Source organism: Dromiciops gliroides, chromosome 2 (assembly GCF_019393635.1).
Source record: "Dromiciops gliroides isolate mDroGli1 chromosome 2, mDroGli1.pri, whole genome shotgun sequence".
Taxonomy (NCBI): Eukaryota; Metazoa; Chordata; class Mammalia; order Microbiotheria; family Microbiotheriidae; genus Dromiciops; species Dromiciops gliroides.
This window is the reverse complement of record NC_057862.1, coordinates 89,731,319-89,803,407: the sequence shown is the minus strand read 5'-3', so window position 1 is coordinate 89,803,407 and position 72,089 is coordinate 89,731,319. Positions and strand designations below refer to the sequence as shown.

The window sequence follows — 72,089 nt, the reverse complement described above, 5'->3', positions numbered from 1 at the left end:
GCTCAAGTGTCTCGTGCATACCATACCCAGGGCTCCAGGGGCCCATGCCCCTGCTGTGTGCCTGGGACCTTGGCACGGGGTATGCCAGAGCCCGGCCTGGACGCAGTTAGATCCTCTCAGGGTGGAGGGAGCTGGGGCCTTTTTCCCCCCAGCTATCTGACTTGGCATCTCAGCCCAAGGGGCTTTTTGGCTCAGCTGAAGGTGAGGGGGAGGGGCACCAACCTCTCAGACCCTGAGGGCCTAAGGCTTTTTAATCTCGGCCCAAAGGTAGGGTCCCCAAATCAAAATAAATTTCCACAATAGACTGATCCTGACACTTACACATGGAATTGCTATAGAACTTTATGAATGGGGAGGGGGGAGAAGGGGAAGAGAATAAACATTTATATACCTACTGTATGCCAAACACTGTGCTTTTATAAATGTTTCATTTGACCTCAAAACAACCCTGCGAGGTATATGGTATTGTTATCCAAACAAAGGTTAGGTGACTTGCCCAGGGTCACACAGCCAATAAGTGGCTAAGACTTTTTGAACTCAGATCTTGCTGATTCAGACCAAGGGTTTTATCTACTACCCCACCCCTCCTTTTATTTGGTCATATGTTAATTATATCATTATTTAAATATTTCCAGATAGCCATCAGTGGTTCATGTTTTATTCTTTTATATATTACTGATAGCATTTAACATAATGCCTTACATACAGTAGGAGGCAAAAGAAAGGAGAAAGGGATAAAGAGGAAAAAGAAGCTTGAAAGGAGAGAAGGAGGAAGGGAAGAAGGAAGGTATTTTTTTTTAAAGATAACTGTATTTTCAAAATGAGGACACTAGCTGTAGTAGCATTTGCAATTTTTTTTTTCCTTCCATCAAAGGTTAAATCAGTTTACCCAACCTCTGGCTTATATCCCCTGTGATCATAAATACTGCTTGATACTGACTTGAGTGGATATTTTATTCCTGAAAATATAAAATATTTATGTGATTGTATAACTTTTTTTTCATTTCAAAAATACCATTCATCCCTACCTGAGGATCTCATTAGGTGTGTGTTTTTTTTTAATCTTTCTATGAGTGTCTGACAAATTCAATTACCTCTGCCAACATGTTAATAGGTCCATATACAGTTTGGGTTGGAAGGAACCTTAGGGATGAGGTAACTCAATTCTTTCATTTTATATCTGGAAAAACTGTAGAGAGGACATGACTTGGCCAGGATCAGACAGATTACATAGTGTAATATAAACTGAGTCTCAAAAAAGGTTCCCAAGAGCACAAATCATTATTTCTTTTTCTTTATTTCATCAATATAGATTGTTCTTCATACCACTTACCGATATCCCTTTCTTGCCCTTTATAATAATAACAGCAGAGTAAAGCAAACCATCTGATATAGCAACAGATAGATCATGTAACATTCTATGTGCATACTTTACTACATCTCTAATGAGGCCTGGAGAGAGAAATTGAATTGTCCAAAGTAACACAGGTTATAAGAAGCAAAACCAGGATTTGAACTGAGATCTGTCTTCAGAATCACCTTGCTTTCCATCATACCACAGTATGTCATAGGAGTCTTTCCTCCAGCCAAGCACCGTGATAACATTCCCAGCCTGCTGGGTCAAAGTAATGACATTACTTAGGGCTTTCTTGTTTCTTGGTCTACTGGGGGAGTGAACTGGGTAGAATAAGGAGCATTTCCAAGTAAATAGGCATAGCATCTGAAGATTAGGATTCATGAAAAGAGCTGACCCAGTGGCTCAGCTCATTTGTGCCTATAGGGCTTCTTAAACATACAACTCAGGTAAACATTACTTTACAAAGGCTTCTTCTAAAGTTATGTCTACTAAGCATGCATCGACTCTGCAACCAAAAGCCTGATGAAAGATAAACTAATAAACCTTTGATCTGCAATGTACTTGGATCATTTGGATCTCCCAGCCAATTATTTATTTTCAGATTTCCTATATATTTCAGTCATGTTACAGTTGATCTCTCTCCAAAACCTTAATGGTTGCAGAAAATAACCCAGAAATATGCAGCAGCCCTTTGAGCCTGCTAAATTATTATTCCCTGCTGTGGATATCATGGAAATAGAGAGTCCCCTATCTGAGGCAACCCTGATTCTCCATTTCACACTATATAAGTAGGGTAGCAAGGTGGCTAGAGCACCAGATCTAGAGTCAGGAAAACCTGAGTGTAAATCTGGCCTCCGATAATTACTAACTCTGTAACCATAGGCAAGTTACTTAACCTCTCTTTGCCTCAGTTTCCTCCTTTTTTAAAATGGGAATAATAGTAGTACATATCTTATAGGATTGTTGTGAGGATCAAATGAGATAACAATTATAAAGGCCTTCATGGTGTCTGGCATGTAGTAAGTGCTAAATAAATGTTATCTATTATTTTTATAAATAGTTTTCAGAAAAGGTTATGCACAATAAAGCCTCATCCTTCTCGAGCCAAATCAATTATTTGTGGAATGTAGTCAACAGTGGTCAAACTTTAGTCAAAAGCCAGAATGTGATTTCCACCCCAAGAAGTTTGCTTTTTTATTAGGTGTATACATTCAGCGTTGGGTCCTTGTGCATTCCTATCCAATAACAGTCATAACACAGATGCTTCCAGCATTGCATGAAGATCAGACTTGGGCAGGCCAGCTCCATCACTTAGCAAATATTAAATCAAGTACTCTTCTGCTCAGCACATACATCACTGGCTGTAACCTGTACAGCGTGACTCATATTAAATATCAGATTTTCACCAAACTAAATCATCATTGATTTACATTAATGTAGCAGGGTTCCATAAAACCATTAATATAGAGATCTCAAATGATGCCTGTACATGTGTTATTTATTCAATGGTGATTTATTGTGCCACCAATGTACATAACATACTGGCTAAGCACTGAAGCAGACAGAAATATTTATGATGTGGTCTAAATTTTCATGGAGCCTATACATCTAGTTGCTTTCTTTTCTTTTTTTAAATATATATTCACAATATGAATTACCTAACTAGTTATAAATGTGTAATACCATACATTTTGATAAGTAATTACTTCCAATGTTCTCTTGCAGGGGCAGATAGGTGGCACAGTGGATAGAGCTCCAGGCCTGGAGTTAGGAAGTCTCCTCTTCCTGAGTTCAAATCTGGCTTCAGACACTTAGTAGCTGTGTGACTCTGGGCAAGTCACTTAACCCTGTTTGCCTTATCTGTAAAATGAGCTGAAGAAGGAAATGGCAAAATTACTTCAATATCTTTTCTAAGAAAACCTTAAATGGGGTCATGAAGAGTCAGACATTACTGAAAAATGACTGAACAACAAAAAATATTCTCTGCTCCAGTTTCCCCAATTTTATATTCATCTGTGATGGTATCATTAAGGGGTTTCAGTGATCAGGAAAACTTCTAATCACTTTGATAAACTTTCACAATCGATTAGGCAAGATTGTAGAGTACCTTTCTTTGTCAGAAGAGATCTAACACTTGGAGCCAGACATGGACCCTAACACTTGCCAAGAGTTGTAGCACTTTGCAAGGGAGACATAGGGAATTAGGCGATGAACCTGTAGACTGGCCTACCCCTTGGGACATTATAGTTTCTTTCCCTTAGAATACCAGATTTTTCTTCTCCCTCCAACAAATATGGTGGGTTACAGTCAACCACTACTCTCATAGGACCATCTTTAAATAAACTATGCTTGCTGTGATTTAGTTGCTTTTACCTAAAAATTAAATGAAAAAAGAATTTTTGTTATAAAAATAACATCTTAATAAGAGCTTTCTATATAATAATGGCTTGTCTAGTTTTGTAAACAGTGACAGAAATTATTATATTAATTGTGTGCTTTTAGCTTTCTTCATTGGGATGCTCTGATTGGGGCTCCACCTCATTCTTCTCCACCCCTTTCAATATGTAAATGTTCAGATCCCTCTCTGTATATAGGAGTTCAGTTGCTTGGTCCCCTTTTCCTTCCCTCTCCCACTTTGGCAGTGGGAATGGAGGCAAGCTCAGCTGTGTGCCACAAATTCAGATGGTTTTTACTAAAGAGCATCTAAATTTGTAGCTCTCATCATTGATCACTCTGCACTGACATATGCTTTGTGTGTGTGTTTGGAGGGGCAGGGTGAGGGGGAGTAAGGAGACTGGCCTCCGAGCTACAAACCCTGATGTAGGAAAATGTCCCTACACATCATGACAATATGCTATGGAAGGCTTTCCAAGACAATTTCTATTGTTAGGTTGCTATTGCCTCAGCCTCTCCCCTACCTTGCACTCACACTCACACTCATATTCACACTCACACTCACACTGGCTTCCTGCTTTTACACACAGCTCATCACAACCATTGACTCTTCTCCCTGACTGTAGCACTCTGCACGTCCATTACGGTGTGCTGGAAATAGCAGCCACCCCCCTATTTCCAGAAGCTTCCAAATATTCCCAGCAGAATTGCCATGAACCATTCCCCTGCCCTGTTCTCACAGCAGCTTGAGATATGAAAAGAACATTCAAACCGTGGCACCTTTGCCTCACTTTCCTAGTCCTGCAGCACCCTGATCTTTTATGAGGAATATTATGAAGGGAAAGTCTGCCAAATAGCTCAGGGAAATGTTCACACTGTCTCAATGAAAATGTTTTATTCAATTGGAGGAACAGGGCTGTCTCCCCAGGGCCATCAGATCTCCATATTAACTGGTTAGATAGGTCAAACCACTGACCAGCTCTAGTAATAATTTTTTTTTGGCAATTGGGGTTAAGTGACTTGCCCAGGGTCACACAGCTAGTAAGTGTTAAGTGTGAGGCCGGATTTGAACTCAGGTACTCCTGACTCCAGGGCCGGTGCTCTATTCACTGCACCACCTAACTGCCCCCTCTAGTAATAATTTTTAAAAGACATAACACTTTTCCATTTTATGCACTGGTTATTGATGAACCTGACCAAATGGAAAACTGTCTTCATGTCAAGTGATAGCCACAGAACAACAGTTTTGTTTTGTTTTGTTTACACTATATCAACACATAAATCAGTCTTGAAAAGAAGCTTAGTAAATGCACTTGGTCCATGGAAAATTTGGACCAGCTTTTTCCTCCCTTCAGATAATTAAATCCATGAAATTGGTATTCATTCCCATTATCTTGGCACAAATAGCCACTTGCTTGGATGATTTGCTATTTACAAGGCAGACCAGAATTCACTGTCATTGTCTACCCAAGGGGCTAGAAAGAACTAATTGCTTAGAATTGTGTCTTCTTCTACAGATTGCTGCCTAAAACACAAAAGGGACAAATGTTGACTTTCTGTGGTAATTCTCTACTAGTTGTACTTTGTGGAGATGTTTCAAAATTCAAATTCTCTAATATATGTCATTTAATAATTGATCATCTGGGGCTTTTTACAAGGGGTAGGTAATGATTTTCCTTACTCAGACAACTATAAAACACTTATATGTATAGAGGGGCAAACCAGGAATGAAGTTACAAGATAAGACTTAATTAAATATAAAGATCTTCAAGGTTCTTAATCACAATGAAAGAAACAAGATACGATTGATGTTTATAGCATTAAATGCACTGTATAATTATTGCCTAAGAAATAGTCTTATTACTACTTTAAATGATTGCTTATAAGGTCTATAAAAGGAAGCCCGTACAAGCATTGTTCAACAAGTAACATTTAGGTCACAATCAAATGATTTTTCTTCAGGTAGCTCATCTTTGGTACTATTTCCATTAATGCATGGTGATGATGAAAACAGAGATCATGGATTCAATCAGATAAGTGGCCCAGTTAGTGTCCAGATCAAATGCCTAGTTGTGTAAGTTATTGATCACAAAGGGGCCCAGAGTAAAGAGTTCCCACTACTGTAAAATCAAGTAGAAGCTCATTCCAAACTGATGATAAGCCAACATGGAATCGTGTGAAGGGGAAAAAAATGGATTCAAATCCAAGTCCCAACGTTTACCGTGTAACCTTGAGAAGATCACTTAAGTTCTTGTTTCTTTCATTTGTATATTAAAGGGTTAGACAAGAAGATGATATTTAAGCTCTGAATTCTGTAGTCCTATAGAACTGTTGTTTTGTCTATGTCAAGTTAATATTTCCTTAACATTCTTCCCTAATCCAAATGCAGTTTCTACAATAATAATCTGCATTTATTTAAAACATTAAGTCTTGCAAAGCTCATTGTATACATTATTTCATTTGATCCTCAGAATGATAATGATGCAGATCTTGCAATAATTGTGCAGATAGAATATTTGAATCATTTCCTTTGTGCCCAGGTCATCTTCCATGATGATAATGAAATCTGGTACTTCAAATACACATTATCCACTGAAACCATATTTCTAGTCACCTAGGTCCTGTGGCCTAGGTCATCTTCCATCCTTTCCTCTCCCTCACGGATCATATCCAACTAGTTCCTAAGTCTTGTCAGTTTAATCTGCACAACATCTCTTGCATTTGGCCCCTTTTCTCTGAGACTCATACAGCTAACACCCCAGTTCCAACTCTCAACATCTCTTCTCCACACTGTTACAAAATTCTCCTGATTGATTTCCCTAGATCCAGCTTCCCTTCTCCAAAACAGCCTTCACACAGCTGCCAGATGGATATTCCTAAACTACAGGTTAGATTTTTTCACTCCTCTGCTCAAGTAATTTTTATTTCTCTCTATGGGCTCTGGGGGAAAATGCAGACTTTTCCAATTTGGCATTTTAAGCCATCACAATCTGGTTTCGACCTTTCTTTCCAGGGTGATTATGTATCATTTCCTCACTGGCAGCCTGCATTTCAAAGAGGCTGTATTCTTTGCTGTTCCCTGTACACTGTGCTCTATCTCCCAACTCTGTGCTTTGTGCAGCCTGGCCTTCATGCCTACAATGTGCTCCCTCCTCTCTGCTGCCCCTCTGAATTCCTCTTTACCTTTGAAATTCAGGCTAGGGGACTGCAACCTACAAGAAGATTTTCTGATTGCCATAGATTTAAATGTCCCCTTCCAAAACAACCTTCTTTATATTTATCGGTATGCGTACATACTGTCCCCTTCCTGGATCACTGTCTTGTCATGGTAGAGGGGCTTGCAAAACTCAATGAAATTATGATCTGTTATGCAGGTTTACCCAAGACAGACAGGTCATAGTGGGGTGATCCACTGGAGCAGGAAATGGCAAATCACTCCAGGAATATGAGCTTGGACAGACTTTGGGAGATAATGGAGGGTACAAGGGCCTGGCACGCTATGTTCCATGGAGTCATGGAAGTCAGACACAACTGAATGACTCAACAACAATAACAACAAACACATGTTGCCCTCCTCCCTTCCACACCCTCCCATGTAGAATATAAGTGTCTTGAAGGCAAAAACTGTTTCATTTATGTCTGTATCTCCAATACCTAGAATAGGGCCTAGCACATAGTGTGTGCTTTAATAATTTAGTTCAATGGAACTGAATTGAATTAAGAACAGTTTGTCACCAGGACCATCAAGGTCTTCAGCTGCCCAAATTAGATTTTAGTTTTTACTCTATTAGGCAAAGAGAATTATTTTGTTTCTTGGCAGAATTTTATGTTGGAAAGCATGTTACTATTTGCTATTGGGTCTGCCAAGGGCGTCTTGGGAGTAGTAAGTGGGGGTCGGCTTGGTGTGATGGGATTTCTGAAATGCTTTCCATCACACTTGTGGTTTCCTGTTCACAGCATTTGTCTTACAGGTAGATGGCAGCCTTATAAATTGGGGAATGTCTGAACAAGTTGCCGTTTATGATTATAATGATATACCATTGTGCTATAAGAAATTATGAGCAGGAGGCTTTCAGAAAAACCTGGGGAGACCTATATGAACTGATGCAAAGTGAACTGATTAGAACCAAGGGAACACTGTATACAGTAACAGCAATATTGTATGATGATCAACTGTGAATGACTTAGCTATTCTGAGCAATATGATGATCTAAGATAATTCTGAAAGACAGGATGAAAAATGTTATATACAGCCAGAGAAAGAATGGTACAATCTGAATGCAGATAGAAACATATATTTTTTTTAAATTTTCTTAATTTTTCTTGCTTCTTTTACACCATAGCTAATATGGAAATATGTTTTGCATGATTTCACATGTGACTAATATCACATATTTTGCCTTCACAATGGGTGGGGGAAGGGGGAGAAGAAGGAACTAAAAAGAAATTTTAATGAATGTTGAAAGGAGGGAGGCACAAGTAGGTGGCATTCTATCCCTTCCAGGTTTCCCTATCCATTTATTGCCTAATAACAATACATTTTATGTGGAGAGTCATTCAAATAGCTTAAAGCTTGATCCCTAGTTAAAAATCAAATTCTTTGAGAGAGATAATACTTTAAATCTTATCATTTTACTTTCCAAAGTAAATGAGTTCATCTGATCTTTTTTTTTTTTTGGTGAGGTGATTGGGGTTAAATGACTTGCCCAGGGTCACACAGCTGGTAGTGTCAAGTGTCTGAGGCCGGATTTGAACTCAGGTACTCCTGAATCCAGGGCTGGCACTTTATCACAGTGGTGCCACCTAGCTGCCCCTCATCTGATCATTCTTGGCAAACTAGTCAATCAGGAAGCATATTTTTTTTTTAATTTTGTGGGGCAATGGGGGTTAAGTGACTTGCCCAAGGTCACACAGCTAGTGTCAAGTGTCTGAGGCTGGATTTGAACTCAGGTACTCCTGAATCCAGGGCTGGTGCTTTATCCACTGTGCCATCTAGCTGCCCCAGGAAGCATATTTTAAGTGCTTAATAAGTTCTAGGCACTGTGCTAAGGGTTGGCTGTATAGGCAGGCAAAGTTTTAATTCTTACCTTAAGGAGTTTATATTTTAATGAAAGAGACAACATGTACATGTAAACAAATATGTAATGTACAAGATATAGACCTAGATATAGACACAGATGTATACATCTCAAACTGCCATAGCTGCCATATATCATATCATGCGTATCACACATATATGTACACACATGGATGCATATATGCATGTTTATATCATACACACATATGAGTGTTAAACAAAAGGAAATCTCAAAGGAAGGCATGAGGCAGGGGGAGCCCCATCCACCCAGAAATTTTATAGAAGGTGGGATTTGAGTTTAGTCTTGGAGGAGGTCAGGGAAGTCAGGAGATGCCTTTGAGGCATGGGACAGCCACTGAAAAGGCACAAAATCAAAAGGACCAAGGAAAGTCCCAGAGGACCCAAGGATCTTTACATTGACCCTACTTGAGAGATGGGACATAGTAAAAAGCCAAAAAAATGATACTGGAGGTATCAGTGACACATTTTACTTACTTTACAATTTTGTGGATTCCTTGCCCTGACTACTCCAAGCACTTAGGTGATTTTGCTGGCTTAGAAGAGTGTAGGAAAATGTGGTAAACACTGGTAATTAGTAGTCTGAGGCTTTTAGCTGCAGCTGCTTCTGTTTGTGTATATGAATAGATAAGTGTATGCAATTAGGAGAAAAATCCATTTTGCATACTAGGAATGCCAAAAACATCCACCTCAATGTTGGTTCTGTAAATACCTCATTTCTCTGCACCCAATTGCAGATGAAAGCTAATGAGTCAGGTTCTTTTACCTCTGATTACTGTTTGTATCATACTGGTTACTGCACAAAAAGCTAGTGCTATAATAAAGAAATTGTATCAATATATTCAACTGCTTTGAAATCTGAAATGCAAGATACCCACCATACAAGTATAACCACACCGGGTGATAGAGTGAGACAATCCTATCAAAAGGCCAGTATCTTCCTTACTCCTTTGGAAAAGGTGAGGCAATAACTTAAAAGAAAGAACAAACCTTTTAACATAAACAAGATCTTCTCATTGATAGTATTTATTTGCCAAAATTGATCTTGTGCTTCATCTCCCAGTGAATTCATTAGCTATTTCAGATATTATGGATGTAGGCTCTTTTTGAATCCTTGGGTTTTTGTGGATTTGACCTGTTTCCTGCTCCTATAGCAGCACTATTAAAAGAGTACTTGGTTCACAGGAGATAGTAAAGTCGTATACACTTATTTGAACTGAAGAAACATTCTTCATCATCCAGCCCATCAATCCTTTTCATTCGTGCCTTATGCTACACAGGATTAAAGACTTCCTTCACTAGTTGGCCTTCCTGGCTAGCAGTAACATTTCCCCCTTCACCAGACATAACCTACTAAGCCACCATTGCCATTGACTCTTCCACCTACCTTTCTTGCTTAGTAGATGGGGCTCCATCTGGAAGAGGAAGCTTTAGAAGCACATGTTCTGGCTTTCTTTGCTATCCTTCCTTCCCAACCACCTCTACCACTGACCCTACCATTCCTTATTCCAAATAACTCAAGAGGGCTCCAAATGAGGAACAACACCATCCTCAGAAGTAATTTCCAACCAGAATTCTAATTAGATCCTTAAACTCAATTTAGTCACTCAGTCAGTAAAGATTTCTTAAGTACCTACTATGTGCTAAGTACCATCCTGAGTGCTAAGGATACAAAAACAGTAGGGACTTAAAGGAATCCAGGGAAGAGATAGTTGACAGACAGACATTAAGAGGGAGAGCATTCCAGACATGAGAAACAGGCTGAGAAAACACCCAGAGCTGAGAACTAGTCTACAACTTATTTGTTCTGGGTACTTCCCAAACAGATGAATGGCAAACTCCTACCTCCCACTGCCCCTAATGCAGCCTTGCTTCCTTTCCTGCCTCTTCCTCCATAGTTTATGTCCTGCCAATTTTAAATGCTGGATCACCCCAGCTCTTCTCCCCCCCCCCCTGCCCCTCCCGACCTACTCCTGCTTCTGAATGCATTTTGAAGAAGTGGGGTAGGATGATGCAGTGGGAAAGAATGATAGACCTGGAGTCAGAAATCCTGGGTTCAAATACTGACTGCCATTTAGTGTGTGTGTGTGTGTGTGTGTGTGTGTGTGTGTGTATGTGTGACCTTGTGCAAGTTACTTAACATCTCTCTGTTTCATCTTTTTAAAATTATAAAATGAAGGGAGTTGGGCTGGGTGACCTCAGAGGTCCCTCCAACCTCTTAATCTGTAACAGGATGGATGATCCTAAGAAACATAACTGCTTAGATTCACTGCATTCTCTAACCTCTGCCAGGCCTTCACCACAGCACAATCATTCATCTCCAGTGGACACTATCACAATTTTGTGGTATATATTTTCCTGGAGTTCTCCTCCACTTCACTGCCAAACTCTTATAAAAATGATCTATATTGGCTGTCTCCGCTTCCTTACTACCCGCTCTCTTCTTGACCTCTTGCTTTCTTGTTTCTAATCCCTCCATTCTGATGAAACAGTTCTTTCCTAAGTCACCAGTGCCCTCAAATGACAAGTCCAATGGACTCATTTTGGTATTCATCCTTGTTGACTCCTGCCCACCATCTGACACCGCTGATTCTTCCATTCTCCACATCATTTCCCCCCTCCTTTGTCTTTTGTGACACCACTCGCACCTGGTTTCTCTCCTATGTGTCTAAGGATTCCTTGGGCCCCTGTCCTACTTCCATGTTCTATGAATGGATGACATTCCCCAAATTCCAGACCTTTTTCTCCATTGCCTATGTACTTTCCTAAAGTGATGTCATCAACTCCCACAGCTTCAATTATGAACTAATTTTCTCCCGTTTCCTCACCCCAAATCCTTCTAACAATCTCTCTCTGTTTGTGATACCATAATCCTATCAATCATCTGGGCACAAAACCATGGAATTCTCTTTAATTTCCTTCTTTATTTACAAATCTTATGCATTCTTCTCCTAAAATATTAGTAATCTTCTCTCCCTCAACTCTACTTAAGCCCTTTATCTTCCTAACATAGGTTTTATCTCTGCTCAAAACCCATCTATGGGGGGCAGCTAGGTGGTGCAGTGGATAAAGCACAGGCCCTGGATTCAGGAGTACTTGAGTTCAAATTTGGCCTCAGACAATTGACATTTACTTGCTGTGTGACCCTGGGCAAGTCACTTAAGCCCCATTGCCCTGCAAAAAAAGACATAAAAAACACCATCTATGGTTCCCAGTTGCCTAGAGGTACAAAATCACTGATTCTAAGAACTGGAAGGGATTTCAATAACCATCTCACCTAACCCTTAACTGACCAATAACTTCTTATAAAAGATTCCCAATAAGTAGTTGAAATAGTATGAAATTAAAGCCTAAATTGGCATTGAAAGACCTGTACATCATGGCTCCAATTTACCTTTTCAGCCTTTTTTTGGTTTTCCTTTTTCACTGTTCTCCTATCAGAGGTCTTTATTCCAGTCAAGTGTACTATTAGATATTTCTTTAGTTAATCTCTTACCTATATGCATCATGTAGATGATTCTCCAGACCTTGAAAACATTCCTTTCTCATCTTCATCTGTTGAAATCCTTTTACTTCAAGGCTTAACTAACATTCCACCTCCTCCTCTCACTTTAAAGTGTTCATTTCCATCTCCACTTTTCCAAGAGAGCTTTTTATCTTTTGACCCTCTCATATCTTTACTTTTATCATACTTGTTTCTGGATACGTCCTCCCATCTCCACCATATTTTAAGCTCCATGAGGGTATATATATATATATATATATATATATATGTATGTATGTATATATGTATATATATATATATATTTTCACATCTCCAGCTAATTTGGGACTTAATAAATTTCTACTTAATTGTGTTAAATTGACTCCTTGTGGTTACATTTCAAGTTCTAGATTATTATGCTTTTCTTTTATATGTAAAATGTAACATATCTAATAACATTATCCAATCCACCCATGACACAGTGATATACACAGACATATATATATATATATATATAATGTCTGCTTAATGTCTTCTTAAGTCTGAAACAATACTTATATATTAACCTATAGTTTTGGGGCTTTCAACACTAGCAGCTCTTAAACAAATCCAATAGATAGGTAGATAGGTGGAAAGATAGATAGATAGATAGATAGATAGATGGATAGATAGATAGATAATGGATTGATGGGTGGGTGGATGGATGGATGGATCTTCATCCTCTATAGTCTCTTATCCTTAACTTTTCAGGGCTAGGTGACAGGCCAAGGCCAATGGGTGGCAGTTAAGTGACTTTTCTGCCTCATTGTTTAAGAATTGCAATGGCAGAAGGCCTACACCACCACCACCACCACTACCTCCAACACAACGATCAGATGAGCCACATTTAACTTTACCCACTCCATTTACTAGACAGCCAAATATTTTGCATTAAGGCAATCTACAAAACAAAAATAAATAAAATGCAATCTTGGCTCATTTTGTAGTTAATTAACAAACTTCTTCAGGCTCTTCTTGGAGAAAAAAAAAAGAAGTTCTCACTTCATTCTGTATGTGTCTGTTTGGAGAGGGGGAAAAAGAGCAACTGTAATTAATGCCTCTTTAAAAAAACTAGCAGTAGGGAGCATCTTCGAAATAATGGCCTCTGAGCAGGGAAATTGTAAGGTGCAAAGATAAATGTGACTCATGGAGTAAACAAAAGAGATTAAGGCAATAAATGAGACAATGAGATAAAAAAAAAAACCAGGGTGAAATCTCCACTGGAAAATATACAATGCTCCATGGGCAAAGTGGACTTGAAATTCCATAATAGGTTCAATTTCTACCCGAGAAGGTAAGTTTTGCCATCTAAATATGCATAGTATATGGCTTTCAAGTGTGGTTCTCTTTGCCACTTGCCTGATCTAAGATGGTTTTTCCTGTCCATAGCAGCTCCTCTTGGAACGTTTTTGTGCCCTAACAATTCACCCAGCAATGCACCCAGCATGCATTTGGTAATCTTTTACTGTGTCCCTGTGCCATAACATTTCCTCTACCTCAGAGATCTGGGCCACTTACTTAATGGGCAAAAAAGGTGTAGAGAAAGAGGTCCTTGTCAGAATAAATAAAGCACTCATTAGGCATCATTTCTGCTTTTTCTTCATATCCCCCATACTTAACACAGTGAATTACATATACCAAATACTTAATAATTACTTATAGATTAATTGAAAAAAGCAGGTGAATGAAAAAATAAGAATAACATGTCAGTGAAGGCCAGAGGATAACTTTTTTGGAAATAAAAATTTATTGATCTCTTGCTACCTGTCTGAGTGTCCCTTCTTGGTCACCTTTGCTGACTCATCATCAATAGTCCACCCCTTCAAAAGAAGATAAATAAAGAGAAATGAAATGAAAAAAAAAACCTAGGAAGGGAAAGGAAAGAAGGAAAAGAGACGAAAGAGGGTAGATTGGGGCTTTTCTGTGTGCCATGAGTTCCTTATTCTATTTTTATTCATTAAAATGTCCTCTGATATGTGACCCTGGGCAAGTCACTTAACCCCAATTGCCTCACTAAAAAAAAATGTCCTCTGACATTGCCAGCAGCTCTATCACCCTTTACAATATCTCTCATCTCCATTCTTTCCTTTCTCTTTCCACTGCCAGCACCAGAGTTTAGATCCTTACCACCTCACAACTAGACTAGTAATGCACTTTCCTAACTACTGTTAGATTTCCTGAAGAACCACTGAGATTGTGTCACTGGCCCTTTTAATACCTTTCAATGGTTCTATGCTTTCTTATCCAGTGATAACTTAACTTTCCAGCATTGTCCCCTGTGACTTCCAATGCAAACCCTGTATTTCAGCCATTCCTTCCCAGTCTCCAGAGACAGATTCTGCTTCCCCACCTCTGTCCATGTGGTTCCCTCTGAAATTCTTGAGTTCTACCTGGATGAAAAAAATTCAGATCTTTGTTTAAGGAAACAAATTATTCAACACCAACTTTAGTTCTCTTTGATGTTGCCAAGAAAAAAAAAAAACACGTTTTGAGTTTAGCTGATTTTTAAAAATAGCCTGAAAAGTCTCAATCTATAATTTTCTGAATAATGATTTTCACAGATTATAAAGTCTTTACTAGTAATTTTAAAATATTCTCTGCTTCCACCTATGGCTGGACCTATAGACAAAATTTGAAAGTATCACCCCTAAATTTGAAAATTGGATCCTGAGGCACAAGGAGCATGTGTTTCCTGTGGATTATTACTGCCATTGACTGTAAAATATTTGAGTTAGGAACCAGATTTAGAACTGAGAGGTCTGCTTGGACCGTAAGATCTGTGAGGGCAGGGATGGTATCTTAACATGAATTTTGTGTCTGACCAGTGTTGCCTGTTCTGCACATAGTTAGTGCTTAATAAATGTCTGTTGAATGAATCAATTAATAGTGTAAAGACTTCTTTCCAATAGAGAAATTATGAACCTTCATGGTGTGACTGGCATTTCTGGTTCTCATGAGGTTTCTTATTAGGTGTGAAGGTAGCAAGTGCCTATTGTGGGGCTGACTTCATCCTCCTCCTCCTCCTCTTCTTCCTCCTCCTCTGGACCTAGCCCCCTTCTGTTCATGCTCCTCATTGAAGCTGTCAAAATGAACACAGCAGAGCCTGAGACATTTGTCTCTGGTATTCCTCCCATGTCTATGTGAGGGTCTGACTCTAAAGCCTCTGGAACAACCGCATGCCACCATTTATAATTAAAAACATCATTCCAGGTTTTATTCTTCCTGCCAATTAGTTGTAAGCACCATCGCCGGAGTTTTGTTTCCCCAAATTTTGCATTGAAATGAAGGTCATGGATGTCAGCCATTTCTGGTTCATATTAAATCTCGCTTTCCCTTCAAGCTTCTCCCCTTTCCATGTACACTTGAATCTTTTACAATACCAGACCTAGCAAAACAGGATTCAAGGGAGAGATACCGAAGCCCCTGGCAAAGCTAGCCTAATGATTGATGGGGAAACCTTTAAAATATTTAATGTTTTCACCTCAGATTTAAACTGATTTATGCCTCTACTTCAAATATAAACTGATTTATAACTAGAAGAAAAATACTTAGCCACTACAGAGCATGTTCATTAAAAGTTTGTCTGAAGTGACTGGTTTTTGAGCCATAACTTATAGATCATTTTAATTCTACAGAATGAAAAAACAATTAGAATGAAATGGGTGCCATAACCTTCTTGTCTAGGCAATAGATAGTCCAGGTTAGACCTTGGCCCTCATCTTTATTAAAGAGCAAAAATAATAATTTCACTCTGACTAGAGAAGAATCCATCTCATTCCTTGCCTTTCTGTGGGGCATCTTTGACACCTGAGCTAAACAGCCTTCCCTCAGGCCTAAGAATCTGGCAGGAAATGATGCTGAGTCTTCTGGTTTTAAGTCCAGTAAGGAATCCACTCTACCAGGGAGTTCAGTATCATCTGATATGGATGGTTGGACTTACTGATCAGCACTCAACTGAGGTATGAGGGTTCACATCCATAATACTACACATGACATTTGGGAAGCCAGGAAGTGCTTTGGTATCCAATCTAGGATTTTGTTCCTCATTTAAATATGACTCAGGGACAGCAAATAACAATATAGCAACAACCCATTTTTTAAAAAGTCACACTTTAAGTTTTATAAAGCATAAAATTTAGATTAAAACCCCATCTTGATACTATTACATGTCTATTCCTCAACCCTTTTCACCTTTACCTAGGGAGATAAGGTAGGAACTTAGGAATAGTAAGGAAATCTATATAAACATTGCTGGAAAGGACATGTCAGTCCATTACCCACTGGTTTCACCCACAAGCCTTGTGTTTTCTCATTGTACAGCATTACTCCCTCCCCATCATTCTCCTACACTTGTTTCTTCTTCTATTAGAAATCTGAAATAACTGAGGTGACAAAGGTTCAAGCATCTGAGTGTATTGATTTTTAAGCAATGCATGCCAATTAGATGACAAAGAGGGACAAAGACTCCTTAGCTTGGCACTAAACCCTGAATGGGGGGGGAGACAAATTTTTATGCATTAAAAGAAAACAATTAACAGGACATTAACCAGGATACAAGATTAGGTGATCTGATTTCTCATTGGAGGAAAAATTAGGGACTTTCCTAGTTGGGAAGGAGAGAGTGAAAAGGTATAATTCCCTGAAGTCAGAAAAAGAGGTGTCCCCCTCTCTCTTCCCCACAAGTATCTATATTCAATCAAAGGAACAGGCAAATAGTAACTGACAGAGTATGGGGTCATTTTTCAGATAAGTCACATGGGTTGCTTGAGATATACAACTGTGAGAAAACTCCTTGCATCCATCTTTGGATCAGATTGGGTTTCTTGTCAGCATAATCTAGGTCCCTAGTGAAGGGTCTCTAAGCAACAGATAGTGCAGCTTGGTGGTGTAGTAAATAGAACTCCAGGTCTAGAATCAGGAAGACTTGCATCCAAATCCAGCCTCAGACACTTACTAGCTTTGTGACCCTGAGCAAGTCATTTACCCCTGTTTGCCTCAGTTTCCTCATCTGCAAAATGAGCTGGAGGAGGAAATGACAAACCACTCCAATATCTTTGCCAAGAAAACCCCAAATGGGGTCTCAAAGAGTTGGAAATGACAACAACAAACAACAGCAGCAACCAAAAAATTACTAATACTATACCTCCCCACCTCTCTGTTCTAATTCCAGATGGTATTATTCCTTAACTTTTGTCTTCTTCTAATGTCCAATGTCTATTCCCTATTCCCTTCCCTCACCAGTTCAAATACAAAACCCAGACCCTCTCCTTTTGTCTCCATCCCCTCCCACAAAGGTTTTTATCAATACCAAAAGAGGGTAGAAGTTTAATTTGAATAGCACCTCTGCTCTCTCTTCCATTCAATTCTATTCTTACAGTCATCAGGAAAAGAAGTATGGAGTCTTATGCTAATCCATGTCAGCAGCCCAGTGGAACTTGTCAATATAACAATGTGTGTTGACATAGATATCTCCCGCTGTCCCTCCTCAATTCCCTCCTCCCTCAGGGGAGCGTTTTGTCTGTTTATGGACTGCAGACAGAAGATGAAAAACAGTATCGAAATGTGTGGCTGCTTATGGCAGGGAGAGGATCATCAGCTAATTGTTTTTGCCTTCTGTGGCATGGAAAACATTTTATTTTTGTCAAAAGCAACTGCAGAGCCTGAGTGACAGGGCAATGACAGGCTTAAATCTCTTGAACAAAACCCGCCTGGGTAGGCAGCAGCATATATAAAGAGCATCCTAGTGGGAATGACAGTTTTTTTTTTTCTAAGAAAGGGATTCTTTCCATCTTTGTTCATTAGCATGTGTCAGAAACTTCATCAGTGATGTAGGACCAGGTTTGTCAAGTTGAAAGCAGCCAGCAAGATCTTCTCATAAAGTATTTGTTGAGGATCCAGATCCTTGCAAAGGCAGTGCAAGCATGGCCCCTTTCACCCACAGTGCCTTTAGCTCCTCTTGGCTGTGTCTATGCATGTAACTAATCTCTGGGTTTTGGTTGAATTGACTCGCCAGGTTCTTTAAACCATTAAAAGAGCCAATGATTCAGTCAGTCTTGGACAGCTAACCAGTTGGTGTAATCCAACAACACTTTTGATTTAAATTCTTTTTCTTTCCCTCCCTTCCCTATTTACTCGCCAATGAAGTCCTACCTGATGCCTCATGATGACATGCCTTTCTGGATGTTCAGAGGCTCTGCCAGTAGTGTGCACCAAATTGGAAAGGCTTTGAGAATGGGTCTCTTAACATATTGTGTGGCTGTCCCCTCCCTAGGCACCAGTCTAGCTAAGTCTGAAAAAGCTCATTACCTAAAGCTGGCTAGCAGGCGATATGCTTGGGGGAATGTAAGATCATTGACGTTGACCAGGAAGGGGACCTATAACAGCTGTGTGGAGTGGATATTGCAGGTATTATTTTCTCTGTTTTACAGTTGAGAAAACTGAGGCTTGGAGAATTTTAGTGACTTGCAGTGTACCCCACACCTAACAAAGTTCCTAACAAAAATTGAAACCCAAACCTTGCTGAACCCAATTCCAGTAATCTCTTCACTATATGGAAGTATTGGATGTATATTAGGCACTTCTTTTATTAAATGTCTTATTGAGTAACAATGAATTTTTTGGCTATTCTTATTCCTTGTTATTTTTTTAGGTCGGAACTTAATAAACAACAGGATGGTGTTTCTATACACAAACAGAAAGCAAAAGTGGATTGTATATAAAACTGAATCTCTATTCTATACCACTTGCTTTTTGTAAAACATGTAATAAATTCCGCCTTTAACTTTCAAAGTTTTCCTGCTTTCTACATTCCCTTCTGAACTTCCTTCTCTATTCCTTCATGTACTTTAAAGAATATGTCAATGATCTTCCTTTTTTATTGTTTCTTATTTTGTTTTCCATCACTATTGTTACCTCCTTTTCCTCCCAACCTCCCCATACAAAATAAAAGAAAAATCAAACAAAACCATTGTAATAAATAAGCATAGTCAAGCAAAAGAAATCCACACAGTGGCCATGTCCAAATATGTTTGTCTCTTGAGACCTTAGGTCCATTACTTTTCTGCCAGGCAGTCAGTAATATATTCCATTGTGGTTCCTCTGGAGACATAATTCATTAATGACTCCATCAGAGTTCATAAGTCTTTTAAAGTTGTTTTTTTGGGGGGGCATCTAGGTGGCACAGTGGGTAAAGCCCTCAGACACTTGATACTTACTAGCTGTGTGACCCTGGGCAGGTCACTTAACCCTCTTTGCTCCACCAAAAAAAAAAATGCATGAAAGTCCTCTATTCCATTAAAGACCCATTTTTCTCTCTATGAGAATATAATCAATTTAGCAGAATAACACTGTTGGTTGCAAACCTATATCTTTTGTCTTTCGGAATATCATATTTCAGGATCTCCTTTAATTTTTGTGAGAAATTGTCAGGTCTTATATAATCCTTATTATGGGGGGAGGCTTGGTTTTTAAATTCTTCTGACTGCAGGGTTTTTTCTTTTTACCTAAAAACGGTAGATTTGGGTTATAACATTTTGAAGTTTCTTTTTGGGAGATGATTGCTGAATTTTTTCTTTGCTAAAAAAATAATAAAAATTTTATTGAGGTGTTGTTTCTTTGTTACAAGCATTTACAGATTATTCCCAATTTGTGAAAGGCACAAAAGTAAAACTGGGAGACCTCAAAATACTGCAATTTCATCTGAAAGGGCGTGAAACACTCCACTCTATAGTAACCCCCACTACCTTTTAATTTTTTTTAACCAAAAAAGAAATCTATTTTCATTCCCTCCTGCTCTCATTTCATGGTGGGGGGAAGAAAAATAAATTTTTTATAATATATATTCATAGTCAAGCAAAACAAATTCCCTCAATAGCTGTATACAAAAATGTATGTCTCATTCTGCACCCTAAATTCTTCACCTTTCTGTAATAGCATGTTTCATTATGGGCCCATGAATGGTCATTGTATTTATTATATTTCTTACAATTTTCAAAATTATTTGTTTTTACAGTGTTATATAAAATTGTTCTCCTGGTTCTGTTCTTTGCATTCTTCATCAGTTTACAAAAGTATTCAGGATTGTTCATTTTTATATGAATATTACAGTATATAGTGTTCTCCTGGTTCTGCTCACATCACTCTGCATCAGTTCATGTAAATCTTTCCATGTCTTTTTGAAGTTATCTAGTTCTTTATTTCTTACACCATAATATTTCTTATATTTCATTCATAGAAAACAACATATTTCTTCATTACTCAATTAAAGGGCATCCCTTTAGTTTCCAGGGAATTTCTGCCACCACAAAAACAGCAGATATATTTTTGTACATATAGGACCATTTTTTCTTTTATCTTTTTTGGGGATATAGACTAAAGACTGGTAGAGCTGGGTCAAAGGGCATGGACTATTAAGTAATTTTTCATGTATAATTCCAAATTGTTTTTCAGAATGGTTGTATCCATTCATAGATCTACCAAGCATGCACCTGATTACCCATAGTCTCTTCAATATTTATGTTTCTTGCTTTTTGTCATCTTTGCCACTGTGATGGACTCATAATATAATTGGTTTAATTTGCTTTCCTCTACCTATTAGTGATTTAGAGTATTTCTTAATATGACCATTTTTGGCCTGGGTTTCTTCCCTTAAGAACTACCTATTCATATCCTTAGACTATTTATCAGTTGGGAAATTTCTCTTACTGTTATAAATTTTAATCTCTCCCTAAAAGTATGTGGGACTATCTCATTAAGTTTCTTACATAGGTACACAGAATTGTATTACGAATTCATTTCATCAATCAGGAGTCATCTTCTTCCATAAATTCAGCAGCATGCAAAAACCAACCCAAGCTTGAATGGAAGCAGGATTATATTCACAGAGCCAACATGGTATAATGATTAAAATTTCTCCTGAGATTTAGGAAGAGCTAGATTCAAAACCTGTCTCCTACACATAGTGACCCTGGAGAAGTCACTTAATCTTTGAGGGTCTCAGGACCCCTAAGAATATATTAGATACAGAGGCCCACATTGCTAAAGGGAATTCCTCCCTGGGTGTCTCCTTTACCAATTAAATCACAGATCTACTCCAAAATAAAATGGTTACAAAACAAAAAGTTTCTGGCTTTTACTCCTGTCTTTGCTAACTCAAATTACATTGTTCAGTCATTCACAACCACCACCACCAAAAACAAAAACAAAAAATGTTTCCATATCAGATACTTTGATATCATGACCATTTTAATACTATCCTGTGAGGGATTTTAGTGGTCAAAGTCTGACTAACAAGCAAAGTTCCCAAATACAGTTTATATACAGAACTTCAGTGTCTGGGTTTAAGAAGGAATTGATCTAAAATGTGATAGTCTCTAAAGGTTTATGGTTAACAGAGCCCAAGCCAAAGTTGGTAAAAGCTATTTAAGTTGAAACCGAAAAAAGTCCAAGGAATTTCACAGTAGACCCGTACCTTGAACTCAGCTGCAGAGAACCAATGCACTCAATTCCATATTAGCTTCCTCAGGTGTTCACATGTTTCAACTAACAGCAATTCACATAGTTCAACCCTGAAGCTATAGATTTGTCAATTTTAAGTGTTTCTACACTGCTTTCAGTAGGTACCTAGCAACCACAATGGGAGAGACAGAGATCTATAGATAGACTTTGAGCTTTGTTCACAAACTAGAAATAGGTGCTTCAGTTGCTTTCTAAAGCAGGCTTCTCGGGACCTAGTTTATTGTAAGGCAAGAAGTCTTAAACCCAATTCTAGACAAAGAATCAGCCCTAAATTGGGTAACCAAAAAGGCATTCAGGTAACCTGAAAATGAATTATAATACAGGGTACCCATTCTATAAATCCAGGAATTATTACTATTAAGAGAGAAAAAAAATTAAAGCCAAATCACTATCTGGATTCAAAACACACTTATTTTTAAGAAAATAATTTTTAGTCAATTCACAAGTTTTTGCCATAGGCTCACATAGTCTTTGTAATTTCTTCATTGTGTTTCTTCACTGAAGGCAAAACCATAAAAAACTGCTGCTCATTTTAGGGCAATGGTCAGAGACTCTCATTGGTACTGACCTGTTATAAAGACATAAGCATGAAATGTATCCTGAAAAAAGTAAGGGGATAACCTTGTCTCCCACATACACAGAAGTATTCACAGCATCATAGAGTCAGAGGTAGAGGCCTCCAAGACCTTCCGATCCAACTCCCTCATTTTATAAAGAGAGAAACCGAGATTCAAAGAGCTGGAATGTTTTGCCCAAGGTCATACAAGTGGTTTACAACAAATCTAGGCTTTGAACCCAAGTTTTGGATCCATAGTTTCATACTCCTTTGTGAGATTCATTGACAGTTTTTAGAACTTAGGTATCTGCAAGAACCTATCAGTGTCAAGACCCACACTAAAACTGTGGGTTAAATTTGCTTACACCATATCAATGTGCAAGGGATCACTTCCTATTGAAATTTGCATGAATACAACAATAGAAAGAAACTGAGGAATAAATGCCATTAAATTGAGATTATATTCTACTAACATTTTTCAAATTAATATTTCTGTTAGACAATATCAAAAAAGAAAAAAAAGGAAAAATTTTTTAAAAATTAAAATATCAACCCCCCCAAGTTCCTATCTTACACAATTTAACACTATCTTCAAAAGTTGGGCCTTTAACGTAGATTCTTAAAATTCTGGGAGAGAACTTAGAGGTCACCTGAGTTCTCTAAACACTGCTCAGTTTACAGAAAGCTTGTTTGCCAAATAGAGATAAAAATAACAGTGTTTGCTGTACACACAAATTCAAGGATCCCTTGCAATAATTCTGTTCTCTGCCCCTCAGGGTCTAGAGCCCACAGGCTAGGAATCACTAATGTAGTCCAAGCTCCCCATTTTATAAATGGAGAAAATTGAAACCCAGAAAAGTTCACATAGGCAGTAAGTAAAGGAAAGTAAAGGTCTGGAATTCAAAATTAAATTTTCTGTTCCAAATTCCACATTTTTCCCCACTGCATTATTCACAGATTAGTTGAGATGAGGATTTTAGATATCAATCAACACACATTTATTAAGCACCTACTTTGTGCCAGGAACTCGGCTAGATACCAAGATATAAACTTAAAAGAAAAATAGTCTCTTTATCAGCCCAACTCCTAGCAAAATCTATCCACCTTCACTAATACACTTCTCCTCTCATTTACTTTTCATAATTTTTTTCACTTCTCATAAATTTATAACCAAGCTTCCTACTTTTATCACTCCTCTCAAATGTCATTCTCTGAAATAACCTTCTAATTGCAAAATCAAATGCCCTTTTATCAGTCTTCATCTTCCTTGAGCCTTGCAGCAATAGACACTACTGGCTATCTTCTCTTGCTATGTCCTCCTGTCTGGGTTTTCATACAAGCCCTCTCCCATTTTTCTCCTACATCTCCAATAACCTTCTCATACTTCTTTTCAGTATTATTTTACCGATCATGCCCATAAACTATGGCTATAGCCCAAGGCTCTGTTCTGGGACCTCTTCTCTCCTCTCCCTACACTTTTATAAAATGGTTCCCATATCTTCTTATTTATACAAATGACTCCCAGATCTACCATAGTCTCTTCTTCTGAGCTTGTTGTCATTCAGTCATTTTTTCCAGTCATGCCTGACTCTTTGTGACCTCATTTTGGGTTTTCTTGACAAAGATACTAGATTGATTTGACATTTTCTTCTCCAGCTCATTTTATAGTTGAGGAAACAGGCAAACAGGGTAAAGTGATTTGAAAAGGGTCACACAACTAATAAGTGTCTGAGGCTAGATTTGAATTCAGGAAGATGAGTGTTCCAGGCCTGGCACTCCATCCACTTCAACACCTAACTGTCCTATCATCTGAACTTACCAAATGCCTGATGAACACTTCAAACTTATCCCATAGGCATCTCAAGTACATGTTCAAAATAAAACTCATTCATCTTCTTTTTTCCCATACCCATTCTTCTTTCAAACTTCCCAATTCATTTGCTATCACCATTTTTCTAGTCATACAAGTTTGCAACCTTCTTGTCAGTCTTTTTTTTTTTTTGAGCCATATGTGGATAAGTGACTTGCCCAGAGTCACACAACTAGTAAGTATCTGAGGCCAAAATTGAACTCAGCATCTCCTGACTCCTGGCTGGTGCTCTATTTACTGCACCATCTAGCTGCCCCCCTTCTTATCATTCTTGAATCCTTATTCTCACTCCCACATATCCAATTTAGCTGTCAAATATTTCTATTTCAATTTTTTCAGTTTCTTTCTCACATCCATCCCCTTCTAGGAAAATGGAAGAAAACACACATTTATTAAGCACTTATTATGTAGCAGGCACTATGCTAAGCTCTTTAAAATAATATCTCATCTGATTTGCTTAACAAATGTGGGAGGGTTCCACTATCCACTGACTTGGCCACCACCCTAGTTCAAAGGCTCATATCATCTAACCCTGGCCCACAGAAATTACTTCCTGAGTATTCTACCTACCTCAAATGTCTCCCACTCCCATTCATTCTCTACATAATTGCCAAAGTGACTTTTCTAAAGGGCGGGTCTGACCAAGTCTTTACTCTATCAATCAGCCAATAAGTATTTATTAAGTACTTCCTATGTGTGACTCATCAAACTTCAGTGGCTGCCTATTACCTGTAAAGTCACATATAAGCCCTGCAATTTGGCTTTGAAAATGCTTTAAAACTTCATCCCAGATGGAAGAATAGAGACAGGAACTCACTGGAGCTCTCCTAAATTCTCCTCTAAGGAACTTTATAGTTAAATGTTTCAAACCAAATTCTGAAGGCCTAGAATCAACAAAAGATTGGTGTGAAACAATTGTTAAACCCACAACAACTGAGGAGGTAGGCAAGAGGAATCTGTCTCACTGGCTTGTGGTTGGGATTGGAGTGCAGTGAGGCCAGGCACTGGCAATGCCAGGAGCAAAGCTTGGAGGCAGCTCAGCAGAAGCAGCTTTGGGTGCTCTCAACCCCACAGATGGTAAAGGGGTCAGACAGCTGATCAGCAGTTAGAGGGGACCCTTTGCTGGCACTGTGTACAAGACTCCGTTGCATTGCCTACATGCAATTCCAGGGCAAAGAGTAGCAATACCATTTGTTGCCTCAGGGGAGCAGGGGTCTTGGTCACAGTTACGGGGCAGAGAAGAGTGCTTGTGGTTGCTCACAAAGGAATGGGGGTCCTGGTCTTCGTTCTAAGGCATAAAGGAGCACTAATGTTTACAACTGCAGGAGACCTGGTCACAGTTCCATGGCTAAGAGGAGTTTGCTAATGGCTACAGGGTAACAACCTCTCCTTAGATCATACCACCTTGGAAGCATAGGAAACTTACCAGTCAGTCCACACAACTAGCCCCCAAAACAGCAGCATGAAAAACCTAAAGCTTGGGACAGCGCCCTGCCAACCCCAGGAACAGATCCCAACTTTAAAGTAAAGTTAAAAGTCAAGAAGTAGGCCAGAAAAAAATGAGCAAACAATGAAAAAAGAAACTGATCATTAAAAGTTACTATGATGACAGGGAAGGACAAGAAGCAAACTCAGAAGAGGGCAAAGACGTCAAAACAGCTATGAACAAAGCCTCAAAGAAAAACAAATGAAGCAAAAATAAGACCAACAATAATTCCTGAAGAGCTAAAAAAGATTTTTAAAAATCAAATTAAAAAAGTAGAGGAAAAATTGGAAAAAAGAAATGAGAGTAATGCAAAAAAAAAAATGTGGAGTCAACAGCTTAGTAAAAGAGGCCCATAAAGTACTGAGGAAAATAACACCCTGAAAAACAAAATTGTCCAAATGGTAAAAGAGGCACAAAAATTGACTAAAGAGAAGTACTCCTTAAAAAGGAGAATTAGCCAAAGTTTTTTTTTTAAGTGCAAAATTTCCCAGAAGAAAAGAATCCCTTAAAAAGTAGAATTGGCCAAATGGAAAAGGAGGTACAAAACCCATTGAAGAAAATAATTCTTTAAAAATGAAAATCAAGCAAATAAAATCTAATGACTTGATGGGACATCAAGAAACAGTAAAACAAAATCAAAAGAATGAAAAAATAGAAGAAAATAGGAAATACCTCATTGGAAAAACAGCTGACCTGGAAAGTAGACACAGAAGACATAAGTTAAAAATTATTGGACTACCTGGAAGCCATGATCAAAAAAATATCTTAGAGATAATATTTCAAGAAATTGAGGGAAATTGCCCCACTATCCTAGAAGCAGAGGGTAAAATAAAAATTAAAAGAATACACCAATCACCTCCTGAAAGATAAAAAAATGAAAACTCCCAGGAATATTATAGTCAAATTCCAGAGCTCCAGGATCAAGAAGAAAATATTACAAGAAGCCAGAAACAGTTCAAATATTGTAGAGGTACATTTAGGATAATATAAGATTTAACAACTTCCACATTAAAGGATCAGAAGGCTTAGAATGTGATAGAGAGTCCAGGAGGCAAAGGAGCTAGGATTACAACCAAGTAACCTGCAAACAATCTGGTACTGGCTAAGAAATAGAGAGGTGGATCAGTGGAATAGGTTAGGTACACAATACACAATAGTAGTCTCATGTTTGATTAACCAAAAGATCCAAGCTTCTGGGACAATTTGATAAAAATTACTGAGAAACAGATATAATAAAAAAGGGAAAAGGACCCACATGTAGAAAAATATTTATAGTAGCTCTTTTTGTGGTAGCAAAGAATTGAAAATTATGGGAATGCACATCACCTGGGGAATGGCTGAACAAGTTTTGATATATGAATGTAATAGAATATTATTGTGCTATAAGAAACAACGAGAAGGCAGATTTCAGGAGAACCTGAAAAGACTCATATGAACCAATGAAAAATAAAGTGAGCAGAACCAGAAGGACCTTGTACACAATAACATCAATACTGTAAAGATAATCAGCTGTGAAGGACTTCACTATTCTGATCAAGACAATTATCCGGGACAATTCTAAAGGACTTAGATGAAAAATGCTATCTACTTCCAATGAAAGAACTATGGAGTCTGAATGCAAATTGCAGCGTATTGTTTTCACTTTTGTTTTTTGTTTGCTTTTTTTCTTTCTCATGGTTTTACCCTTTGGTTCTGCTTCTTTTTTTCACAACATGACTAATGTGGAGATATGTTTAACATTATTTTATGTGTATAATCTATATCATATTTCTTACTGTCTTCAGCAGTGGAGAGGCCAGGAAGTAGGGAGAAAAATTTGGAACTGAAAATCTTATAAAAATGAATGTTGAAAAGTATCTTTACATATAATTGATGAAAAAATACTATTAAGTAAAAATTTCTCAGAGAACTGGAAAGTAGTTTAGCAGAAACTAGGAATTGACCAAATTCTCAAACCTTCTACCAAGATAAGACTTACCTAGGGTCACACTACTAGTTTCTGTGTCCAGGTTTGAACTCAGGTCTTCCTGACTCCAAGAAGCTGTAGCATGTATAGTGGCCATACTCTGCTAAAACCATCTTGGTATATGGGCTAAACCAACTTAAGGATAACTGGCAGGCATCAAATATATCAGTGAGTTTAGAGAGGTGTCTACCCCAAGCATGTGAAGACTTCCCCCAGAGAAATGGGTGGATGAGAACAATTTATTCCAATGGCCATGAATGTGGTTGAAGCAAGCACTATGGAGTGCTTAAAGCTTGATCAGACATGGAAGATGTCAAGGTCCTCCCCTACATTTCTGGCCATTGCCAATTGTTTTGATGTTTTGTCTTGCCACTCAACTTCAAATACTCTGAAAGAATGTGGCTGATGACTTTGTGCAGCTCTGCCTCATTTAAATCCAACTCCCTTATCAGTCACTTAATTACGGTGATATTACTTATCCTCTTTGAAAATTAAGAACAGCAACAAGCAAAATAAGTTCAAAATGGGAACGTGATTGGGACATAAATAGTGATATTATAAGCAAATTAGGGGAGCATGAAAATTTTTACCTGTAAGAACGATGGATAAGGGAAGAATTTATGAGCAAACAAGAGATAGAGAACATCACAGAATTATTGATTGAAGAAGTGCAAATAAAACAACTTTGAGGTAACATCTCAAACTTATTAGATAGGCTAATATGACAAAAAGGGGAAATGACAAATTATGGGAAGGATGTGTAAAATTGGGACACTAATACACTTGTTGTGAACTGATCCAACCATTCTGGAGAGCAATTTGGAACTATGCCCAAAGGGCTACATACCATTTAACCCAGCATACCACTACTAGGTATGCAGCCCAAAGAGATTAAAGAAAAGTCAAAGGATCTATATTTACAAAAATATATATATAGCGTCTCTTTTATTGGTGGCAAAGAATTGGATATTGAGGAAATGCCCATCAGCTGGGGAATGGGTGGTCAAGTTGTGGTAATGTGTTTATAATGGAATATTATTCTGCTATAAGAAATGATGATCAGGCTGCATTCAGAAGAACCTGTGAAGACTTATTTGAAGTGATGCAAAGTAAAATGAGCCCAACCAGGAGAACATTATACACAATAATAGCTATGTTGTGTGATGATCAACTGGGAATGACTTAACTATTCTCAGCAATACAATGATCCAAGACAATTCTGAAGGACTTTTGATGAAAAATGTTATCTACCTTCAGAGAAAGAACTGATGGAGTTTGAGTACAAATCAAAGCATTTTTTTTACTTTATTTTTCTGGGGTGGTGGAGGGGGGTGTTGATCTATGTATTCTTTTGCAACATGGCTAATGTAGAAATATGTTTTGCAGGACTTCACATATATAATCTATATCAAATTACTTGTCTTCTCAAGGAGGGAAAAGGGAGAGAATTTGAAACTCAAGATTTTAAAAAATAAATGTTAAAAAGAAGTGAGTAGAACTGGTAAGACATTGTGCATAGTGACAGCAGTATTGTTCTATGAGCAATTGTGAATGACTTGACAACTCTCAGGAATGCAAAGATCCAAGACAATCCCAAAGGACTAATGATGAAGCATACTATTCACTCCCAGAGAAAGAACTGATATTAATTGAACATGGACTAAATAAAAAGAGCACTTGTGGATTGTACATATATAACCTATATCAGATTGGTTGCTGTCTTGTGGAGGGGGGATAAAAGGGAGGGAGGGAGAAAAATTTGCAACTCTAAATCTTATGAAAATGAATGTTGAAAACTACCTTTACATGTAACTGGAAAAAATAAAATAAATATTTGATACAATAAATTAAATAGATAGATAGATAGATGGATGGACAGATAAATTAATGAATAAATGTTAAAAAATTTACATATATTTGAGAAAAATAAGAGAGAAAAAAACTTAATACTAATTTAGCTCTCTAGATTTATTAAAAATTATTATCCAGTCTGTGGGCTAACCAAACTTACCTTCTTATTACTCCTCAGACCCTCCATCTCCTTCTCTATGCCTTTGTATTGGCATTATCTATCAAAGAACAGAATCACAGAACCCAAGAGTAAGAAGACGCTTCAGAGGTTACTTTGTCTAACCCATGCCTGCACAAGAATCCCCTTTCTGTACAACTTGGCTGACAAGTGGTGATCCAGCCTTTGCTTAAAAGTTCTCAGATGGGCGTGAGGAACCCCACAACCTCCCAAAGCTGAAGCTTTTCCTCACATCAAACTTCAATTTGGCTAGCTAGGTGGCGCAGTAGATAGAGCACTGGCCCTGGAGTCAGGAGTACCTGAGTTCGAATCTGGCTTCAGACATTTAACACTTACTAGCTGTGCGACCCCGGGGCAAGTCACTTAACCCCAATTGCCTCACTAAAAATAAAAAAAATTAAAAATTTAAAAAAAAATCAATTTGCCTTTAGGGAACATACACCAATTGCTTCTATTCCACTTCCCTCCTTTTACAGGAGAGGTAAAACAAAGTGACCAAAGCTGTATCCCTGATTTTGGCCTAGTCAAGAGCAGAACACAGTTTTCTGGTTTCCCAAATGAATGTTCTTTCCATTGAAGGAAGCATTTCAATGAATTCGACACTAAGAGAAAATATTCCTTCCAGGTCTACTCTGAATATCATTCATTTCAATAACTAAAAAGCTCAAGTGTGAAAACATTCCCCTCACTATATGAATTGCAGTCTATTGTATCTTAAAGAGCTCTCTTTGGGAAGGTTCTTCATATAATGATTGTGTTTCTGTCCCTGGTGCCCGCAGGAAGGCAGAACAGCCTACAAATGAGGATTCTAACCTTCCAAAGGGGAAGGAGATTTAATACAACATAATGAAGGGTGTCAACAATAAAGATAATTAAAAACATGAGGACTGTGATTTCTAGAGTGGTTGGGGCACAGAGAATGGGGGAATCTCTAGTGTGGGGACTCTCTTTAAGCAAAGCAGAATCTATCTGTGTTTTAGAAGATAAATTCTAGAGAATTAACTGAGTCTCAGAACTGTTAAGTGTCTTGCTTGGGAGCTTACAAGACAGAGTCAGAGATTGGTTTTAAAATCAGGACTTCCCAACTCCCAGGCCATCACTCCAACTTCTATCAGTCTGACAATTAAGAAAAAAATTACTAAAATATAAATGAATGCAATAACTGCAGAGAGAATGGTACAATTGATGTTTACAAATTACATTTGGGGAAAAGTCTTGTTGATTGTTATTATAGGTAATCAGATAATTGACTGGGCAAGGATTGATAATTACATAGTGTTGGCTAATTAGAAGGGGATAAGTAGAGTGAATGCAGATGAGAGAGTAGAGGAAGCTCAGCAGGTAGGCCACACATTTGAAGGCAGTGGTAATATACCCGACCATGTGGTACTAGCTTTGAGTAATAAGTTGGTATGTTTCCTCAATGACGTCTGCTTAGAGTAATCAGTGTCCTACAGAAATTTCTCTGGCCCAGAGTCTGTTTGAGGAAGAAATGGGATGAAAGGGGAGAAGCTGGAAGGGGTAGCATTTCAAGAATTTCCTAAGCTGTGCTAAAATCATATATTGAGAGCTGGAAAAGGGATTTCAGAAATCATTCATTCAACACCAAAGAGATGAAATGATTTAACCATATTTCCACAGCTTGTAAATCACCACAAATGGAATTTGAACTCATATCTTTAAATTCCATATTCTGTACTCTTTCAGTCCCTTATACTTTATTGTCTCTTTTAGCCCAAACTGCATATAGGGTTGTCAGGTTGTATTAGATCCTTTTGTTTCTCCCCCAAAGAGTAACTAAGTTCTTACAAGGAACCAACTATTCAGAAATTATTGGATTCTAGTTGCCCACTTTACTTATGGGACAAACTGCATTAGCCACCATCTCAATTTATTAATGTAAACTCCAGGGTCTTTGAAAGTATTCTGCTGATCCCAGAGATTGATGAAGAAAATTATTGAACAAATATTTACTGCCTGGGCTTGCTGGACCTTCCTGGCTTCATGCTGGGTGGGCACTGGTAAAATGAGAAAGTTATCCTTGGAGGAATGCATTGACATCTCAGGGCAAATTCATTGGATCACTTTTCTTTGTGGCACACTTGCTTCTGTCTTAAAGATTTTAGATTGTATGTTATATCACTTTTTTCTATTATAATCTTTATTTCTATTTTTCCTCATTTTTTGCTCATGGCAAAAAATAGAGTGCTTCAGGTCCCCTAGAAAGAAAGTAGCAATTGCATTTTAATAACCCAATTGCATGTAAAACTGGAAAACAGAGTAAATAGTGCATGCAGTACAAAGCTTGGAGTGATTTATAATTAAATTTACATTTTCCCGATACCCTATGCTTATAAGGCTCAAGAATGCATTTCCTGGATGCATGTCATTATGTTAATACTTTAAGAATTCATACAATTATTAGGGATATTATTTTGTTGTTTATGTAGTACCATTTTTTCCCAAGGAGTTCAACATGTTTATATAGTCCTATGCATTTCGTCCTTTTTCTTTTTGAGACTTTAAAAGAAAAAAGAGGGGCAGCTAGGGGGTGCAGTGGGTAGAGCACCAGCGCTGGAGTCAGGAGGACCTGAGTTCAAATCCAGCCTCAGACACTTAACACTTACTAGCTGTATGACCCTGGGCAAGTCATTTAACTCTCATTGCCCTGCAAAAAAAAAAAAAAAAGAAAGAAAAGAAAAAAGAGTCATTCTTCCTTTTCTTTCTTTTCCCAAATCTTCAGAATCTTGGCTTTCTTCTCCCTCTTGACCTTTAGCTATCTCTGTACAGTCACCTGCACAACAACCTTTATCATTTGAAATTGATTGAATGGGGGGGGGGAGCCAAGAGTAACCACTAAAAGGTCAGTACTGGTTTGGAAAGAGGCTTCCAGTGAAAAGCTCCAGGGATCCATAGTTGTCCTTATGCTATTTAACATCCATTCAAAGGCTTCGATAATGGCAGACACACTAACCTTATCAAGTTAGCAAATGACACACTTTTGGTTGGCATAGCCAACACACTGAATGATAGAATCAAGTTCCAAAAAGACTTTGGCATATTAGAACACTGGACTGAATCTAATGATGAAATTTCATTTCAGTAAATTTATAGTGTTATACTTGTGTTGAAAGAAATAACTTAAATTCAAATAGGGAATGCATGGTTAGATGGTTTTATCTGAAAAGTTGTGATTTGTCTGTAAAAAGAATTGGGATAGGGGGTGGCTAGGTGACACTTACTAGCTGTGCGACCATGGGCAAGTCACTTAACCCTCATTGCCCCGCAAAAAAAAAAAAAAGAAAGAAAATAATAAAGAAAAAGAAAAAGAATTGGGATAGGGAATAAGAGAGGTAGTGGGCAATTGATACAAGATGGCAGTGTAATATGACAACCAAAAGCAACAACATAAAATGAGTTTGTAGTAAAAGTGGCATGATGTCCAAGAGAAAGGTGATATTTTTTCTATGCCTTGTCCTGGTTCGACCCTGTGTGGACTGTTATCTTCATTTGTGAATATCATAGAATACAGAGAAAAATAACAAGATAGATAACATCCATATGTGAATCAGTTGAAAAAAGGGAATATATAGCTTGGGGAAGAGAGAACTCAGAAGTACTTTATAGCTATCTTCAAATACTAGAAAAGAAAAGCTGTGAGGTAAAAGATGAATTAGACATTTTGTTTAATCTCAAAGAGCAGAACTAGAAGCATTAGGTAGAAAGGAAGGAAGGAAAAGAAAGCAATTTTAGACTTGATATATAGAAAAACTTAGAGCTCCCCTAAAGTGAAATGGGATGCCTGGGCAGGGATGTTCGGGGGATGGGAGAAGACCCCCCCATTGGAGGTCTTTCAGCAAAAATGGGATGACCACCTGAGTATACCATAGTAGAGACTCTAGGTTATGGATTGGACTACATGGCTCTTGAAGTCCCTGCCAACTCGGAAATTCTGTTCATTTCTATTCTCATGGTTTTTTTCCTTGTTCATCATCCTCAACTCAGAGTACTAATGGAGAAATAGGGTCTTATGAGCCTAAGAAATATGAACAGGCCTAAAGACAAGACCCACTAAAAATCCACACTGTCCTTGCTTTTGCTTAGAAGCCCTTGGATTTCTTTTGTTGATTCACTTCCAAACCATCTTTCTGTTCTCAGAGATCATGATCCCACCTACCCTTTCTTATTTTGACAGGTTTATTTCATTCTTTATTGAAAACACAAAAGTCATACACCATGAGCATCCTACCTTATCCTTGCCTTCACCACTGTACTTTTTTGTTGTTTTTCAGTGATTTTTCAGTCATGTCTGATTCTGTGACCTCATTTGGGTTTTTCTTAGCAAAGGTACAGCAATAGTTTGCCATTTCCTTCTCCAGCTCATTTTATAGGTGAGGAAACTGAGGCAAAGAGGGTTAAGTGACTTTCCCAAGGTCACATAGTAAGTGTCTGAGACTATATGTGGACTTAGGAAGATAAATCTTCAGGTCTCTATGCACTATGGCACCACCTATATACCCACAGTATACCTGGCTTTAAATCTACCAATTCAGACTTGGAGTTGTCCTTTGGATATAAGGCTAGTTCATTCCCCTGTGACTTAGATAACATTTCTTCTCAATAGCTAAGGGTTCTTATCTTACAGGAAGGTTGGTGTCCTATTAAGAATGTTGATCTTGGATTAAGGAGAGCATTGATTCTAGCATTTAACTAACTGTGATTCTGGGCATGTCATTTAATTTCCTAGATCCTCAGTTTCTTCATCTGTAAAATGGGGTTCGTAATATTTATATTCTCTGTCTCTCATGAATTTGTTGTAAGAAAAGTATACTGTAAACATTAAAGCCCAATAAAACATAAGCTGTTATTATTAGTGTTGTTCACACACTTAGACCTTCCCTGTCTAGCATCTTTAATTTCTCCTTCTCCACTGGCTTCTTCCCTTCTGTATACAGAACCAAAGAACTTAATTGTTGGAAGAGACCTAGGTGGCCATATAATCCAATCCACTGTAATATAACTGACAGATAATCATCCATACTCTGCTTAAAGACTTCCAAGGAGGAAGACTGTACAAATATCTCTCTCCATCAAATATATATATATATATATATATGTATGTATGTATAATAAAATAAAACCCTTTACTTGATCCAGTTTCCCTCTCTAGTTACCATATTCTTTTTCCTTTATTTCCAATATCTTCAAACCCCACTGTTTTCTAACCATTCGTTGCTACAGTTAATAGCTTGATTTCCTTCTCCATTATTCCATAGAACCTGAGTTTTTGGAGGTCACCGGTTACTTCTTTCTTGGCATATACTACATCCTTCCCAAAGTCCTCATTCCACTTGAGCTTTCTGTAGCATTTGACAACAGTTGATAACTTCCTCCTTAAAGCTCACTCTCTCTTCAGAGCAAGAGGAAAGAACATAAGTTATGATGGAAAGACAGATGGAGGCAGTGATCCTATGACCTGGGCTTCAGTCTTGGCTCTGCTGTTTACAACTTGTGATGACTTGGACAAGTCACTTCTTCCACATGGGCAAAATAAAGGCATTTCATCAAATGACCTCTAAGGTCCTTTCCATCTCTAAGGTAATTATTTTAGTCCCAGTTCTGCCATTAAATAGCAATATGAACAAAAACAAACCACTGGGGCAGTTAGGTGGCGCAATGGATAAGGCACTAGCCTTGGATTCAGGAGGACCTGAGTTCAAACCCAGCCTCAGACACTTACTAGCTGTGTGACCCTGGGCAAGTCACTGAAACCCCATTGCCCTGCAAAAAAAAACAAAAACAAAAACAAAAAAAAAACCACTGCCACTATCTGAGCCTCAGTTTGCTCATTTATCACCCATAGAAGTCATAGTAGAGAATCTAAGTCCCTTCCAAGGCTGACATGTCAATTGCAGGGAACCAAGATCAATGCTACAAAAAATCCTCATTTTTAATTGGCTATAGAATGTTTTTCATTTGGAGTAACAGTTCTTTTAAAAAGTTACAAATCACTGAGAACTATATATATACACATACATGCATGTACATGCACCCATATATACAAATCTGGATGTATGCAAACACATGCATCTTCACCTCTAGTGTGTCCTAATTTCTCTCCTATGGGTACAACTGTGAACATAATATACAATATTGCTTCTGCTCAGAAACTGTTGCAATTTTTAGACAGATGAAATAAAATTATTTGAGTTTTTACATTGAAGATTTCATCTTTCTGTCCCATAGGACATTTAGAAAGGATGCCTGCTATCTGAGGGGCAATAATGAGAACTCTAGACTGATGATTGAATTTCAGGTGTTTATACTACACAGGTGTTATGAAATGAATATCAAATCTTTCAGCTAATTGGGGGTTGTTTGCTTCTGTGGTTGGGGAGGCATAGATATACACTAGATTTAGAATGATCTATTTCACAAATATTAATGAAGCAATGCTGAGAGGAAGGAAATTTATTTTCCCAAGTGATAAAACCTATTAAAGCTGGTGTCAGAGGCCAGCAGAGTTCTGCTAAAAAAGACATTTGGAACATGATTCATTTTCTTTGGTTTCCACTAAAAATATATAGGTCACTAAATGGTATTACCTAGTGGAACCTGGCACCTACCCTTTTGAGCTGACCTTTTCCTTAAATAAACTCTGCTGTTTGCATGGAAAAGCTCTTGGTGTTGATATATCATAGATGCATAGACTGGGAGGGATCCAAGAGTTCATTAAATCCAACATCCTCATTTAATGGATGAGGATACCCAAGTGAGGGAAGTGATACTGTATGTCCAAGGTCACACAGATAATAATTTATCTTAGAGTCAAGACTTTGAGCCAAGATTTCTTTGCTTTTTTCACAGGGTCTCACTTCCTCAAAACACAAGGGGATGGGACATGGCAAAAACAGCACATCTTTTGTGATAAAGGTATGGCCCATTATCACTCCATGAATCAGATGAATCTACTACTCACTGCCTTTTCAACTGGTACATGTAAATTTAGCAGTCAGTCTTCATAATATATCTCTAAGCTGTTTCAAGAATGTATGTAAAAGGGGGCAACTAGGTGGCACAGTGGATAAAGCACCAGCCCTGGATTCAGGAGGACTTGAGGTCAAATCTGACCTCAGACACTTGACACTTAGTAGCTATGTGACCTTGGGCAAGTCACTTAACCCTCATTGCCCTGGAGACAAATGTATGTAAAGAAATAACCCCCATCATTCATTCAGGTGCATAGATTTATGAGATACCTGCAGATAGTTGGTAAACATTCTACCCAGATTATAGTGAAGTGTTGGCGGCATGATGGCTTTAATGTCAGAAGAACTGAGTTCAAATCCCACTTCAAATAGTGTTTGTGACCTTGGACAAATCAACCTTACTGGCCCTCACTTTGTTCATCTGTTAAAGGAGGGGGTTGGATTAGCCTCTGGGGTCTAGAACTTAAAGTTCTATATCTTTGAAACTATAAATCACCTCACCACTCTGGGTATTAGTTTATTCCTTTGTAAAATAGTAGGCTTGGACAAGATGATACTGAAAGATATTATAGTCTTTAATCCAATGACTCTAGCTTCTTGGCTGTTCCATGAACAATCATTCTATCTTTTAGCTCTGGGCATTCTCTCTCGCCATCCTCTTGTATCTGCAATGTTCTCCTCCTACCCTCACTCTGTTCTGACCTCCCTGGTTTCCTTGAAGTCTCAACTAAAATCCCCCCTTTTAAAGGAATCTTTCCCCAAGCCCTCTTAATCATACTGCCTTCCCTTGGTTATTTTTCCCCTATTTATCTTATTATACAGCTTGTTATTTGCTTTCATGTTGTCTCCTCCATTTAATCATAAGTTCCTTAAGGGTGGGGCCTATGTTTTGCCACCTTTTGTATCCCCAGTACTCAGCACACTGCTGGCACATAGTAGACCCTTAAAAATGTTTGTTGATTGGTTAACATTGTATGAACGCCTCTGAATTAGGTGACTGTTCAATTGTGCATAGCACAAAAAAAAAGTCTATAGTAAATAATGGGAACCCAGTAATTCTTCAGATAGCCTGTTCTATTTTCACAGCTCTAACTCTTATGATTTTTTTTTTTTAGTGAGACAATTGGGGTTAAGTGACTTGCCCAGGGTCACACAGCTAGTAAGTGTTAAGTGTCTGAGGCCAGATTTGAACTCAGGTACTCCTGACTGCAGGGCCGGTGCTCTATCTACTGCGCCACCTAGCTGCCCCTACTCTTATGATTTTTTTTAAAAATTAAGTTGAAACTTGTGTCTTTCTAGTCATTGGTCCTACTTCTATCCTCTGGAATCAGTGGGACCAAGAAGAATAAAATCAGTCCTTGAAATTGACTTTTTTAAGGGGAAAGGAAGGGACCTGGGTCTTTAAGTTCATCAATGTAGGGAACTCTCAAAGAAGAAATTTCTTTACCAATACAGATGAAGAAATCTTCACCTTGGAGCATCAAGGCACTGAGAAATTAAGAGATAGAAAAGGAAGGAGAGGCAATGATGGTATGTGCCTTTCTCAAGCAGTTTAGCCGTGAAAGGGAGGAGAGACACAGGACAAGTGACACAGGACAAGAGATGCAAGGATGATTAGATCAGGTGAGGGCTTTTGTTAAGCCTAAATTAGGCCAGTCCATTGATTCAGGTTTGGGATTAGAAAATAGTCAGGTACTTTTGGACCCTAAAACAGAATTTTTTACTTGTTATGAGGAGAGTACTTGGTAAACTGTAAAGCAATTCATAAGCATAATATTAGTATTATTACCATAGTACAGATATATCAACCGTAGCATTTTATTATAACAGTTCAGTTATCATAACAGTTCAAAAGAAACTTCTTATTGTTAATTTTTTAAAAATCTGCTAACATAGGATCATATGTATATATATACATATACACATAAATACATAAATATTACATATTATATATGTATGTGTATGTATGTATGTATGTATGTATGTATATAAGATACAAGGGCCAGCTAGTCTAATCTCCTCAGTTTTGGAAATGAAGAGATGGACAACCAGGAAGATTGAATCTGTCCAAGTCACACAGGTAGTAAGCATCAGAGATGGGATTTGAACATGTCTCCTCTGATTGGAGATCAAGCATTCTAATACACCACTCTTCTTCCTATTTTTCAAAGCCTTAATTACTTTTTCAACGTTTTAAAATTATTCTTAAAACAAAAATAAGTCCCAGGGGTAGCTAGGTGGTGTAGTGGATAGGGTACTGACTCTGAAGTCAAGAGGACCTGAGTTCAAATCCAGCCTCAGACACTTCCTAGCTATGTGACTCTGAGCAAGTCATTTAACCCCAATTAAAGAAGGAAGGAAGGAAGGAAGTCCCAAACCATCCAGCCAAAGAATACTAAAAAGTGTGTGGGTCAGCTGAAAAATCAGGATCAAAGAGATAAAGAAGGCTGTCATGTAATCCATAATACTTGTGATCATATAGTCCCAACATAGGTACCCCAGAAACAACTGTTGAGGAAAAGAGATCGAGGCCTATATCTGATTTTTGTTTTGTAGCCCTTCTAAATATCAACAAGCTTCCAAACCTGCATTCCCAAAGCCCTGTTATCACGAATACTTCTGCCCTGCTAGGTAAAAATAATAGAGCAGAAAAACGGGTATTGTTGACTGAGATACATAAGTGTTTGCAAAAATGCTGGAAATATCAGTGCCTGACATTGGATCTGTGGGCATTTTGCAAAAATAGGAGCACTTCTGAACATGTTTTACAAGTCCCATAACTTCAGTATCAGGAGATAGGCATTAGGTAAGAGTATTTCTTGCCCTATAATACATAAACTCAAATATTCTACTCTGCTTGTGTAGAAGTTGACAATGTCCAATCCTCAGCATCCTTAATGGGAGGCAAGTTGTCAGAATGCCAGGACTAACTGGCTAGTGTGAACAAATGATGAATGTTTGAAACTCTGTGCGCAACTAGCCTTGAGAATTGAAGGCTTGATTGGCTCTTATCTGGCTGGAATTGAAAGAGATCTCAGCTAAGGCATGTTCACCTTTTTAAATTCATTACAGTTGAGACACTGATCATAAAATAATGAGCTTCTACTATATGGGTCATTTCTCCTTCCCTGGCTACAGAGATTATCGTTTTAAGCAAAGATATTAAAAGATTTATTTCTCATTTTGCAACCTAGAAGGGCATGTGCACTAGAACATGAACATAATATACATCCCTGCCTTATGCTTGCAAAAAATGTTTGTCTAAAAGCCTAAGAATTTAGTGGCAAAACAATTAGAAGATAAACGATATACCCCACACTATTGCCCTATAATAGAGTAATTGCACTTTTGTAGATAGTGTTTTATTTGAAGTATTGGGGGGGCAGTTGAGAGTCTATGAGTAGGTGTTATTATTGTTTGTCCTTTGTTCTCAAAGAGGACCATGATAGAGTCATGACTTGCAGTGAAGTGGATTTAAGTGAGGGAGGGCTATGCAAGGTCACCAACCTCACCTTCTCCTCCCAAACCATCTGAGTCCAGTGGCAAGATAGATATTAGCACAACTGGAGATGGCCATGGATATTTAAGACAACTAGGATTAAGTTAGTTGCCCAGAATCACACAGCTAATAAGTGTCAGAAGTGAGATTTGAACTTAGGTCCTCCCAACTTCAGAGCCAGTGCTTTACCCACTGTGCCACCTAGCTGCCCCAAGTCTATGGGTCAGTGTAGGGATGAAGGTAGCTAACAGCCATTGGTCAAGGCAGGAAACCAGGACTGAAATACTCCAAGGATGATGGGCAGAGGTGACTGGATGCATGAGCCCAGGATCTTAAACCTAGGAAGTCAAAGGGTAGGATGTGCAAATATCAGGGTCATATGCAAAAAGTTGTTAAGAAATTAGGGCTCTGTCGGGGAGGGAGGTAAAAGTGAGCACAGTATCCCAGAAGTGGGAAGTTCTCTCTCAGTGGTACAATGGAAAAATTGCTGGATTGGGAGTCAAAGGAATTGGGTTCAAATCCTGGCTCTTATACTTATTAGTTGTGTGACTTTAGATAAGTCACTTAACATCTCTCTGCTCCCTCAACTGTAAAATGAAGGGGTTAGACTAGATGTCTCCTGAAGATAGCTTCCATCTCTAAATCTGTGGTGCTTGACCACCCACCTCACATGAGATCAACTGATGCAAGGAATTAGTGACATTATTTATACCAGAGTATAGGAGGTGACCAAGGAGTAGGAAGGCTGCTGGCATATGTATGGATTTGGCAGTGAGCAGAGACCAGTCTTGGTGAGTGCTTGGTCAGAGCCAAAGAATCAAGTGTTGCCAAAGATACAACAGAGGCTGGGAAACACAAGTTAGTCTTTTCTCCTTGTATTATCATTACAAGGACTAAGGGGGTGGTTTTCAAAGACATTTGTGTCGATTGAGATTAATGGTCCCTACTGCTCTAACACAAACACACATGGGCCATCAGCTTTGGGGGAGGAAGGTATGATGGGATGGATGTCCGGTGTTCCATTTTGGAATTCTTTATCTAGATTACACCAGCTGCTCTTGTTTCTTGAACCTTTCCTTTCACCCACACCTTAAGAAGAGTGCTGGGGTGCATTCCCAATAGGAGTGAGCATTAGGGTAAGCAAGTCAGGAAAAGGAGGATATTGCATCAAAAGAAAGATAATTCACAAGGATGGCCCCAAGTCCAAGTAAGGAAATAAAAGAGAGACAGAGACAGAGACAGAGACAGAGAGAGAGAGAGAGAGAGAGAGAGAGAGAGAGAGAGAGAGAGAGAGAGAGAGAGAAGAGTTAAGGGACGGACAACTGTGAACAGAAGTATAAACTAGAAACAGAGAAATCTGAGAACTCGAGCCCTTTCTTCCATACTTGCTTCCAGATCTAGGCGGTGCAGTGGATAGAGCACTGGCCCTGAAGTTGGGAGGACCTAAGTTCAAATCTCACCTCAGACATTTGCTGGCTGTGTGACGCTAGGCAATTCACTTACCCCCAATTGCCTTAAACATCCATGGCCATTTCTAGGCGTCCTGATGCATATCTTACCACTTGACCCAGATGACTCTGGAGGAGAGAGTAAGGTTGGTGACCTTGCACAGCCCTCCCTCAGTTAAATCCAGTTTACTGCAATGCATGTTTGTCCTCTTTGAGAACAAAGGACATACAACAACTTTTTGATGATTCTCCTTTAGGAGCAACTGATTCAGCTATCACTGATTTGGGCCTTGTGAATAGTATCAGGCAGTTGGAACCACCTATAAGCAGCCTCTAATGAAGATGATAGTTAATACTATATACCTCACAGTCTTAATCTGAGGGACAAGCTTTGTAAATATTAAAGTGCTCCATAGTTTAAATTATGAGTGTGGCTATTGTTTATTCATTCATAAACACTGTTTGAAATTCCGAACAGGCACAAATTTGGCACACCTGAGGGCTGCATAGCACCAATGACAGTTGAAAATTTTGGAAAAAAATGAGCAGAAAGCTCCCTAGGCTGGTAAGAAGCCTCAGCAAAACAGAATTCACATTGTTGTTGATTTCTGAGACAAAACAGGAAAAGGGCCGTGGGGGAGTTGCTTTTCTGCTTCCATTGAGTTAAGCTGAATGCTCCGTGGGTAATCAATCCATTGATTCTGAAATGAGAGTTGTCATTTGGCTTGTGGAACCTTTCCAATCCACAGTAAGTTTTTTCTCTGCACTTCTGATTCACTCTTGATTTATAGAATCATACTTCATACTTCAAAAGGACTTGGGCTGAAATTCTGCCAAATGAATGCTCTCCAGCTTCTCAGACTGAGTACAAGGCCTGGGTTTCATAATGAGCTCTCCTCTTCAATGGAGCAAAGTCTATAAGGCCACCAGAATGACTCCAATTTCCCCTGTTTTCAGCCCCCTTTTAATCCATGCTTCGCTGCCCAATGAACCAAAGATAGGCGTGTGGACCAATCCTCACTTTGTTACAATGATAGGTAATGTGAATATTTTTTATCTCAGGAATCCTCACAAAATCCCATTCTAACCCACTTTTACCTCCTTGTTTGGACAAAAAAAAAGTTGAATTCAGTGAAATGTCAAATATCTACATGTATTAGCAGATAGTATAGTTCAATAGAAAGAGTGCTGGTTTTGGAATCAAGGAATCTCAGATTGAACTCTAGCTCTGACTGTTCATAATTATGTTCCTCTGGGCAAACCATTTGAATCCTCCAGTTTCTTCAGTATCTTCACTTTAACAAGAAAGGGTTAGATTAGATGATTTCCATCTTCTATCTTTAGATCTATGTGACTAAGAAAACAGCTGTGATGGGAAGCAGAAGGATCCCAAGTCATAATAGAAATTTGAAAGGTTTCTTGTCCCAGGATGATAATACTGACATTAGAACTTAAAACTTTTAAAAATAAGACCTTGGGGGTCAGCTAGGTGGCACAATGGATAAAGAACCGGCCCTGGATTCAGGAGGACCTAAGTTCAAATTCAGCCTCAGACACTTGACAATTACTAGCTGTGTGACCCTGGGCAAGTCACTTAACCCTCATTGCCCTGCCCAAAAAACAAAACAAAAACAAAACAACAACAACAAAAAAACCCTTATTGCCCTGGCCCCCCCAAAAATAGCTTGAAGTTAGAAAATAAAAGGACTAATAAGAAAACTCCCTTAGGATATAAGTTGCTTAGGGGATTTTCCTGTAACAGCCATAAACACAGAAAGCATAATAAAAATTAATAAAAGATAATGTATAAGGATCAAGAAGTAGGCTGGTGGAGCTGGGTCATGGAGTATTCATGGGATGGAGCCAAGCATAAAATGACTGGTTAGGGTGAAGTTAGGAAGGGCTTTAAATTCCAAACGGAGGACTTTATAGTTGATCTCAGAGGTAATAGGGAGTCACCAGAGCTTATTGAATGAAGGGCTTGCAATGGCCAGATCTATAGTTTATGGCTGAGTGAAAGATGAACTGAAGTCAGGAGAGATATGAAGCAGGGAGATCCATTAGAAGGAAGGCTATTCCAATGGATGAGGACTTGAATTAGCATGGCAGCTGCATCAGAGGAGAAATGTTGAGAAGAGATAAGTGGTTAGATTGGCAATGGACTGAATATGTGGGGTAAGGGAGAATGAGTAGCCAAGGATAACTCCAAGGTTAGAAGCCAGGGAGGATGGTGGTACCTACCAGTATTAGGGAAGTTCAGAAGAGGGAAGAGTTAGGTGAAGGAGGATAGGATAATAAGTTCTCTTTTGGACCTATTGACACAAAATGTTAGACCTGGTAAGGACCTTAGAACATCCAGTAGACAATTACTATAAAACTATAAAATGTTAGAACTAGGAGGAATCTTAGAAATCATTGAGTCTAATCCTCCCTACAGATGAAGAAAATGACAGTCAGTGAAAGTGACTTGTCATGATCACATAACACACCGATAGTAGAGCCAGGACCTGAAACCCAGGTTTCCTGCATCCTCGGTAGTGTTCTTTCCACTCTTCTACATGGCTTCCATTTACTGAATTTCCTTAAATCTCATAAAATGTTACTGCTTCATATTCAGCTGCTGTGTTTGGCATCATCATAACTATTTTACTCCATAGCCTGAAGATTAATTACCTCTCTAAGATTAATGTAGTTATATCTCTTTTCCCATTTCAGAAGCTGTTTTCAAATGATAACAGAATCCATTTCCTTATTTTCTGTTTACTTTAGGGGAAATGCATATTTGTTAGCTTCTTTCCATCATAAAACACTTTTTACATTCATTTCATTTTGTTCTGACAGTTTTAAAAGTGTGAGACATTCATCCACCCTGCCCCTCCTCTTCCTCTCCCTATGGTCAGTAAGAGCCTTAATCATTGATTAAATCTGAGCAGATCACAATGAACCATTAACAATAAACACTATATCTATAGGAATCCATGTACCTGATGGCCACACTTTTATTTGAAAGAAATTATTTGGCATGTTAGAGAATATATAGGTAGTCATTTCCATTAAGCAACTAAATCTTTAGACTTTTGAAAAGTTTAAAAATATTGCAGGCAGGAAAATAATCCTATCTAGAAGCACATGAAATAGTGCAGAAAGCTCTTATACATATTTTTTAAATGAGGAATTGTACAAAGTCAGTCTTCAACTGTTAGAGCTAGAAGAGACCTTAAAGAATTTAACCACAATTTTAAAAAACCTCAAAAGACCAAGCTGTATCAATTAATGCAGAGCATTTTTGCCCATTATTTTAGTAGAATAAAATTTTTATTTTAAAGAAAAAATTATAGTATCCACCTATAATTATTTTCAGTTTGTGTACATTTTAAAGTATATTTAAATTTGCACATATAGGAGAAATTGTAGTAAAATTAAAGTAATATTATTCTAAAAATCCTTGCATCAATTGATATAATTGATTCACCTGTTCCTTCTATTAATATCACATAATAGAATAAATATATATTTATAGAATACTTTAGGGATTATAAACTGCTTCATGTATACTATTTCATTTGACTCACAATCCAGTGGAGTTACTAATATTATTTTTCCCCTTTTTATAGATGAGGAAGGTAAATTATTTGCCCATGATTCAATGACTAATAAATATAAAAAATGGGATTCAAACCTAATTGTCTAGATTCAAGCCTAATGTTCATTCTAATGTGAGAACTGGGAAAGCATGATTTGACCTTTCTGAGGTTTCGAAGGTCAGATTGGCATCCCAGAAGTTGCCTCTATTCATAGACTGCCTTTAAGTCACCTCAATCAATGGACTTGAATTCGACCAGCCAATTATCTTGGAGCTGTGTGTGGGGACCATCCCTCTTCCTTTTCTACAGGGGGCTTCTGGGGGAACTGAGTAAGACTCTTTCTTTCTTTGGAAGTGTGAGCGGCTAGGTGAAGGAGCTGTTTCTCTTTCTCTCCAGGCGTAGATCTGATATAGGGTTCTTTCCATTCTTTCAGAGGCATGCGCTCTGTCTCTCTTTTTACTAACTTCTATTATGCTTTAATAAATGCTTAAAAGCCTAAACTGTTGCTGAATTTATAAGAGTAAACCTTAACTAGTTCCCCCCACACACACTGTGGGGGGTGGGGGGGGCAGGTAAGGACATACACATGAGATTTTAATCATCACACTAGTTCATTATGAGAACTGACCTATAACAATTTAAGGTTTACAAGGTACTATTAATAAATTATTTTATTTAATATCTATTTTTATCCCCATCTTAGAGATTAAGAGCCTGAGGCTCAGAGAGGTTAACAAATTTTAGTTTAAACTCAACCTCTAGTTTAACCTTTAATCTAACCACTTAGCCTCAGTCACATAGGTGGTAAGTATCTGAGATGTCATTCAAACCCATGTCTTCCTGACTTCAAGGTTGGCACTCTACCCAATAAATAATGTTGCTTCTTCATAACTCTGATAGTTGAGGGGAAACTCTAGAGATTATCTAGTTTAAAGTTATAATGGAAAAAGCCCTGGATGTTGGAATACATACAGGGGCATGCAGAGGTGAACGAATAAATGAAAAGCATGCATTAAGTGTTACCTTGAGTCAAGCACTGTTCTAAGCTCACTGAACTAAGTTCTGGTTATACAAACTCTCAAAGAGCTTTCATTTGAAGAGTGGGAAAGCATTCAAATAGAAAGGTGATAGCCCAAGGTATTTTGGTCTCAGAAGTCACATGAGTGGGGCATGGAACCATAGCAGAGTTGATTGCTACACCTTTTCAACAAGCAATGGTATTATTTGTTGTATTATGAATCATAGTGGGAAAGGTGTGGCTTTATTAAAATCTCTGAAAGAAATTAGTCATTAGTCAAAAGCTGTTTGGGACAAAATTGCCTCAGTTTACCCTAATAACTTGAGGAGACTACCAAGTCAAGTACAGGCAGATTTATTATATTCTCATGAGAATGGGTGACCCTATGCAAGGGATAAGGAGCACACTAATTAGCTCATGAGTTGGGTTTTTATGGAAGTTTGGGGTGGGGTTCCCCCTCATGCAAAGGGTGAGCTCACAATCTAACATCCAATCCTGTCTCACCCAGGATGCGTGTTCAGCTCGTGATCATGGTATGGGTACATGTTCCAAAATCGAGGGGGAAGGGGAGGGGGAAAAGGTGAAACCACTCCACCCATGTAAGGAGGGGTAAGGGGGAAGAGAGGAGAGACGGTACCAGGAGCTGGTACCAGGAGGAATGCAAGAAGGGGAGGTAGTATATGGGTGGGGTCTGTGCTAGCAGGAAACATCTTTCCTGCCTGGTCATAGAACAAGGGGGGAGTAAGAGATGTGTTGTAGCAATGGCATGGTTAATAACAACAAGGACTAAGGGCTTGGAATGTAGGCAGGGAGGATAGTACCAGAGTCAGCAAAGCAAAATACATGATTTCTGTTATTAGCAATGGAACAAAACATGAACAGAATAATCTAACAATAACAGGGACTGGGGGCTGGGTACTTTTCAGACCCTGTCCTCAGAATCTGAACTGACTCAAGCCCACCTATCCCATACAAAAGCCTAGATTCAAATCTATCATCTGTTCTTACTTATATGAAACTGGGAAAATCATATAACTGAAGTGGTCTTCAATTTCCTTCCTCATCTATAAAATGAGGTTTATCATAGAATCATTGATTTAGAATTAGAAAGGCCCATCACATTTTCTCCTTTCATTTTACAGATAAGGAAACTGGGACCCTAAAAGATAAAGTAACTTGCTCAAGAACACACAGCTAATAAATGCATGATATAGAATTTGAACTTAGATCTTCCTGATTCGAGCATTCTGTCCACTATATATCCCTGCCTGATAAGTTTATACAAAATGATCTCAAAGGCCCTTCTAGCTTTAGTCTATGATCATCTAGAATCAGACCTTTAGACTTGTCTAATTGTGTATATGTACATTTGTGTATGTGTACATGTTTTTCTAGAGAGAATAACATCACTGCAAAGATTTTCAGGTAGACTAAGTGTTACTAACCTAAAAAAATTATGAGAAAATGTGTCCTCATAGGAAAGAATGTTGTCTCTAGGCAGGACAACTGCTCAGGTACTAAATCCTAAAATAATCCAATCTCAACTTGGTCACAGCCCAGTTCACTCTATCTCTATTAATCCCCCACAGTTGGATTCCCTCTCCCAACTTTGTACTCCCACCCACCCACCATTTATGTTTTAACTCTGTACCATCTCAAAATTATCCTTTCTCTTTTTCACCCAGTTTTTTTGGCGTTTTTTTTTTGGGGGGGGGACAGTTGGGGTTAAGTGACTTGCCCAGGGTCACACAGCTAGTAAGTGTCTGAGGCCAGATTTGAACTCAAGTCCTCATGAATCCAGGGCTGGTGATCTATCTAATTCTCAACCTAGCTGCCCTTCCACCCAGTTTTAAGATTATAAACAAGTCATCCACATTCCATTTGGTTGGAGATCATCAGATTGTGAGCTCCTTGAGGGCAGGGGCCACCTTTGTCTTTTTGTCTTTGCATTTAACAAAGTGTCTAACACTTTATTATTAAGTGTAGACACTTAATAAATATTTGTTGACTGACTGAGAATGTGGCTATGAGGTCAACTTGAATGTCCATGGTCGTTTCTCCCCTTTTATATACAAGTAATAAAAGAAATGCCTTGACAAAGCAAAAAAAAAAAAATGCAGAATACTGAATTGATTCTTTGACAAAATTGTGAAATTGAGGCCCAGAGAAATCAAGTGATTTTCCCAAGTTAGGTAATGGGACAGCCCATACATGAACACAGGTTGTCCTTAAGTACAGTATTCCTTTGATTATAATATGTTAATTATAATGTATTAACTCTATGTTAATATAATATGGTTAACATATTAGCTATAAAATGGAAAGAATTCTAAACTAAGTCACATATAAACTCCCATTCATTCCTTATTATAGCACCATTCTCAGCATATAATACTTGCTAAATTAATGCATATTAATTCATAGCAGAGAACAAAGTAGCATTGGTCCCATTCAGACCCTTCTAGAGGAAATCTCTCCCTTTATAGCCTTGCAAGGCAGTGGTGGTGCATTAGGAATTAAAAAGGGTAGAGGACCATAGCATCCCAAAGTGTCAGAAATGGGAAGGGCATTCCAGGTCATCCCTAAATATCCATTGCTCCTTCAAACTGCCCTATTTCTAAGGAAGAAACCATCCTTCCAGTCACCTTCTAATTATATCAGCCATCCTTGATTCTTGCCTCTTCCTCACTCCACACTCCATTCCCAATTTATACATAATCACTTGTCAAACTTTACTGATTCTACATCCACATCTCTCACATCCATACTCTTCTCCATTTACCTGGAAACCACTGACTCTCATTACCACTTATCTGTACTATGCTGATGATGTTCTGTTATATTTCAGTCACGTCCAACTCTTCATGACCCCATTTGGGGTTTTCCGGGCAAAGATACTAGAGTGGTTTGCCATTTCCAACTCCAGATCACTTTACAGATAAGGAAATTGTGGTAAATAGGGTTAAATGACTCACCCAGGATCACACATCTTAGTAAGTGTCTGAAAAAAGGTTTGAATTCAAGAAAATGAGTCTTCCTCAACTGTAGGCTCCATGATCTATCCACTGCCCTTTTCTGTACTATGTAGTATCGAAATAACTTCCTAGTGGGATTCCCAGCTACCTACCTCTCCTTTTTCCATTTCACCAGATGTCCATTTTGCTGTTAAATTGCTATTCCTGAAACAAAGATGTGACCACATCACTCACTGACTTCCTTCAGTAGGTCCCTGTTTCCTTTAAGATAAAATGCAATCCTTATTTAGCATTTAAAGTCTTCCAAAGCATGACTCCTCCCTACCCTGTCAATCTCTATATCTTCATTTTACTCCTCTTTACAAACTCACCATTTCTCTCAAAATAGCCCACAAGTAGTTTCTATAGATGATACTCCATCTCTCTATGATATTCCATGTCTTTGTACAGCTGGTCCCCCAAGTCTACAATGCACTCCCAAACCTACTTCTATCTCTTAGAATCCCTATCTGGCTTCAAAGAATAGTGAAGGTTCCATGTCTGACATGAGAGCTCTCCTAATCTTCCCCTCCCCCAGTTCTAGTGCTCTATTTTTTTTTTTTTGTGAGGCAATTGGGGTTAAGTGACTTGCCCAGAGTCACATAGCTAGTAAGTGTTAAGTGTCTGAGGTCGGATTTGAATTCAGGTCCTCCTGAATCCTGGGCCAGTGCTCTATCCACTGCGCCACCTAGCTACCCCTCTATTATTCTTGAAATGATTTTGTATACTTGGTACATAATTTTTATTTGCTTATATTTGTACATGTTGTATTACAGCAATAGAAGGAAAGCTTTTTCATTTCAGGGACTGCTTCATTCCAGCCTTAGTGTCTCTCATACTTTGCACAATGTCTGGTACATAGTAGTCACTTAATAAATGTACTTTTAATTCAGTTGATGACCTTGTATAATTTGATTTTACTTGAAAGTCAGATTGACTTTCCCACGGACACGTAACTGGTTCAGTCAGAGAATAAAAGAGAACCCAGATCTCTTGACTCCAAGTCCTGTGATCTTTATATTAGATTATTTTTAAGGATCCACTTCACCCCAGGAGTCATCAAGAAAGTTCAGGTTACAATTTCAGTATTCTTGGTTTGTTGGATAAAGTTAGAAAAATGACCTTATATTTCCTGAATAGCTTTTCTTCTCCCTCTTATCTGTTCTCCAGGGCAATTCTCCTTTAGCCATCCCAGACAGCTAACAGATAAGGTATTTCAAACCTCAATCAGTTCTTTCCACCAGTAATCTCGCATGTAAGAAGCCCAACAGAGTTTGACATTTTCTTCCCAAATAAAGCTTTTCCTGCCCAGTATTGGTTGTCTGCACATTTCTGTTCTAAGGAACTTTTAGATCAGGTTTTTAGACCTTAGAAGTTGGAGCATTCAAGAATTTGCACAATTGATGATCTTGTTGCTGATTTTTTGTATAGAAGTTCTCAGACTTTTGGTTACAAGACCCCTTTATACTTACAAAAATTAAAGAGGATCCCAAAGAGCTTTTCTTAAGTCTATCACTAATTACTATATTAGAAATTAAAATGAGTAATTTAAAATGTTTATTAGTCCATTTAAAATAATAATAAACCCATTACTTATTAATATAAATAACATTTTTCATGTAAAAGAACTCTATTTTATAACACTTTTTCAAATCTCTTTAACATTTGCCTTAATTCTTAATAATTTGCTGGATTTTCACACCTGCATCTGCATAGAATCTGTTATAATATGTTGTTTTGACTAAAATACATGAAGATCTGACCTCATATAGTTAGGTAGATGGGGAAAGAACATTTTGTCAAGCAAATAGCATCTTAGTATCATTATGAAAATAGCTTGGGCCTCGCAGACCCCCTAAAAAGGTCTTGGAAACATTTTGAGAACCATTGCCTTAGGAAAAGGCAGAATCTCAGATAATATCCCTCTTGTGCTTTTTAGTCTTGTTACATCCTTGAGTCCTCCCTCTACCTACTTCCCAATCCCACCAACCCATTAATACCTTAACATACCATTTCCTTCTAGTATGAGGGCTATAAGGCACTTCATCAATGAAAGTTTCAGTATCCTTCTGCAGATTTACTGTTGTCAATTGAAAATTGAGTTGATAAATCTTCAAAAGAGACAAATACAAGAATGTCATGAATTACAGCAGCGGTAGCTGATGAAGAAGAATCTGGGAATGTCTTAGGGAAAAGAAGAGAATTAATAGAAAGGGAGATAACTACAAAAGCAGCTACTTTTCCACCAATTAAAAAGAAACAAGGCACCACAAGTTATGGATCATTCATGCTACACCTGAAGCTTAGTCTCCGTAAGGAGAAAGGCTAAATGCACAGTCCTATGATCACGGTGCATCTCAAACCATTCACTTAGAAGGATAATAAGGAAGCTGGACCTAAGAGAAGACTTGCCATCCAAAAGGTATTTCCAAAACACATTGAATGTAACCAGTTAGATATGGCTCTGACAGCTCCTTCTCTGTCCTCTCTGTTGGCTTTTTTTCCTTATTCGCCATCCTAAATGTTTGAGTGCCTCAGTCCTTATCCCCTTTCTTTCTCCTTCTACTACATTTTCTGTGATGAAGATCTAATCCACTCTCTTGTTCTTACCCATAGACAGGACTCTCAAATCTAAATCTCCAACCTTGGCATCTTTCTCAATTGCTACTCCTATTTCTTCATTTACCTGCTATATATTTTAACCTGAGTGTTTAATACAATATTTCTATAGACAGGGGCAGCTAGGTGGTACAGTGCATAAGACACTGGCCCTGGATTCAGGAGGACCTGAGTTCAAATCCAATCTCAGACACTTGACACTTACTAGCTGTGTGACCTTGGGCAATTCACTTAACCCTCATTGCCCAACAAAAACAAAAAACAAAACCATATATATATTTATATATATATATATATATATATGTATGTATGTATGTATCTATGTATATGTATATATATATATGTATATACACACACACACACATATATATATATGTTTGGTGTAATGGAACATTATAAAAGTGAATTGAAGTCAGGAAGATTTGGATTACTTAATCACTCTGAGTCTCAGTTTCTCCATTTGCAAAATGGGAGTAACAATATCTGTAGTATCTGCCTTACAAGGAGGATCAAAGGAAATATTTGGTGTTAAGAACTTTCTAAACTTGAAATTGTTATATAAATACTAGTTATTATGCTTTCCCCTTCCCCTTCTCACCATTTCAATCAATTATGGAACTACTCTCTACAACCTGAGGCTCATAATATTAAAATATCTTGATTTTCTCCCTCTCCCTATATTACTTATATCCAATCAGTCACCATGTCCCAAAGAGTCTTCCTTTATAAAACCTTCTCTTGTTTCTCTTTCTTTCCTTTCCCAGAATCCTTATCACCTCTCATTTGGACTATTGTAATAGGATCCTAATAAGTTTCCTTTCTCCTATTCTTTCCCCACTTCAAATCATTTTGCACACCATGACCAGATATGTCTGCCTAAAACAATGCCTTTAGTAAGTCATTATGCTGATCAAGAACTTTCAGGAAGTCCCTGCTGTCTACAGGACAATAATCCATCTTCTTACCTGAGTATTTAAGATTCTCTATAATCTGGCACTATACTATATTTCTAATCTCATTTTCTACTTTTACAGTGTTATCTAACATGAACTATTCACTCTAGTCAGCCTGGCATATTTATTCTCTTTTAAACACTAATTGCTCCTGTCCCAACTTTGCTCTGGCCAGAATAATAGTGGGCCTTAATGACTCAACTTGATTGGATCAAGGAGGTGAATTCTTGTTAAGCGAAAAGTATCCTTTTGATTCAAAGTTTATTTGCCCCTTGGGGGAAAAAAGAGGATACCCACTGGTTTTGATAGCTAGAAATGCTGCAGGCGTGATGTCACTTATAATTTTCAAGCATGTAGAAGAGGATTAGATCCTAGCAAGAAGGGAGAAGAATTGACAAAACCAGATAGAAGTTGTAGTGAGGGTTTAAAGATAAAGGAATTCTGAGAAGTCTTGACCTTTACATCTTCTCTTTTTAAATTTACTATTTATTTTTAAAATTAAAATAGCATTTTAAATTAAGATTTCCTATTTAATTTGTTATTATTTTTTAAATGGGCAGCTAGGTAGCACAGTGGATAGAATATTGGACCTGAAGTCAGGAAGACTCCTCTTCATGAATTCAAACCTGGCCTCAAACACTTAACTAACTGTGTGGCCAAGGGTAAATCACGTCACCCTGTTTACCTCAGTTTCCTCATCTGTAAAATGAGCTAGAGAAGGAAATGGCAAACCACTCCAATACCTTTGCCAAGAAAACCCCAAATTGGGTCATGGAGAATCAGACATGACTGAAAAATGATTGAACAAGAAAAAATTTACTTTTTAACATTCTTTTTTTTTTTGCAGGGTAATGAGGGTTAAGTGACTTGCCCAGGGTCACACAGCTAATAAGTGTCAAGTTTCTGAGGTCAGATTTGAACTCAGGTCCTCCTGAATCCAGGGCTTGTGCTTTATCCACTGTGCCACCTAGCTGCCTCCCTTTAACATTCATTTTTTTAAAAAATTTTCAGTTCTAAATTTTTTCCCTCCTTGCAATCCCTTCCCACTTCTCTCTTCCTAGGAAACATAAAACCAGATGAGTGTGCTCTTTTCTTTCCTTGTTGGACAAAATAGCAATGTTCTTCAGCTTTCCTCTTGGCATCTTCTTTCTGTTGGGCAAAGGCTTAGTCCTGACCTTTTATACTCTTCTCTAATAGGTGTATGGAGGGTCAGTCCCTCAAGGTCTAGGAATAATCTACTGATAGTCAATTTCCAACTTCTTTTGAGGAACATATTTGTGAGTCTTACATACACACATACAAACATACATACATAAATATTGGGCCTTGAAGAGAAATAGGAATTGTAAAAGGTGGAGATGAGAAGGAATTCAAGGCCCAGAGAAGGAGATGGAATACTTCATAGGGAAATAGCAATTAGGCCAGTTTGGTTGAAATGGAGAATAAGTGAAAAGGATTAATGTACAAGAGCCTGGAAGGGTAAACTGGATACAGATTGTAAGGGATTATGAATGCAAAAGAAAGAAAGAAAGAAAGAAAGAAAACCTTCTGAAAGCAGGAAGAAGCCACTGAAGCTTATTGATCAGTGCAATGACAGACAACTAGTTCAGAAGATTGAAGATGAAATAGAACACTGATTTCCTACCAGTGAGGTGATGAACTTAAAATGCAGAGGGAGACATATTTTTGGTCACATCCAGTGTGGGAATAAATCTCACTGGACTAGGCATATTTATGATGATGCAGGGAGGGATTGAATGAGAGGAGCAGATTATGGATATGTCTAAAACTAGAAAAGTTGCATGTTTCAAAAAAATCACTTTGGCAGCTTAACAGAGGACAAATATGGAGGAAGGACAGAATTCAGACAGAGAGACCAATTAGAAGGTTATGCAATAGTTTGGGTAAGAAATAATGAGGGCCTGAACTAGGTTGGTAGCTTTATAAGTGGATAAAAGGGAATATGATAATAAAAAAAAGAGTAAAAAGAAAGAATTATTACAGTCGGGATCTTCTCACTTGGTTCTCTTTATACAGACAGAAATAAAGTGAAACATTAATGCAAGGTGTACTCACCCTGGGAATATGCTCATCAGCCCAGTTGTATGGTAGGATAAAGGTTGGGCTATCATAAATCTAGGGGCAGTTAGGGGGTACAGTAGATAGAGTGTCAGGCCTGGAGTCAGGAAGACTCATGTTCCTGAATTCAAATCTGACCTCAGATACTTACTAGACTGTGACCCTGGGTGAGTCACTTAACCCTGTTTGCCTCAGTTTCCTTGTCTGTAGAAGGAGCTGGAGAAGGAAATAGAAAACCACCACTCCCATATCTTTCTCAAGAAAACCCCAAATGGGGTCATGAAGAGTCCACCACCCACTGGAGAAAAAAAAAAATGACTGAGCAACAAGATCATAATCTTCAACATGAAGTCCTAGCTTGGAGAATCTGTGTAGCCTCCCCCACAGCTCTAGATTCCAGCAGGAATGAGAAAGGTCTGCTTTCCCCCACTTTTCTAGAAATCTGGAAGACAATAATAGAATAAAGTATCCTCTAATGAGGTCAGGAGGAGTCCAACATGCTGAAATGACTTAACAACAACATAAAAAACAACAAAATTAAAACCTGACTCTTTTATTGGATGAAATATGGATTTTTATTCTGGACAGCTTGGTGTAGGAGAAAGAGCACTAGAAATGGAGTCTGGAGACCTGAGTGTGATGACCAACTCTACCAGCTATCCCTTTTAACCATCCTCAAGTCACTTAACAGATTCTGGGATCAAAGGATCATGGAGTTACTAGGCAGTTGCTACTACTGCTGAGAAAGACCTCTGAAGTTATCTAGTCCAAATCCTTGATGATACAGATGAGGAAGGAGGCCCAGAGACGTGAATTATTTGTCCAACGGTCACACAGTAAATTAGGAGCAGAGCTAGAATTAGAACTCCTTTCCAGGGCAGCTAGGTGGCACAGTGGATAAAGCACCGGCCCTGGAGTCAGGAGTACCTGAGTTCAAATCCGGCCTCGGACACTTAACACTTACTAGCTGTGTGACCCTGGGCAAGTCACTTAACCCCAATTGCCTCACTAAAAAAAAAAAAAAAAGAAGAACTCATTTCCCATGACTCCAGGTACGTCATTTAAGTTCAGCAGTTCAGCTCTCTTTCCTACGGCACTGTACTGACCTGAGATCAAATCTGCCTCTAATAGGTACTAACTTCTGAAGTGAAGCTACACGTCACCTCCCTGGTCCTGTTTTCTGATCTGTAAAATGAATGGGTAGGACTAGTTTGTCTCTAAGGTTCCTTCCAGGTTGAAGTGTAGATGCCCTCAAAGATACTCTCCAACTTTAAGTCTATGAGACTAGGGTTTAAGGAAGTTTCTGGGGGGAAAGCAGTACATATAGAAAGGTGAACAATGTGAAGAAAACACGTTTCAAAGATACATTTCCTCATCATCACAAACTGCATCTGCACAGAGTAGATTTCTAAATTGGAAGAGCAATTAGCGGCTACTTTAATCCAACTCCCTACGGTCATGCAGATAAAGATACCTGTGCTTTGCCTAGTGTCATGCAGATCTAGAGTTGGGATTCAAACTCCAAACACCAGCTGCTCATTGGCAAATAGAGGGTGGAAGGGCATTCCGCAAGCTAGGGCTGCTCTGGTGCGCGTGCCTCCACTCCTTTGCTCCTTTCGAATGGCCGGTGGAGATAACTGTAGCTACTCCCACCCACTCCCCGCCCCCACGATCTACTAGTAGCCCGACCTGCCCACAGAAAGCGCTGTGAGCTGCGCTCTGCTCTCCCTAGCCCTGGAAGTCTCCACTGAGATCGCAGACTCTCCTGAGACTGAAGAGGAGGAAGATCATGTCCTGGTCTTAAATTTGAGCAATTTCAGTGAGGTGCTGGCCGCCTATGACTACCTCTTGGTGGACTTCTATGCTCCTTGGTGTACTCCCTGTCGAGATTTGTTACCTGAGTTTGCCAAGGCAGCGGAACAGTTGAAAGCTGAGAGTTCTCAAATCAGATTGGCCAAAGTAAATGCCACTGAAGAGCACCATCTAGCACGTCAATTTAAAATTCGAGTGTTCCCTACTATCAAGTTATTTAAGAATGGAGATACCTCTTGCCCTATGGATTATACAGATGGTAGAGAAGCTAAAGATATTGTGGAATGGATGAAGAAACGAATCCAACCATCTCTCATTATTCTGGAAGATGCTGCTGCTGTCCAGTCTTTAGTGGATTCCAATGAAGTTTCTGTTATAGGCATATTCAAAGATGCTCGGTCCGCCAATGTTGAGAATTTCACAGCGGCTGCAGAGTGCATGGATGACATCCCATTTGGAATCACTTACAGCGATGACACATTCTCTAAATATCAACTGGATAAAGATAGCATTATTCTCTTTAAAAAGTTTGATGAAGGTCGAAACAATTTTGATGGAGAGATTACAAAAATGAATGTAATACATTTTGTGAACCGCCACCGGCTGCCCTTGGTCATCGAGTTCAATGAACAGACTGCCCCAAAGATTTTTGCAAGTCAGTTGAAAACTCATTTATTACTGTTCTTGCCAAAGAGCAGTCCAGACTCTGAGGATCAAATTAACAACTTCAAAAAAGCAGCTGAAAATTTCAGGGAGATTATCTTCTTTATCATCATTGATAGTGATCGCAATGAGAACAAGGGTATCCTTAATTTCTTTGCCCTGGAGAAAGAAGATTGCCCAACATTGCGCCTCATTAGTATGGAAACTGAGATGGTCAAGTACAAGCCTGAGTCAGACGAATTAACTTCAGAGAAGATAGAGGAATTCTGTAAGCAGTTTTTGGAGGGCAAATTCAACTACCATCTGGTGAGCCAAGAAATTCCTGATGATTGGGATAAAGGGCCTGTTAAAGTATTGGTTGGGAAGAACTTTGAAAAAGTTGCTTTTGATGAAAAAACTAATGTTTTTGTGAACTTCTATGCTCCTTGGTGTACTGAGTGCAAAAAAATAGCTTCCATTTGGAATGAACTGGGAGAAACTTACAAGGATCATGAAAATATAATCATTGCCAAGATAGATGCATCAGTTAATGAAGTAGATTCAGTTATGGTCCACAGTTTCCCCACACTGATGTACTTCCCTGCAGGTCCTGATAAAAAAATCATTGAATACCATGGGATAAGGACACTAGAAGGTTTTGAAAAATTTCTTGACAGTGGTGGTCATGAGGGAGCAAGGGAAGTAAGTCACTTAGAAGTCGTAGATGAAAATGAAGAACTAGAGTTAGAAACTGAGACTGAAGAAGACAGTGGTAAAGAGAAATGATAAAAGTGAAGAACTAGATCAGCATACCTTAAAAATAAGAACCTATGAATTATGGGTTCAACCAACCAAACTGCAAATGCATCTGAAGGCTTGTAAAATTCCCAACTGAAGAAGAAAAGCACTGATTAAAAACCCAGGGTGTGTGTGTGTGTGTGTGTGCGCGCGCGCGCGTGTTTTCTTTTCTTTTTTTAATTAAGTGGTACATTATCCTAGCCTGTATGTCAAGTTGAATGTCTTTTCCTCATTGCTTTTTAAATTTTTAGAAAGGTAATGGTCACTATTAGCCAAGATCATCTTAGTGAGCCTCTTATTCTTTCATGGAAATAGTAAGATGGATGTGTGATTTCATGGCTTTTATCACATATTCTGGTTAAAGTGGGTTGTAAAGTTAAAAGAATGACTTTCTAAAAAAAAAGAATGACTGTCTTAACTAAACAATTTGGTGTATGGCATACTTGTAGTGTCACAAAAGCTTATGACATCACTTTTTAAGAACCTTGTCCGTAGGATTTTTAAACACATTCAATAATTCAATGACAAGTTAGGCTATGGAATCAAACATTCCTCAAGATCATGAGGGGAAGCCATTAGGCTAAACACAAAGACTCTTGAACCTTCTTACCAGTGTATCATGACTGAGTGTTCTACAATTTTGCTTTTCAGAACTGGGTGGAACTACCCTCTAGTTTTGTATTTGTGACAGCAATCAGTGGGTAAGGGGAAGATGGCTAAGCAGCTTTCCCATTTAGATCATATTCATAAACAATGTGACCTACCATGTTCTGAGACAAATTCTTCCATATATTTCTGATGCATTGCTTTGTGATTGTTGATTACATTCTCAAGTATGAGATAGGAACCAGTACCTACTTGATCTAATAAATCAGGACCCTTATGATTTGGGAGAATTGGGGAGGCTAATTGAGTGGTCATAGGCCAAAGAGGTCTGAACTTAATCATAATTTATAGCATCAGGGCAGCTAGATGGTGCAGTGGATAGAGCACCGGCCCTGGAGTCAGGAGGACCTGAGTTCAAATCCAGCCTCAGACACTTAACATTTACTGGCTGTGTGACCCTGGGCAAGTCACTTAACCCCAATTGCCTCACCAAAAAAAAAAAATTGAAAAAAAATAATTTATAGCATTACGTATTTAGAGCTAGAAATTACCTTAAAGATCTGCTCCAAGCCCTTCAGATGAGAAAACTTAGGCCAGAGAGATTAAGATCACACATATAGTAAATGGAAAAACTGGGATTCAAACCAATGCTTCTTTATTCCAAATTCAACCTTCTTTCCTTTGTACCATATTGTCTATTGAGTTCTTTAAGCATTTCTACCATAATGTTCTAACTGATTACACTGGCCAAATAAAGCTTAAATCTTTTAAAAAAGAAAAAAAAGGGAAAAAGGAAATCCTGTCAGTTCTAAAGATCTATTCCAGGACACGTATTATCTCTGATTCATTCCCTTATATGAGGAAGAGCCAGAGACAATCATTTCCTCCTTTCCTTCTCCGCCATCACCTCTCTAGACATGATAGATGATATTCCCTTGTCTTCTTGTTCTTCAGAGGTTAGACGATGTTATAGGGGAGGAATGCCCCTTCTTCTTTGGGGGCTTTCCTTCACCAAGGGAGTGAGTTATACTAGTCCCACATCCAACTTACTGGGTTGTGTGGGCTGAGGGGTGCAGTCTTTTCCTCATGCAGGACTGTAAGAATCAAATACTTGAAATGATAATTCAACGTTTACATAGTGCTTTAAGTTTCACAAAACACTTTCTCCCAATAACACTGTGAAGAAGGCAGTGCCAACATTACAATCTCCAATTTACAGATGCTGAAACTTATCCAGGATCATACAGCTAGCAAGTGGCAGAGCCAGGATTCCAATTCAGTCCTTCTGAAAAAGGGGCAAACTCTCCACCACCTTTGCTGTCACTACTGAGCTCAGGTTTAGGAGATTAGAATGTTTCCTCATAGTCAAGTCCCAGGGCCAGGCCTTCCCTATCCCTTGCAGGTTTGTTCATGCACATTCTGATTTATACATGAGGTGGTAATGTCTGTAAATATTAGTGACCCCCAATGTGTCTTTAAATATGTCTACATATAAAGTAGTAGAACATTTTCAACCCCTGCAGTGTTAGTATGGAGCCTATAAAACTGATTTCAATTCAGTAAGTATTAATTGCCTACTATCTTCTAGATATTGGGGGATACAAAGAAAAAAAAGGTTCCTGTCCAACAGTTTCTTAGGGTTCACTGGGGAAATATAACCTATGCCCAAGTAGGTTGATCAGTAGTAACTGGTAGAGAGTTTCTCAGAACCATGCTGCTACTATAGGAATCACTATAATGGCAATAATTCTTCCATGGAACAATTGTTAGACACCTATATGTTGGGGAAGATGTAAAGGTTCAATAGAATATAGTCCTTGCTTTCATGGAATCTGTGTAAGACAAAGCTAAGGGACCTTAGCCATCATCTGGTTCAACCCCTTCCTTTTACAGAGGAGGAGACTGATCCATTGAGAGGACAAATCATGGGATCAGAGATCTGGAGGCAGAAGTGTTCTTAGGCTATCTAATCCAGCCCATTCATTTTTCATATGAGAAACAGAGGAAGTGTTTTTCTTAGGGTCACAGAATTAGTAAGTGGAAATGGCAGGATGGGAACCCAGATATTTTGACTCCAGATCCAGAATTCTTTCCACTGCAGCAAATGATTTCCCCAAGGCCGTTGATTAGATGAGGTGGGGCTAAATACAAATTGCCTCACTCCCAGCCTACAGTTCTTTACAATGCACCTCACGGTTTCATTTTCCAGAAGTGTAAGCAACAATGACAGGAGAACTCCTGTAACCAAAAATAGCAATCAACCAATGGGGATAAAAATGGCCAAGCAGCAAGGTTAATATTTATCATCGGCCCAATTCCTCCACTATCCATTGTTTCATTTGTTTTTCTTTTTAGCAAAAGTTCTCTACAACTCATTACTTAAAGGCATTCAAACAAATTTTGGCCATGAAGAGTTAAAAATTTTGTTTAAAATGCTCTAAATCTAGGAAAGTTAAAATGTATTGAGAGGCTTTTTGGAATAAATTAATTGGGGGTTGGAGGAGGATGGAAGACTATGATGCTTAGGTTTAATCACTGTATTGTAGAAAAAGCAATTATCTTCTGTTTGTCATTAGTTTTCCATTAGCTTAATGCCATCCATTAATGAAAATTTCCAGGACACATTCACCCAGCTATAGGGGCTGAACTGGGAGGCTCTGTACTTAGTCCATGAAGAACAGATGCAGTCTCAGTGCTGACATAGTTATCTTCCTTGCAATACAGCCTCATCAGTGTCAGTCATTGATCTGGCAGCATATGCCAGCCTTAGGGGGCAAAGGAACTTCAATCACATCCATCTGGGGTTCTCCTCCTCTCAATGTCTTTTCACTTGCAAAATCACAGAAGAAATATTTCATGCAGAAGTTTCCTGCTGTGGTTGGGGCTGTGAATTTATATCTGTCAAGTAGAGAATTGGAAGGTGAGTGATGTCAAGCATAAGGTGATACATAGGATTTAGAATTGGAAGTGACCTTAGAGGTTGTCTAGTCTAATACCTTGTCTTAGAGATGAGAAAACTTTGGTCCAGAGAAAGGAAATTCCTTGCCCAAAATCATGTTGGTACTAAGGAGTATAGCTATGCTTCACATCTAGTCCTCCTAACTCCAAAACTGTCACTTTCTGCTACAGCATATTGGTCCTTAGAATGGTCTCCTGCCCTATGATGTTGATCATTTTGCACCTCAATTTACCCTTTATGCTACTAAATGTGTTATAAGAAACCTGGATATAGAATTATTGAATCTTAACTTTACAGTTGAAGGGGACTTTAGTGGTAGATAAACTTGTCTACTATCCCTCTATAACATTCCTAACTGTGGTAGGCAATCTCTAGAATACTTCTTGTGCCTGGGAACTCACTATCTTATAAGAGAGTACATCTTATTTGATGACAGTTCTAATTACTTAAAATAATTCTTTATATTGGATAATTAGTACTTTTTGATCATCATTTTGAACAAGTCACTTTATGTCCCTGTTTCCTCACTTATATAATAAAAGAATTGGACTAAATCTTTTTAAGACCTAAAAAAAAAGGTCTATGACCTTGAGCAAATCTCTAAGCTTCAGTATCATCATCTGAAATATTAAAGAGTTAGATTAAATGGTTTCTGAGATCCTTCCATGAAATTAAAGCTTCTGAGATACCTATTTTAATTTTCCTCATAAATTGTTTCAACTTTATTATCTTGTAGATCTCCTTATCTCTTTCCTTCCTATACTTTACTTTTAGAAATACTAGGTTCTGCAAGTGATATGATACAGCACTGTGGTAGGAATAGTCCTATTACCTTGATTATGCAATTATTATTAATCCTTGTCCTAGTAATTTTCTCCTCATTTGACATACAATCCCACTGGTCCCATGACTTTCCACTCTTCGAGTTGTCAGTAGCTTCCAAAAGCTCTGATTCCCCTTCTCTTAGGGCAGTATGAGTTGTCTAAGTATCAAAACCCTACAGATTAAACTCATTGTAAGGTTCCCATTTCTCTTTATAGAATATTTTTCTTCCCCCATGGAAGCATTCATCAGTGGTACCCCTTCCCACCACTGAAACAAGCTTTGCCCCTTTCTCCTGGTTTCAATTCTTCCCTTTGCTTCTTTGCCCACTTTCTTATAGAGTTTCTTCTTTCTGTGAGACTGAAGGAGTTATTTTCCCTTCCTTGTCAACCGTTAACTCGATTAAGGTGCATCACAAATCACCCTTATCTTCTTTCTCCCCTCTTCCCTTTTATGCAACCTATTCTCTAGGTTACTCACACACACACACACACACACACACACACACACACACACACACACACAATTAATTCACCTGTAGGCAAGATGTTATAAGGTATAGCATGTAATGTTTCAGGCTTGGTTCTCCACCAGCCCATTTATTTACTTTTTACTTTCACCTTGTCTTATGTACTTTTAGAAAGAAATCTCTCAATATTTTATGTTATTTTGCTCTTGTCCTTGATTGCTGTATTTGGGTGCCTTTCTTATATTTCTGTTTTCTGAGGAATTTGAGAAATAATTTGTTCATATCTGGATTTTTTTCTGAGAAATTCTCCAAATTCCTCTTTTATTGAATATCCATAATTTTTCATAGTTATAAGATTCAGATTTACAAAGTATATCATCTAGAGTAGAATTTTGAGTTCCTTTGTTTTTATGAATATTCCATTCTCTCCTGCAGTTTCTAGTGACAGGCAGGATAGTCTTGAATTTTTTGAAGTTCTTTTCCTTTATTTCCCCTCTTTCTTCTGGTCACTAGCAGAATTTGTCACTGAGATTGTCAAATTTAATCATTATGTGTCATGGGGTTGCAGCATAAAGCCTTGTTTTGTGTTTTTTTTCTGAAGGCCATCTGTGAATTTTTTTTATTAGAACTTTGTTTTCTGTGTTCAGAAGTTCTGGGCAGTTTGGGTTTTGTTTTGCTTTGTTTGTATTGTGTATTGTATTATGGTATTAAGGTTTTTTACTTGTTCTGAAGCATCTATAAGTCTTAAATTGCTTCTATGCGTCCTGTCTTTTAAACCAACTTTGTTTTGCTTGCATGGAAATCATTTTTCCTTTAACATTATTTTTTACTTTTTCTTCCAAATTGTCTTTCACTTCTCTGTATTTGTATTCCCAGTAAATTGTTCATTCTCTCTCTCTCTCTCTCTCTCTCTCTCTCTCTCTCTCTCTCTCTCTCTCTCTCTCTGTCTCTGTCTCTCTCTCTTTTTTAATTTTTTGAGACTTGCCACCATGGATTGAAATATTTTAGTCTACCCATTATTTCTGCTACATGGGTCATAAATTCTTTCACAATTCTTATTTCTCTTTGAAATCATATGGGAATATTCTGCTATGGTTCTTTGTTCTCTTGGGAGTTCATATGTTTCTCTTCTTCATCACAAGTTGATTCATTTTGCTTTTGTCTTGCAATTCATAATGTCGACTTTTTTAGCTGATTTGAAAACTATATTCCCTCCTGTTATTAATATTTTTCCTATTGATTTATCTGCTTATGTTCAAGATCTTTGAGTTTTCTTCTTCCTGGGATCTTGGGTAATTTCAGTAGCCCTGCCCCAACAGTAGGCAATGGGAAGGGGTTGCTGAGTAGGAGCTTATGAATTAAGGATTAGTCCTCTTGGCTATTTCAATTCATCATGTTTTTACCTCATTTTGGTTCTTGGTGTTCTATACCATAGAAACAGCCTAAATTGCTTTTTTTACCTCTTGTGCATAATTCCTTCTTTTGAAGGGTTTTAAAGGTTGTAAGGATCAGAGAAAACGGATCGTTCTCCACATTTCAGGAGACATAACTTAGAAGCCCCTTGTGGCATCTCTTCCAGCTATAGATCTATGATTGTTTATAATTCATATCTAGGTTCTATGATCCAGTTGCTTGCTGTTTTCACAAGGAGCTTCTACTTGCTTCTGTCATAGTCAGAACACTGTTTTGCACATAAAATCATGCATTTTATTACCTACAACTTAGCCCTTAAGGGGGAAAAAAGATGCTTTTAGTCTTGGGAAATGTTAATTAATTGAGCTATATTATGTGTGTGTGTGTGTGTGTGTGTATATACACACACACACATGTGTATATACCATAAATATATAGCATAGAATACATGTATATATAATTATGAACATTATATATAATATAATGTGTATATATATGGTCACTATATAAAGAGACACATATTTCAATTAGTTAACATTTCCATGTGTGCATGAACTTGGCTTTTATTGAGAGAACAATTATCATTAGCATAGCTCCCATCTGTAACATGTGTTTGCAGTTAACAAAATATTTGTCCTATACTAGATGTATGAGAAGTAGGTAGGACAAGTCTTCTTATCCTCACTGTGCTGATGAAGAGATTGAGTTCTACTGAAGAGGAGCCTGGATGGCACAGCGGATAGAGACCCGGACTTTGAACCAGAAGACCTAGGTTCAAATCCTGCCTCTGAACAGCACTTGTTACCTGTGACCGAAGGTAAGTCACTTAGCTTCTCTGTCTCAGTTTCCTCATTTGTAAAATGTGGGCAATAATAGCACCTATTTCCCAGGGTTTTTGTGAGGATCAACTGAGATAATATTTGTTATAAAGCACTTTGCAAACCTCAAAGGACTAAATAAGTGCTAGGTTTTATCATTAGTAATAGCAATAGTGAGTGGTAGAGGAAGGAAACAAGAATTTATTAAGCACCTAATATATGCCAAGCACTATGCTAAGTGTTCTATGATTATCACCTCATTTGATGTTTATAACAACCTTGAGAGGGGGGTGCTATTATTTTCTCCATTTAAATGATGAAGAAACTGAAGCAAACAGAACTTAAATGTCTTGCCCTAGGTCATGATGCTAGTATGCCTCTGAGGTCACATTTGAATTCAGGTCTTCTTGACTCCAGGCCCAGAGCTTTGTACACTAAAGCTCCACCTAGCTGTCTATATAGTGCAGAGACTAAAGGACATCTCTGACTATTAGTCCACTGCTCTTTCCACACCCCAGAGATACTTGATTTTTAAAGTGAAAATAAGCACCTGCACAGTAAGAAAGTCTTAGGTCTTTGCAGCTAGACTTGATCTAAGGAGAGACCCAGGTTTGAATGTTGCTTCTGACTTTGTTTCAACCTCTCTGTGCTTTATCTACATAGCTGAGAGAATAGCAATAGTCACTATGTAGCAGGGTTGTCTTAAGGATCAAATAAGAGAAGGTGTATAAAGCAGTTTGCAAATCTTTAGGTGCTATGTGTCAGTTATTGGTTAATTTTGATTATCATCCCTTTGCCACACTGCTGTGTCCTACAAAATAGCCAAGTTGCTCAGGACACCAAGTCATCCTTGAAAATCAGTAGGGTAGGAATGGGTTTTTTTTAGCACATTAAAAGCATTTTACTTTCTAATTATAGCTAAACAAACATCTCATGAACTATACAAGCACACAATACATAGATAAACATGAAAAATATTCTATTGGAACCTGTTTTAAGAATTCATTTAAAAATGTTTTCAAATCCTCATCCTCTCCCTCTTAATATGCCCAACCACCAGTGAGAAAAGAAACAAAACAAAATTCCTGTAACAAACATGCATAGTCAAGCAAAACAAATCCTATGTTGGCTAAGTTTTAAAAAATCTTGATATGGACTCTGAAAATTACAAAATACCATAATGGTAAAATGTTTAGCCTTCAAATTCTAATCACTTTGGGGGTGGGAGTCAGGGTGGAGGATGGCTTTATTTTGCCTAAAAGTTCCTGCATCAAAAGCATTTTTTAGAGATGGGTTTGGTTGAACATCCGTATATCCCTCATCAACAAGTCAAGAGAACCTGAAAGGTCTCTACATAACTGCAATATGGCTTGCCTGTCTGGTGGAGTTTCCAAACACTTTTGTTCTTGGTGAAGCAATAGCTCTTGATTTTATTCTGTTCTCTCTGTCTGGTCCTGCAAAGAATCCATAGCAGCCTCTTGTACTTCCCACTGTTCTGATTGCTTACGGTGAACAAATAAATAATAGCATCCCCAACCCATAATCCCATAATTAAATCAAGCAATACCATTTTTATTGTTTTGTTGTTGGCTGGTTGATGAGAATTTTAAAACAAGAAGGCAACTCAAATGTTCTTGTTTTAGAGATAAGGAAAAAAGGGTTCAGAAAAGTTAAAGAATTTGACCAAAGTCACATAGGGCAGTAAGGAGCAGAGTTAGTTTTTGAATTTAACTCTTCTGACTCCACAGATAATTGCTTAGGTAGTTATATCCAGGGTTGTTTGCCGGTAAACATTTAACAAATGGCTTTCTAGAGGGAAAATATGTTCATGACACACTTTTAATTTTATTCTGCATTAATAACATCTTTCTGTCACTTTCTTAAGTCTAGACAACCAGCAAAACAGCAAACCAAGCCCTGATTTGTAACATTTGAAGATTTCAGTAGTATAAATTCTCACACTGAAAATTTAACAATCGGCTCTCACAAGTCTGTTCAAACTGGTTCACATCCAAACCCATGTACTTGAAGTAACCTTGTTGTCTCACTAAAAGTTGAGATAACTCTTTGTTCATAGATTGAAAGCTACTTCTGTTCAGATGGTTGGACATTTCAGATATGGTATTAAGATCCTATGGTTAAAAATCTGTAGACTAGGCTTGTCTAAGTAAGAAATTTGAATTTGGGGCATTTGCAAATGTATTACTTCTGAAAGATTTGGGAAGGTTTGAAAATTTTCCATACTTAAGGATTGTTTTACACAACACAACGAGAAAGGGAGAGACAACATGGTACAAGGGAAAGGAACCCCAATTGGATTCCAGTCCCACCTCTAAAGTCCACTGCCTGTGTGACCCTGGGAAAGCCCTTTAACAGACATTAAGCCCAGTTTGCTCATCTGTAAGATAAGAGGGTTAAACTAGAAGGTCTCTGAGGTCCATTCCTGCTCTGGATCTATGATCCTATGAAAATTTGTCCTGCTATGATTAATTTGGTCACCATGTAGAAGAGTTAGTGAGATATCATGGATCGAATACTGGGCTTGGAGTCCTAGACCCAAATCCTGCCTCTGGCATTTATTAGCCAGATGATCCCCAGAGAAGTCATCAGATCTGTGAGCCTTAAGCACCTCTCTAGGGTTGATCTACTAAGTTGTAGAAATGTCCCATAGGGAGTTCCTCACTTATTTCCAAAATCATAGATCCTTTGTGTATTTCTATAGACCAGGAAAGCAGATGGTCCTGAAAAGACTAGTTTACCCAGATTGACCACAGTGATCAGGATAACCAACTCTCTGCCAGACCACCATATGACCCAGATATTAGCCTTTGTGCCCACGCAGCCATACTGTAGCACGGGAAATCTGATCATTCCTTCTATTTTTATCCCCCAATGCAGATCACTGCAAGGCAGAGATTTCACTCTTCTTTATCAACATAAACATTGCTATGACAGGATTTTTCTTAGCTCCCTATTTTAGTCTCAGACTGTTTCTACAACTGGGCAGAAATCACATAAATTAAAGAATGGTTGAAGGCAGAATAATGTGGTGGACAGAACCCTAGATTTGGAGAAAGAGAATCTGGTAGCAGGAATGCTCCTCATTTCCCTGTGACTTAGCACAGACAGCTCACTTTACTTCTCTTGGCCTGTTTCCTATCAAATGAGAAGATTGGATTCAGTGGCCTCTAGGGTCCCTTCCAGCAGGAACACAGAACTCTGTTAACAAATGAAGAGAAAACTGAGTAAAGCCACGTCTCCCAGAATCTTAATGGAAGCAGCCCAACTGTAAATTATTTACACTGAATAGCCCCTGCCTGCCTGTCTGCCCAGGAGAGCTTGACACCGGGCCCACTGGTATTCCTGGGTGTCTGTCACTGTTGTCTACGGGGTGATGGGTAGGCCAATACTGATGGGCTCAATGCACAGTTGTAATGGTGGCAGAATCAAATAGGAAGACCCCAAGATGCCTACATGGCAGCTCTTGCCTCCTGTCACTTCATGCCTTTCATAACATGCTTTATGCTGTGAAGCCTCTATCTGAATATCACCTCAATGTCCTCCTGAACCCCACCCCCACCCCTGGACCCCTGGACTCTGATGGGTCAGTTCTTGTCTTATCATGCCTGGGCCGATTCCTCCACTCTGGCACTTCCCTCAACACCCCACCCCCTCCATTTTCCTGTTGCCTTTTAGGCATTACTGCCCACCATTAGAATATGAATTCTTGAGAGCAGGGGCCATCTTGCTTTTATATGTATATGTATATGTATATGTATATGTATATGTATATGTATATGTATATGTATATGTATATGTATATGTATATGTATGTGTATGTGTATGTGTATGTGTATGTGTATGTATGTGTGTATGTGTGTGTATGTATATGTATGTGTATGTATATGTATGTGTAGATGTAGATGTAGATGTAGATGTAGATGTATGTATTCCCAGTATTCAGTACAGTGACTGGAAAATAGTGAAAGCTTAATTTATATCATTCAAAGGGTCAGAAGTGCCAGACTCATGAATGATAAGGATCCCATAGCATTGGCACAATTGGCCAGGATAGTAACTCAGAGAGAATGTCTTTAGGGACTTAGCATGTACTGATCCTAGCTATATTTTATCACTGTCTCTAGTAATTTGCCATTGCCCACTACATACTACTAGAAAAATCAACATAGTACTTAGGGCAGCTAAGTGGTACAGCAGATAGAGTGCTAAGCCTGGAGCCAAGAAGATCTAAATTCTAATCTACTAGTTGTATGACCTTGGGCAAATCACTTAACCTCTCTCTGTCACAGTTTCCTCAACTATACAATGGGAATAATAATAGTACTTATCTCCCAGAATTGTTGTATGGAGCAACCATGATAATATTATCACAGTGCCTGGCACATAGTAGGTATGATATAAGTACTAGATATCATCATAATAATTGTTATCAACTTCAGACATGCCCCATGAAGCATTTCAATTCTGTTCAGTGAGCATTTTTTGTCATTGTTCAGTCATTTCAGTCATGTCCAACTCTTTGTAACCCCATTTGTGGTTTTCTTGGCAAGGATACTGGAGTACTTTACCATTTCCTTTTCCAGCTCATTTTATAGATGAAGAAACTGAGGCAAACAGGGTTAAGTGACTTGCCCAATGTCACAAGTCAGCACAAATCTGAGGCCCAATTTAAACAAAAGAAGATAAGTCTTCCTGACTTCAGACCTGGCATTCTATCCACTGTGTCACCTAGCTGTCCACAAGCATTTATTAAATACTTACTATATGAAAAGCAGAAAGGCACTATAATAACCATAATAATTAGATAGACATTAAAGTTTACAAAGTGCTTTACAAATAATATCTCATCCTCACAATGATTCTTAAAGGTATGGTGTAGTAACTAAAGAATTGACCCCAGTCAAGAATACCTAAGCTCAAGGTCAACCTTTAATGCATACTGGCTGTGTGACCCTGAACAAGTCACTGGGTCTCTTATCAATAAATCAGCCAATTGTTTAACAAGTATTAAGCACTGATTCCCTGTCAAGCGTTTTTAAGTAGTAAAGATACAAGTACAAAGAATGAAACAATCCCTATGCAAAATGAGTTTACATTTTAATGAAAGAAAAAAGTTCATGTGAAAGATATACAGCATAAATAAAAAATTCATAATAAATAACTATTTCTATATAGAAAGTACTTATATGCATGGTGGTTTGGGTAGTAGGATGGGGGGAATCAAAAAAAGCTTCCTGTAGAAGGCAACAGGTAAGCTGCTTCTTAAAGGAAAAGAGGAAGTTTTTGAGGTAAAGGTAAATTGGTTCAGGCAGTTCTCAAAGGCTATAAATGACAAAAGAGTTTCTGATTGGCCCTAGCAGAGGGAGTTTCCTCACTGGGAACTCCCCACACAAATGAAATCCCAGGTTTGGATGCTGGCAAAAAAAAAAAAAAAATGTACCTGACCCTGTGTCAGACAGTTGGGGATAAAAAAGACAAAACAAAAGAGATGCTTATATTTCCAAGGAGGAGGGAAACCAGGAGAGAGCAGAGAACACCACAAAGGAAGTACATATCCAGGATTCTACCACTGGGTAGATGCTGCCTGGTGAGGTCCACAAGTTTAACCAGTTTATGCCCCAAATATGTTGCCAAGTCATCAACACATGTAGGTCAACTTTATCAAAGGTAGATGTCAGCTTTATTCCCTCTAAATACTGTGGCTAACTGTATTCCCTGGCCTCATGCCCACACAATCAGCCTATGATTAGCATAGCTATCATCTACAACACAAGAGGGCAACTATTTCCCAAGAAAGCACTTGGCACATGTATCTTTTAAATTGCCTGCTTCCCCTAGGTAACTGGAGCCCTACTATGGTTAGATTACACTTAGGGAGAGATATTTTTTGACCTACTTTTTTACTTAAAGAATAAATAACATAAAGAACTGTTTGATTTTGAAGGTAAGTGTTCAATGATTCTAAGAGAAATGATGATTAATAACCAATGATTTGGGGAGATCCAGAGTTCCCCCTTCTTCTACAGTCCTCATTTCAAAGGTTAGTCTCTTAAAGGACATTACTGATAATGAGGTTGGATTATCTTTCTTAACAATCTTGTTCAAACCCCAGCCAGGAAGCCCATGGGTGTTCTACTCAGGTTTGGGTGGGGATAAATTATCTGAATATGTTGCCCTAGGCTGAAGGTAACTTAGAAGTAAATGACATAATCAGAGTTCATTAAGATAGGTCCAGTCCCTCATTGTAATATTCATTTTCTCAATAATTGCTAACCAATCAGAATTGATTGCCACCCTCAGGAACACCCCTCTTCCAAGGGCAAATAAGCCACAAGCCCACCATGATGGTCTTTGGTCTTCAAGCATGTCACTGACCTTTCATTAAAATTCTAACATTATTAATAAAATTTTTAATTACCCCAAAATTGTGTCTCTTGAATGTTTTAAATGCCACAATTCAACAATCACCATTGAGCGCCTATGAGTACAAGGTACTATATAGAATGTACAGAATATATAAGACATAGCTTTTCCTCTCCAGGCATTTATAATCTACTTAAAATATACTCACAAATGTCAGTCTGACTGATCAGGATACAAATTCAAATTTGGTCTTGAGGTGCCACCAGCAACCACAGGAAGCTGTTACTTTTAGTTTATAGGAAGAATACAAAGGATCAGGAGATGTTCCCTATCAGTTGTGGGGTCCCCTCAGGTAATTCCTCATTCTGAGT

At 38.3% G+C, this 72,089-nt stretch overlaps 1 protein-coding gene across 1 annotated transcript; it reads left to right on the top strand.

The window, feature by feature from the left end:
• The first annotated feature begins 18,507 nt into the window (after positions 1–18,507).
• LOC122738335 (protein disulfide-isomerase-like) lies at positions 18,508–58,235 on the top strand. The gene is made up of 2 exons (XM_043980386.1): positions 18,508–18,711; positions 56,679–58,235. The coding sequence occupies exons 1-2, from the start codon at positions 18,508–18,510 to the stop codon at positions 58,233–58,235; spliced, it is 1,761 nt and encodes a 586-aa protein (XP_043836321.1).
• Positions 58,236–72,089: the final 13,854 nt, after the last annotated feature.

Excerpts from the sequence above, each read along its gene's own strand:
- LOC122738335 (XM_043980386.1), top strand. The coding sequence starts at position 18,508 with ATGAAGTCCTACCTGATGCCTCATGATGACATGCCTTTCTGGATGTTC. Across the intron at positions 18,712-56,678 it reads GGCGATATGCTTGGGGGAAT|CCCGACCTGCCCACAGAAAG; the intron begins GTAAGATCATTG and ends ATCTACTAGTAG.